The sequence below is a fragment of the Phyllobates terribilis genome, unplaced genomic scaffold (assembly GCF_046119375.1).
Source record: "Phyllobates terribilis strain yellow unplaced genomic scaffold, ASM4611937v1 Scaffold_3__8_contigs__length_932513732, whole genome shotgun sequence".
Lineage (NCBI taxonomy): Eukaryota > Metazoa > Chordata > Amphibia > Anura > Dendrobatidae > Phyllobates > Phyllobates terribilis.
In genome coordinates this window covers 779946335-780016850 of record NW_027362763.1, presented here as the reverse complement: position 1 = coordinate 780016850, position 70516 = coordinate 779946335, and the positions used below count along the sequence as shown (strand labels likewise).

General features: G+C 44.0%; 2 protein-coding genes across 3 annotated transcripts; one reads left to right on the top strand and one right to left on the bottom strand.

Annotated features, from left to right (window-relative positions):
* Nucleotides 1-10503: 10503 nt before the first annotated feature.
* CLHC1 (clathrin heavy chain linker domain containing 1) lies at nucleotides 10504-46830 on the bottom strand. 2 transcript variants are annotated; one of them, XM_073672286.1, is made up of 12 exons: nucleotides 46697-46830; nucleotides 43398-43611; nucleotides 43125-43312; nucleotides 41854-41993; nucleotides 39177-39378; nucleotides 36889-37004; nucleotides 35023-35107; nucleotides 33043-33149; nucleotides 26882-27056; nucleotides 25288-25490; nucleotides 21813-21992; nucleotides 10504-12761 (listed from the first exon to the last, which is right to left on the bottom strand). In XM_073672286.1, exons 2-12 carry the CDS (start codon nucleotides 43575-43577, stop codon nucleotides 12565-12567), a joined length of 1773 nt encoding a protein of 590 aa, XP_073528387.1. In that variant the 5' UTR covers nucleotides 43578-43611; nucleotides 46697-46830; the 3' UTR covers nucleotides 10504-12564. The 2 variants fall into 2 exon arrangements, with proteins under 2 accessions (XP_073528387.1, XP_073528388.1); XM_073672287.1 differs by having other exon boundaries at nucleotides 43398-43614; nucleotides 46697-46820.
* A 335-nt stretch (nucleotides 46831-47165) lies between these two features.
* RPS27A (ribosomal protein S27a) lies at nucleotides 47166-53056 on the top strand. The gene is made up of 6 exons (XM_073672284.1): nucleotides 47166-47257; nucleotides 47376-47440; nucleotides 50371-50425; nucleotides 51993-52078; nucleotides 52236-52367; nucleotides 52868-53056. Exons 2-6 carry the CDS (start codon nucleotides 47393-47395, stop codon nucleotides 53015-53017), a joined length of 471 nt encoding a protein of 156 aa, XP_073528385.1. The 5' UTR covers nucleotides 47166-47257; nucleotides 47376-47392; the 3' UTR covers nucleotides 53018-53056.
* The last annotated feature ends 17460 nt before the right edge of the window (nucleotides 53057-70516 follow it).

Here is a 70516-nt window from a genome sequence, read left to right as displayed (position 1 = left end):
CTCCTGCTGTCTCTGGGGGGGGCGCTGTGCGGCATCTATACTCAGCAGAAGGCCGCACGTAGCCATCTATACACGTATACTCAGCAGGAGGCCGCACAGCGCCATCTATACACAGCGGGAGGCCGCACGGCGCCATCTATACACAGCGGGAGGCCGCACGGCGCCATCTATACACAGCGGGAGGCCGCACGGCGCCATCTATACACAGCGGGAGGCTGCACGTAGCCATCTATACACAGTGGGAGGCTGCACGTAGCCATCTATACACAGCGGGAGGCCGCACGGCGCCATCTATACACAGTGGGAGGCCACACAGCGGGAGGCCGCACAGCGCCATCTATACACAGCGGGAGGCCGCACAGCGCCATCTATACACAGCGGGAGGCCGCACAGCGCCATCTATACACAGCGGGAGGCCGCACGGCGCCATCTATACACAGCGGGAGGCCGCACGGCGCCATCTATACACAGCGGGAGGCCGCACGGCGCCATCTATACACAGCGGGAAGCCGCACGGCGCCATCTATACACAGCGGGAGGCCGCACGGCGCCATCTATACACAGCGGGAGGCCGCACGGCGCCATCTATACACAGCGGGAGGCCGCACGGCGCCATCTATACACAGCGGGAGGCTGCACGGCGCCATCTATACACAGCGGGAGGCCACACGTAGCCATCTATACACAGCAGGAGGCCGCACGGCGCCATCTATACACAGCGGGAGGCCGCACGGCGCCATCTATACACAGCGGGAGTCTCCGTGCTTTGCAAGAGCAGTCAATAAATTCTGCTTGACTAATTCTGAGCACCATAAAGTCTGGTTCGCTTCTAACCTGCTGTCTTCATTTTCAGCTTGCTGAATTCTAACTCATTTACTGTCATTCGAGACGATGCCTTTGCTGGTCTCTTTCACCTTGAATACCTGTAAGTGCTCCACTTAATGTCATATTTTTTATTCTGTTCTTCTTCATCTACTGGCATGTGCAATTGTATGAGCAAGTATTCATATGAATTTATGACCTACTTAAACCTTCGAGGACCTTAAATTTTATTCAATCAAATTTTTTTCCAGTTTAAAACTATGGGACATATATGTGCCTTGGTCCTCAAAGGGTTTTTAAAGGGGCATTTTTTTTATATACCTTGAAATTAAGCCCTACCCCATGGAATGAAGCCCTACCTACATGACATCTGAGAGCTACATGGATCCCGCTTGTGAGGTGCCTGTCCGTCACTACTATTCAGTTTTAGGGTCCACTCACTAAGCCATATATTCTCTCATGCAAGAGAATAGGGCCAATTATGCTAATGACACTCGGCTCAAACTCTGTCAGAGCTTCAACTGAGTGTGATCCGATTCTCTCGCAGCACAGATATGGAGAAGATGGAGAACTTACTTTCTCCATCTTCTCCATAGTCTCTGTGAGTGTTCATCGGACTGCACTTGGATGACATCCGAGTGCAGTGTAATGTTTTACGTGCACCCATAGACTTGTATGGGTGCACATGGTCCGAATATCGAATGAGATTATTTTCTCATGCCAATAATCGCAAATCTGCACTGTCCCATAGTATAACATAGGGCCGAGTCCTATCCGATAAAACATCACATAGCATTCGGCCGTGTTATACGACAGTGTGAGCGAGCCCTTAGAGTCAAGGAATATTTACATGCAGATGATGATATTACTCTCCTAGTGTATATTTTTTTAGACGAGTTCATAGTAAATGCTTTGCCTTTTTGACATGTGATCAACTAAAGAACAAGAAAGATTTAGGACCTCCCCTATAGAGAAACGGAAAATAGTTTGGAGGACTTGCATGTCCTTTTTTATTTATTATGAGAAAATCATAAAAGATCCTGTTTTTTAACCATGCTGTGACTTTCTGCTGAGGGAGAGGGAGAGGGAGAGAGCTGCCCTATTCAGAGTCTGTAATAAGACCTGCTGACAAAAGTGTTGAAGATACAGTCTAATGTGAATTTACAATGAAAAAAAGTTAATTTCACAAATGGCTTGTATTTTTTTTAATACTAACTTTTTTGTGTTTACAGCTCCTTTAAAGGGAATCTGTCATCAGGTTTTTGCCACCTAATCTGAGAGCAGCATAATGTAGGGTTAGAGGCTCTGATTCCAGTAATGTGTCACTTACTGGGCTGCTTAGTGTTGTTTTGATAAAATCATTGATTTGTCAGATGGTAATTATCACTAGATGACTAGTAAGTTCTGTAGGACCCCACCCCCATCACTGATCAGTAGATTTCTGTGTACACTGAGCATGGGCAGAAAGCTGTCAATCAGTGGTGTGGGTGGGGCTATACAGAGCGCAGCATTCAGAGAGCTGCTAGATCTGCAGCAGATAAAACGGTGATTTTCTCAAAATGACAACAAGCAGCTGAAAAAGTGACACATCGCTGGAATCAGGGTATCTGCCCCTATATTGTGCTGCTCTCAGATGGGGCAGCACAATTAATATTGTGCCAAATTAATTTCCCGTGAACTATCACATGATCTATCACAGGGGATCATGTGACATGTCACGTGATAAATCAGGTGGGGGGGGGGGCGCGCCTTCTAAACTGCCCGGGGCCCTTGCTACTCTTAATCCACCCCTGTTTGGATGTCAATAAAAACTTTGGTCATTCTTGACATTCCATGGCACTGAAGTCAGTGTAGCCTCCATCTGCACGTCTGCCACATTTCTTGGTTTAAAATGTTGTCACATTGATGGACAATCGCTCTAGGTTTGTTGGTTACTGTGTGTCCATTGTACAACAAATCTAGCATCAGCAAAATTGACTAATACTCAGCCTAATCCTTTCATATGTTTGCCTCTTTTGCACTCCTTACGTCTGCACTTAGTAGTAAAACGCTAAGGATTTCTTCTACATAATTTCTCTGACTTTCTTAGACCCAGCATTTTTTTGCTGTGTGCCCTGATCCTATGCTTAGTTGTCTTCTTCTGCAACTATTTAACTGGCCCTGACCCCAGTATTTGGAAACCACACTTCTGTCGCTCTAGCCTTTCTTCATGTACAGTCTTGCTAAAAGTGACTATTTTGGGAAAGCTAACTCAGGATCGCTTCCTGAAAAGTCCAAACCTCTGTTAAGGGGGTTAAAAACCTCTAATCTCTCAGATTCCTCTTCTTGGTCTAGCCTAATTATAACCTGTAAGTAGATTGGTCGATCCACCACCTGTTTGTTGGCCTTCGAGACAAGTAACCAATGTTTTTCTTTAAGTAGCTCCCCTCTCTAAGCCACAACTCATCGTGAGCCATCCCTGTTGAGTTCAGGTCAGGTGAGTGTGGAGGAACGTTCATCTAGTTGTGCTCCATTACTTTTCTGGTTCTAGCATAGCCTTTTGGGTCATTGTCCTGTTCAAAATGAACAGATGGACAAACTACCCCAGTCAGATAGGATGTTGTGCTCCTGATGTGGTAACCATGCACTTAGCAAAGGTAAGTACATCACAACTCCATAGCTTATGGTAAATCATAGATGCACTTGACATCTGCTCAGATTCAGTGCATCCAATGAAGATGATGTGTGGAACCTCAAATTTCTATTGTCTGCCTGTGTTTTGGTGAAGTCCTTTTTTTCTGATTTGACTTTAGTGGTGATTTCACTGCAGAAAATCACCAATAAAGTCCCCAGTCACTTCTTTTATTCTTGCTTATATTGTGCCAACATATTGTGCAGCGCTTTTCATACGTTGTGATCACTCACTGTCCCCATTGGGCTCAATTTAATTTTCCAGTCAGTATGTCTTTCAGGCATACTTATCATCAGTCCGATTTTGTGAGGATAATCTCACATCTGGCATTCTTGGTGAGCCCTCGGATCGATCTTGAGCCATGGTGACTTGATGGATGAACGATGTGTAGGAATATCGATCTTCTGCAAGCCTAGGTGGGTCCATCAGGTTCTTCTCCGCTGTTATCTTGATAGTGGAGTCTTAATATACGGTAAGTAAGGATATTCTGTTAGTTCTGAGGCTAGTTACAAACTGGTATCAGTCTAACTTTCTTGTAACTATCATGATAACGGCTTCTTTCATCATATCACTGCAGTACAGCACACTTACAGTAAGCAGGAATGGTCAATCCAAATTCTATTACCAAGAGGAAAAATCTATGTTTGTTTTGTGAGGCCTAATGCTTCCATGTCTGATCGGAGCAGGATGCCAGAAATCTGAACCATGGCATAATACGAGGACACTGGAGATATATCATTTGATGGTAATTCTGGTATTTGTATAGCACTATTGCTTTCTGCACTGCATTTCTCAGTGCTCTCATGAGTCCCAGTAGAGATTAGTAGAGTATGGAATAAAGCAGGAGCAACCAGGATAATCCCACATGATGACAATGCAAATGTTACAACAATTTTATGATCCAAAAGAGACGAAGCAAATGAAAGGCCTAAATGTAGTGTTCTTTTGGGAGTGCACACGGGCTGCATGCTGTGAGGCCTCCGGTATTTGTTTCTAAGAACCTTAGAAGACGCCATCTAGTGTTCACATCCAGAAGTTATCACACTTCACACCTATTGGTTTAAATCTTTATTTAGTTACAACCTCCAGGTAAATGTGGTTAAAATGTGAAAACTCAGATGCTATTTTTTTTATGGCAGAGCTATACCCATTGTCAATATGTTTCAGGAGAACTTCATATACTGATTGTCCAAAACTTCATCCATTATATTAGGATATTAGGAAATTGTATAGGACTACAGATAGTTAAAAAGAAATAATCAGCCAGTCATATATGTATACTTCCCAACTGTCAAAAATGAGCAGGAGTATAAGTTGGTACGCTTGCACGATATAGGAGCATGTTCACATTGGCCATTAAACAGTCAAACCTAGAATAGAGACGAAATGTACATATACCCTGCTGCAAGTAAATAAGTAAAAGCAATAGTGAATATAAATAATATGCTTAGTAAATCCCATTTTTGAAAAAAAAAAAAAAGCATAAAACCCATCCCACCAACATCAAAGGGTACCCAAATCGTGATGGTCCTAACCTCTAGTATTAAACCTTTACCATAATATTCTATTACTGTATGGTGGTGTAATTCAGTCACTGTATGGAAAAGTTGAAATTGGTTAATAAATAAAATCAATGTTAATTTTAAGTTTGTGCAGCCCTAAGCGTTAAACACATAATTAATATATATATATATATACACGGGTATGTCTGAGTATGTACTGCTTATTGTATAAAAATTACAATAATATCCGTTTAGTATCGTAGAATATTAATGATTGCTGCAATTACTTTTCTGTTCATCGTGAGCTTAGCAGATGTCGCAGTGACTCCAAAGATGTTCAAAAGGCAGGAAACGGACCCAGAGAGAGATAGAGAAGACTTACCACACATGCATAATGCAATAGGATGTATCAGGTTCCTCTTACTGCTCCTCCATTTACTGCTGTACTACACAGCGGCCAGCACTGAACCAATAGTCACAATTCACAAGCAGTTTATAGATATATTGTATATAAAAAACTCAAGGACAGTCTTGAAAATCAATAATGTAAGGTACTAGTATTTTATATATTACTGACCAGGACCAGGTGGTGGAAACGTACATTGCAATAATTGATATTTTCTGCATACAGGCCAGGTTGTCACTGATTTCTTCTTTGGAGACACAGTGTGCAGCTGACCTGTAGTCTTTTCCTTACAAGCACTAGCATGGACACATCTGGGCTCTTACCATATCCTTTATTATGTTTAACACCTTCACCCAGAAGCCAGTTTTCACCTTCCTGACCGGGCCAATTTTTTTCAATTCTGACCAGTGTCACTTTATGAGATAATAACTCTGGAACGCTTCAACATATCCCAGTGATTCTGAGATTGTTTTTTGTGACATATTGTACTTCATGATAGTGGTAAAATTTGTTCGATATGACTTGCGTTTATTTGTGAAAAATATCAGAAATTTGGCGAAAATTTTGAAAATTTTGCAATTTTCGAACTTTTATGCCCTTAAATCAGAGAGTTATGTCACACAAAATAGTTAATAAATAACATTTCCCACATTTCTACTTTACATCAGCACAATTTCTGAAACATAATTTTTTTTTTGTTAGGAAGTTATAAGGGTTAAATGTTGACCAGCGATTTCTCATTTTTAGAACAAAATTTACAAAACCATTTTTTCACAAACCACATCACATTTGAAGTGACTTTGAAGGATCTATATGACAGAAAATACCCAAAAGTGACACCATTCTAAAAACTGCACCCCTCAAAGTGGTCAAAACCACATTCAAGAAGTTTATTAACCCTTCAGGTGCTTCACAAGAACTGAAGCAATGTGGAAGGAATAAATGAACATTTAACTTTTTTTCACAAAAAAATTACGTTAGACCCACATTTTTAAATTTTCACAAGAGTGGACACCAAAATTTGTTGTGCAATTTCTTCTGAGCACGCTGATACCCCATATGTGGGGGAAAACTACTGTTTGGGCGCACGGCAGGGCTCGGAAGGGAAGGAGTGCCATTTGATTTTTTGAATGCAAAATTTGCTGGAATAATTATCGAATGCCATGTCACGTTTGGAGAGCCCCTAATGTGCCTAAACAGTAAAAAAAAAACCACAAGTGACCCCATTTTGGAAACTTGACTGCTCAGGGAACTTATCTAGATGTGTGGTGAGCACCTTAAATCCCCAGGTATTTCATAGAAGTTAATAACATTGAGCCGTGAAAATAAAAGAAAATTACATTTGTCCCACAAAAATGTTCTTTTAGCCCCAAATTTTGCAGTTTCACAAAGAGTAAACAGGAGAAATTGTATGGTGCAATTTGTTGTGAAATTTCTCCTGAGTACGCCGACACCCCACATGTGGGGAAAACAACTGCTTGGGCACATGGCAGGGCTTGTAATGGAAGGAGCGCCATTTGACTTTTTGAAAGCAAAATTTGCTGGAATCATTAGCAGACGCCATGTCGCGTTTGGAGAGCCCCTGATGTGCCTAAACAGTGGAAATCCCCCACAAGTGACCCCATTTTGGAAACTAGACCCCTAAAGGAACTTATCTAGATGTGTGGTGAGCACCTTGAACACCCAGGTGCTTCACAGAGGTTTATAACATTGAGCCGTGAAAATAAAAAATCACATTTTTAGCACAAAAATCTTCTTTTAGTCCCAATTTTTTTTATTTTCACAAGAGTAACAGGAGAATATGCACCATACAATTTGTTGTGCAATTCCTCCTGGTATGTTTTTCATCAGTTTCCCCTCTGCAGGCTTTGTTTCATTTTCAGTTCTCTCTGAGCTACTGGGTGGAGGTTAGCTGCTATGGTGTCTCCCATACTCAGCACATACAGACATAGGGGCAACTAACGCCCCATTGACTAGGTCAAAGCCCTCATTAGCACAGGAAACAGAAAATATAAATGCTTTTTTTAAACCACATTTTTTCAGAAAAACATTATACAGGGCAGGGACTTTACTCATAAATAAGTGAATGCTTCTGGGTTGGAGGGCATGGGGGACCAGACAGATTCCCTTTAATTACTGTATGAGGGCCAGAATGAGGAACATACATTATTAGTTTATAGTGGCAAGAATAGGACATTGTTACTGCTCTAATATAAATTAATTTTTAGGAGACTGTTTTGCATGGGGGAAGGGGGAGATAAGGGAGGTCTTGTTATTGTGTAGGGTGGCACGGTCGCTTCTTTCTTCATCTGGCATAGTGTAGAACTTGGGGGAAAAGTGGGGAATGTGCTCTTGAAGAGATCAGCTATAAATAACTGTTATTTTGTGCAGAGACAACTCCCGGCAGGAAGAAGTAATGGCAGTCTGTGCCAGATGAAGAAAAGCGAAGATGAAGGACTTCACCTAGAAACGTCACTGATGAGTCACTGCATCACATGTACATGCACGCTTTACACTATATACAGAGCTCCTGTGTATAATGTCACTGGTGATCACTGTATTACTTGTACACTGACACTATATACAGGGCTCAAGTGTATAATGTCACTGGTGATCACTGTATTGCCTGTACACTATACACTCCTGTGTATAATGTCACTGGGGGTAACAACAGTGTTGTTAGTATTGTGGTTTTTATTCATAATCAGTATTGTAGTATTCGGTCACTATGTGGTGGTAATATGTGGTCTGATCACAGTGTGGTGGTATTTCTCCCTTGTATGTAGTATTGTTCGGTCACTATATGGTGGTAATATGTGATCTGGTCACGTTGTGGCTGTATTTGTTCCTTGTATGTGGTATTATTTGGTCACTATGTGGTGGAATATGTAGTCCAATCATGGTGTGGCAGTATTTCTCCCTTGTATGTGGTATTATTACAACTTCTTTCTAACCAAAGAAGCCCTTTAATGCAAACTACCATAATTGTCCTTTCCAGTGGGGCGCGCACAGTAGATGTGAAGGAGCTGCCTGTGTTTTAAAGTTGATGCTCCACTATAATGGGGATAACGGCTAACAGGTATTTGCATATAGCTGTAGGGTGAGCCCGTAGGGTCAATTTCCCCTGTGGGCACCAGACACCCCAGTCCAACTCTGCTAATAAATGAGATTCGCACTTTATCATCATTGATATTTTGTCATCCTTCAGTTACAGGAAAATATCATTCTCACATACATGAAAATCTATTTCTAAGATGTGCAACTGTCCAACGAAGGTGTGTGTGTAGCCAAGTAAATTTTCTTGAAAATGAGCACTGAACAGTTTACATTGTACATTAAACAATTTCCTATTGAACAAAACAGCCTGGAGCAAAGTGTGATTGGAAGTTCACCCTGTTTGCACATCACAGATACAAGTGAAGGGATCTGTCCAGTGACTGCAGAAGTACAAACATTTGTTCTACCCGGACATGTTGCTGCTGGAGAGGACACAGTACATGTAACTGTAATATATGTTTACTCTGCTTCCGAATATGAGCTTCAGTAATTGTGACACATAGACAAAGCAGAATGCACTATGGAAACTATCTGCTTTTGCGTTACATAATCATTTCTGCTTCTTAAAGTGTACCCATTATTTTAATATTTATTTAACATCAAGTCTATTTCTTACCAGTGCAGCAGATTGGTCAGGTCCAGATCCCAAAACCCACTTGGATTGCTCAAAAACGCTCTGCAGTGCCATAGAGTAGGCAGAAGTACTCAGCTCCTGAATGGGTGTGCACGGAGTGGTGCATGGGCTCAATACAAAGTCTGAGCTGTGCGGTCCTGTGTATGGGGGAGTCACAAAAGATGAGCCCAACAGCTATATAATGTGTATAGGGACCTTTGGTTATATTCCTGGAAAACCAGTGTGGTCACACTCAGCTCCCACTGGGGCAAGTTCAGATGAGTGTATTATATGGATAATATAATAATTATAAAAATCAAGACAGCGCACTAACCAATGTAATTTAATAGGGCTGTTCAGATGACAGTGTTTTCGTACGAAACATAAGGATCATCTGTGTAGAATTAAATTTTTACAAATACATTGTCATTATTAACCTAGAAAGCTGAATTTGATCTATGCAAGAATGCAAGGTCCTGGATGGAGTGTATGTGCCAACGAAGTACCTAGCCTCGGTGATGTAGGACCCGTAAAAGCAGGCTCCAGCACAGATAGTGCGAAGAGTTGTTTTTTTTGGGCCCGGATTTTAGGTTCGGATTATAGGAGCAGCTGGGAGAGCTGGGTGGGACTGGCTGTTCCCATATCTCCAATATAGGCCAAGCAGCTGATATAAAATGGCAGCTGAACTGCTCCATAGTTGCCTGGGACTAGAGGTGGAAACACCTCTGGTATGCTAGTCACACTGCCAGAAGTTGACCAAGTGTACATCTATGTTGCTGGTCTCAGCCAGTGACAAAAGGTGTTTGGATTGTCTAGAAAGGACTGTCAGTGTTACTGTCACCGTCTTATATGATTTCCATTTATGCCAGAGAAGGGCTGTTTATCTTCTTTTGCCCGAAATTGTTATGGACTTTTTGTTTAATAAACCTTCCTGTGTGAACAAGACACTTTGTGTCTGTGGGTACCTCAATGGCTGCGAAGAGTGAGTGAATTCCTACAAAATGTACATTTCAAAATATTGATGTATGAAAACAGATTTAAGGATGGACACACGGATGAGACTATGGATGAAAATTGTTTGAGTTTTCTGGAAGAAACTGACGATTTTTGATTAAACTCATCTGACCTAAACACAGACCAAGCTCGGACAGGTCTCCTTTTTTTTTTTGCAGATCATCAATCCGGTCATATCAGTAAAGCCATTGACCATAATGTTTCTATGGGTTACCCTTGAATAGGGTCTAAAGTATCATGTTTTGCTTTATGGACCTCAATGGTTTCATCAGGGGCACATCTGAATCTTGTTTTTTTGGATTAAGAAGAAAGTCCCGGGTGGAGCCACACACAAGTTAATTCACTATTTGCTAGCATTTTCTGACCTGCACTAATCTCATTTTGCAGACTAATTCTAAAATGACAGCAACAGAGGAAATGAGATTTAATTGTTCTTTTTTATTAAATTCATTTTTTCAATCATATCATCTATTCACACAGGAAATGGGGATATCAACAGAGGCGGCCGCAGCTTCTTATACCAGTTCTCCACAGTCATGGCATTGAATACTGATCTCCATAGTCCTGCTGTACTGCTATCCAAATTAATACTATGAAGGCGCAAGTCAGACGGCCATATACATTGGACGGAGATCGGAAAGCAATGTTCAGACTGGTCGAAGCTCTTCCGACTAGTGCGTGACAGCTGCATAGAATTACATGATGCTATCACGCTTGGGTCGGGAGAGCTGCCGGCCAGTCCGAGCATTGCGTTCTGATTTTATAGCGTTTAGCTGCAGACTATGCACAGTAACGGTGTCCCTAAGCATTAGCTTAATATTGCCAAAACGATATTAACCATAATGAACGTTCATCAGCTAAAATTTATCAACGAACAATTGTATTAGTCACTTTCTATCAGAGGAGAGTAGAGATGCCACCATGCAGATTAGATGGTCGGACGATCCCACTGTTGCCAAATGTCCAGTAATAACTGATGCTTATATTATATACCCTGCTGCTTCAGCTGCTGCACAATCTCAGTAATCAGTACCCTTCTTCAAAAACGGTTTCTGAGCAACTGGAATATGACTAATAAGACACTGTCAAAGACACGACATCGTTTTTTCAAGGATAGAGGAAACTTCGTCATGGTTGACTGAGATGATGAGCTGAAGCAGAAAGAACAAGGTGGGGAAGACAGAGAGGAACAGACAAAGAGGAAAGCATCAAGGAGGAGATGTAACCTGTCCATACCATGTTCAATAATTTCCAGCACAACAGATTTCCGTCGTAAGAGCTTGCAGTCGTATACGGCCGCCTTAAAAAAAAATTTTTTTTTAATAGTAATAATGATAACACTGGACAAGAAATCTGATTGGAGGATTTATTCCACTAAGGGCGCAGTCACATGGCCGTGTAAATCGGACCGCAATGCACGGACTGGCTGGCGACTCTTCTGACCCAAGCGTGACAGCTTCATATACTTATATGTCGAGAAAGCCATGGCCAGTCCGTGCATTGCAGTCCGATTTATATGCCCGTCTGACTGCACCCGTAGGTATAAAAAATTGTCTGTTTCATCCAGATAACTCGAATGATTTATTTCTTGTCATCCGTATGCAATCTGTTTTTATTTTTTACAGCAGCAATTAAAACTTTACAAGACCACTTACGGTTTCTTATATTAAAGAAATGCAATGTGTCCGTAAAAAAAAAAGGAGGCTATACCTTATGGCATCTGTATTTTTTTGCACACCCATAGATTTGAATGGCCGAGTCTCATCTGATTTACATAGAAAAACTAGTGCACACTGTGATTTATTTCCCACGAAGATTTGGTCCATGAAAAAAAAAGATTGCTCATCTGCACTGCCCCATTGAATAACATTGGTCTGAGTGCGGCCTGATTTTTCACGGACAGCACTAGGACTGACAATAGAGTCGTGTGAACCTACTCCAAGTCAAGCAGCTAGGTCTGATGAAACAATGGCTAAGCTTCCCTACACATGTTTAAAATACGTTTGTGGCAAATCCACTACAGTCTTTATATATGCTACATGTGGGTTTTGCTGAGCAAATTGCCCCACAATGCACAATGAATTGCAAGAATCAAGTTCACAAACATATTGTGGATTTGAAAATCTGCTTTGTATATCAACTTATATGCATAAATTATCCGCAAAGCAATGTTGAGATTTGCTGCATCTTCTGCACATTGCTGGTATAGTACTATGCTGTAGATTCAGCAAGAGAAGATGCACAGGAAATATGCAATGTGTGAATTCATACAGAAAGTGCCTTAACACAGTGTGTAAAGTATATTCAGGGCATAAAACCAATTGCAGTAAAAATGAATACATAATGTACAGATTTCTGCAGCTACATTCACTTCTGCCCCATATATCGCCGCCATAATTAAAATAACAACCAAAAATGTTTGGTTTCCGACTGCCAGCGCATTGGTGCTAGTGCTCCCTCTGCTGTCACACAGCAGTCATTACATATATACATGCTCCATAATTTTTGCATCCTCATCCTTGGATGAAATCTCCACAACTCCATCTTGTGATATGACGATAGACTTGATCTTCTCAGACAGCTGTCTGTAGTCATTGTTAGAACATTCCTCTGCAATTTCTACCCATCCTTCCGGGGTGCAGACGACATCATTGAGGATGACTTGCTCCAATGCAGCTAGGTATAAAAAAATATACGTTATATTATCGGTTTGTAAGAACATGGATGCTAAATGATGACAACAGGAATTATATGTGTAAGCTCCAAGTTAGATGAAATATCAGATGCATACATTCATAAAGTAGATGTCCTGTACTTTACTGGATATTTTCAATACAATATTTGTTGTGGACGTAATGAGAAGGGTTAATACATTTTCTTTCTTCTTGCTCAGAAACCTCAGGCTGCATCCTAAGGAAGCTAAATGCAAAAGTAATTGTAAAATCTTCATTTAGATCCATTGTTTCCATTAGTCAGCTCTTCCCCTTGGTAATTCCACATTTACCTACACAAGAGCTATGGGGACAGGAGCAAAGATCATTATACACTGCTCAAAAAAATAAAGGGAACACTTAAACAACAGACTATAACTCCAAGTAAATCAGACTGCTGTGAAATCAAACTGTGCACTTAGGAAGCAACACTGATTGACAATCAATTTCACATGCTGTTGTGCTAATGGAAAAGACAATAGATGGAGATTATTGGCAATTATCAAGACACCATCAATAAAGGAGTGTTTCTGCAGGTGGGGACCACAGACCACATCTCAGTACCAATGCTTTCTGGCTGATGTTTTGGTCACTTTTGAATGTTGGTTGTGCTTTCACACTTGTGGTAGCATGAGACGGACTCTACAACCCACAGAAGTTGCTCAGGTAGTGCAGCTCATCCAGGATGGCACATCAATGCGAGCTGTGGCAAGAAGGTTTGCTGTGTCTGTCAGCGTAGTGTCCAGAGGCCGGAGGTGCTACCAGGAGACATGCCAGTACACCAGGAGACGTGGAGGGGGCCATAGCAGGACAACAACCCAGCAGCAGGACCGCTACCTCCGCCTTTGTGCAATGAAGAACAGGAGGAGCACTGCCAGAGCCCTGCAAAATGACCTCCAGCAGGCCACAAATGTGCATGTGTCTGCACAAACGGTTAGAAACCGACCCCATGAGGGTGGTATGAGGGCCTGATGTCCACAGATGGGGGTTGTGCTCACAGCCCAACACCGTGCAGGACGCTTGGCATTTGCCACAGAACACCAGGATTGGCAAAGTCGCCGCTGGCGCCCTGTGCTCTTCACAGATGAACGAAGTTCACACTGAGCACATGTGACAGAGTCTGGAGACGCTGTGGAGAGCGATCTGCTGCCTGCAACATCCTTCAGCATGACCGGTTTGGCAGTGGGTCAGTAATGGTGTGGGGTGGCATTTCTTTGGAGGGCCGCACAGCCCTCCATGTGCTCGCCGGAGGTAGCCTGACTGCCATTAGGTACCGAGATGAGATCCTCAGACCCCCTGTGAGACCATATTCTGGTGCGGTTGGCCCTGGGTTCCTCCTAATGCAGGACAATGCCAGACCTCATGTGGCTGGAGTGTGTCAGCAGTTCCTGCAAGATGAAGGCATTGAAGCTATGGACTGGCCCGCCCGTTCCCCAGACCTGAATCCGATTGAGCACATCTGGGACATCATGTCTCGCTCCATCCACCAACGTCACTTTGCACCACAGACTGTCCAGGAGTTGTCGGATGCTTTAGTCCACGTCTGGGAGGAGATCCCACAGGAGACCATCCGCAACCTCATCAGGAGCATGCCCAGGCGTTGTAGGGAGGTCATACAGGCACGTGGAGGTCACACACAATACTGAGCCTCATTTTGACTTGTTTTAAGGACATTACATCAAAGTTGGATCAGCCTGTAGTGTGTTTTTCCACTTTAATTTTGGGGGTGACTTCAAATCCAGGCCTCCATTGGTTAATAAATTTGATTTCAATTGATGATTTTTGTGTGATTTTGTTGTCAGCACATTCAACTTTGTACAGAACAAAGTATTCAATGAGAATATTTCATTCATTTAGATCTAGGATGTGTTATTTGAGTGTTCCCTTTATTTTTTGAGCAGTGTATAATGAGATGATGTGTCCGTACACACAACCGTGCTCACTATATAAGGAACCAGGTGTACACACGAGCCATGGAAGAAGAGGCATCCATAAGGGGACATGCCGAAAAGCCTTATGACAAGCAACATGAAATAGTGTACAAAAAAATAACTAAGAGAATGTGCACATGTTAAGTATTTGGAGCAGGAATTTCTGCATCTCTTAGTAGGAAAAACGCAGCATAAAATCCTCGCGTTTTTTGGTGCAGATTTTCCGCACTCATTAGTATGGGTGACATCTGCAGCAAAAATGCTGAATGAATTGACGTACTGCAGATTTAAATCTCCAAGGAAAAAATAAGCAACGTGTGCACGAGGCTTCAGGATTCTCATTCACTTTGCTGGCACAAGAAAATCCTTCAGGGTTTGTGACAGATCTGCGCAGAAAAAACACGTAAAAAATGCAATGTGTGCACACAGCCTAATAGTGCAGTGCTAGCAAAACGAGTGTGAGGAAAAGTGTGACAGAGAACCGAAGATGGGTATATAATCCGGATCATCACCAAGTCACAGCTCCATGGACAATTTGGATATTGGGACATTATACTACACTATCTTCCTTGTATGGAAGCACTTGAAAGGGTTTTCCGGTTTCAGAAAACTCCTGTACACCAACTGCAGTTTGTTATATGAAACAACAACACAGTTCTTTACTCACCCTCACCTGGTCCAGCTCTGTTTTCGCTGTCTTTTATTGTCTGCATCGCTGACGTCACATCGACAGCTCTGCAGCCAGTAAATTAGCTCAATGTCTCTTCCTTGCCCAAGTTGATGGCAAGAAATGCTCAGAATCGCTGAGCTCACTGAATGGCTGCAGCACTTTCACCTGACATCAGCACTGCAGACAATAACAAACACTGGTAGCAGTGGCGGAGGCTCAGCACTGGACCCGGGGAGGTGGGGAAAGGCAGAGTGTGTTTGTTTTTAAACAAATTGCAGCTTGGGGAAATTAAATGGACCTCTCACTGCTCCTTGCATTCACTATGAAATAACTATTCTGGAGCATCTTTCCGCATAATACAGTATTTGCACCTTTTTGTACAAATGGCTTTAACCCCTTTACCCCCGAGGGTGCTTTGCATGTTAATGACCGGGCCAATTTTTACAATTCTGACCACTGTCACTTTATGAAGTAATTACTCTGGAACGCTTCAACGGATCTCGCTGATTCTGAGACTGTTTTTTCGTGACATATTGTACTTCATGATAGTGGTAAAATTTCTTCGATATCACTTTATTTGTGAAAAAAATGGAAATTTGGCGAAAATTTTGAAAATTTTGCAATTTTCAAAATTTGAATTTTTATGCCCTGAAAATCAGAGAGATATGTCACACAAAAGAGTTAATAAATAACATTTCCCACATGTCTACTTTACATCAACACAATTTTGGAACCAAAATTTTATTTTTTTTTTATTAGGGAGCTATAAGGGTTAAAAGTTGACCAGCGATTTCTCATTTTTCCAACAAAATTTACAAAACCATTTTTTTTAGGGACATCACATCGCATTTGAAGTCACTTTGAGGGGCCTTTATGACAGAAAATACCCAAAAGTGACACCATTATAAAAACTGCACCCCTCAAGGTGCTCAAAACCACATTTAAGAAGTTTATTAACCCTTCACGTGCTTCACACCAATTAATTAAACGTGAAAGGAAAAATGAACATTTAACTTTTTTTCACTAAAAATTTTATTTTAGACCCCAATTTTTTAACTTTCACAAGGGTACCAGGAGAAATTGGACCCCAAAAGTTGTTATGAGATATCGGTGTACTCAGTAGAAATTGCACATGTGGGGAAAAACCATTGTTTGGGCGCACGGCAGGGCTCGGAAGGGAAGGAGCGCCAATTGACGTTTTCAATGTAAAACTCGCTGGAATTGACAGCGGACCCCATGTCGCCTTTGGAGAGCCACTGATGTGCCTAAACAGTGGAAACTCCCCACAAGTGACCCCACTTTGGAAATTAGGCCCCATAAGGAGCTTATTTAGATGTGTGGTGAGCACTTTGAACCCCCAAGTGTTTTGCAAAAGTTTATGACGTAGAGCCAAAATCATTTTTTTTCCACAAAAACAATCTTTTAGCCACAATATTTTTATTTTCACGAGGGTACTAGGAGAAATTGGACTCCAAAAGTTGTTGTGCAATTTCTACTGAGTAGGCTGATACCTCATATGTGGAGGTAAGCCATTGTTTGGGCGCACAGCAGGGCTCGAAAGGGAAGGAGCGCCAATTGACGTTTTTAATGTAAAACTCGCTGGAATTGACAGCGGACCCCATGTCGCCTTTGGAGAGCCCCTGATGTGCCTAAACAGTGGAAACCCCCCACAAGTGACCCCATTTTGGAAACTAGACCCCTTAAGGAACGTATTTAGATTGGTGGTGAACACTTTGAACCCCCAGGTGCCTCACAGAAAATTATAATGTTGACTTGTGAAAATAAAAAACAAACAAACATTTTTTCCACAAAAATGTTAAAAAAAATATTTTCACAAGGGTAACAAGGGAAAGTGGACCTCAAAATCTGTTGTCCAGTTTCCCCTGAGTATGCTGATACCCCATGTGTTGGAGAAAACTACTGTTTGGGCGCACGTCAGGGCTCGGAAGGGAAGGAGTGACGCTTTGGAATGCAGACTTTGATGGAATTGTCTGTGGGCGTCACGTCACGCTCTCAGAGCCCCTGATGTGCCTAAACAGTGGAAATGCCCAATTTTGGAAGTGGTACCTGATTTTTGAATTTTATAATGTAGTGTCATACGTCAGTTGTGTAGGACAAAATGACGAACACTACACAACTGACGTATGACAACCTGACAAACACTACATCAGTTGTGTAGTGTTCATCAGGTTGTCATACGTCAGAAATTTATTTAGTAGTGCATGGAAGTATGGTACTTTTTGAAGCATTCTTTCATGCACAGGCCAGGTTTGTCGGGGCAGGTGTCGCATTGATAAATGGTGTCCTTGCGCATTCCCCTTTTATAACACACTCTGCACCTCTTTTATGACTTACCTTTTTTTGCGACTTGAGGGATCTGCCCCGGGAAATGCTGGCTTGGTACAATTCTCGGTCCTTCAGTTCCGGAAGTACTGAGGCCCCGCTTCGTCACCGCTGCCAAATATCAGGGCCTTGATAACTGTCTCCTGGAAGTGAAGGTACGATGCAGAAGTCTGGCTTGCACATTGTGACAGAAGGAAAGCGTTGTGCATTGCCATCTGTAAAAGGTGCACCGCCAACTTCTTATACCATACCTTGGCCTTTCTCAAAGCACTGTACGGCTGGAGGACTTGATCAGAGAGATCAACTCCCCCCATGTACTTGTTGTACCCCACTGCACAGTCTGGTTTGCCGACCTGTGTAGTGGAACCTCGTACAGTGGTGAGGGTGCTGCCATCACCATGTATGGTGGTCAAGAGAAGGACTTCCCTCTTGTCCTAGTACTAGACCACCAGCAGGTGGTCGCTACATTGGGCTCTGCTCTCACCCCTTCTGAGCATCTGCCCAATTAGCGTCTTTGGGAGGCCTCTCTGATTTTTGCGGACAGTAAAGCAGGCTGCGGTACGTCACGCAGAGAGGGACTTGAAGAGAGGGACACTGGTATAAAAGTTATCCACGTACAGGTGATAACCTTTATCCAGCAGTGGGTGCACCAAGTCCCACACAATTTTCCCACTCACTCCCAGAACAGGGGGGCATTCAGGGGGTTCAATCGGGGAGTCATTCCCTTCATAAACTCTAAACTTGTGAGTGTACCCTGAGGTACTCTCACAAAGTTTATACAGCTTGATTCTGTACCTGGCCCTCTTACTGGGCAGGTACTGCCGGAATCCAAGCCGCCCCTTAAAATGAACTAGGGACTCATCCACGCAGATGTCCCTTTGGGGCACGTACACTTCGGAAAACTTGTTGTTGAAGTGTTCGATGACCGGCCGACGATCAAAGTTCGGGTCATCGCCTGCAGGACACCTTGCATTATCGTTGTAATGCAAGAACTTGTGGATGGCCTCAAAACGTGTCCGGGTCATGACCATTCGAAACACTGGAGTGTTATACAAAACGTCAACACTCCAGTATTGCCGAACTTCTGGCTTCTTCACGATCCCCATATGAAGGACCAGGCCCTAAAACTTCATCATTTCTACTGCATCTACAGGAGACCAGTTAGAAAATGATGAAGAGGGGTTTTGTTCCAAAAACTTATGAGCGTACAGATTAGTTTGGCCCACCATGAGGTTTATAAAATCCTCAGAGAAAAAGACTTTGAAAAAGTCTATTTCTGTGAGGCCGGTGGTGTCAAACTTGATTCCTGATTCCGCCACGAAATCAGGAATCAGAGGCTCATAGTTTTCGGGGGGCGCATTCCATATGGGGTCAGTAGTGGGGGGGCGCTGGTTCGTCTTCTCTCCTGGGACGACTGCGCGGCGGTCCAGCAGTACCTGAGGAGGAAGAATAGGAGGAGGAAGAGGAGGAGGAAGAAGAAGAGGACGAGGCGTCGAAAAATAAAGAAATTATGGATCCTCACCCTCGCTGTCAGTGTCGGAGGCAAGAAGAGCGTATGCCTCCTCCGCTGAATAGCGAGTTTTGAATGAGCGGGACATTTTTTTTTGTTATTTATGTAGTGTGTGTGTGTCAGTACTTTATTTAGAGTGTGTATGTGTCAGTGTGCTTGGTGTGAACTTTTTTTCTGAAAAAAAAGGGAAAAAGGCACTACTGTATGTGGTGCAAACAGCGAGCACGAGTGTGGATCGGTGAACTATGTCACCGATCACCGCTCGGCAGCTGCTGGATGTGCGCACGGATGTGTGGGAAGAGGGGAATTGGGGTGGATGAGGGGAGATCAGAGATAACTTACCAAAGTCTTCTCTGTTGTTCTTCCAGGAGCAGGCTCTGGAGCAGGATCAGCAGCAGGACCGGTGCAGAAGACCCAGGAGCAGGAGACAGTGCCCGGAGCAGGAGACCGTGCACGGATCAGGAGTCGGCGCCCGGAGCAGGAGACCGTGCCCGGAGCAGGAGACCGTGCCCAGAGCGGGAGACCGTGCCCAGAGCGGGAGACCGTGCCCAGAGCGGGAGACCGTGCCCAGAGCGGGAGACCGTGCCCAGAGCGGGAGACCGTGCCCAGAGCGGGAGACCGTGCCCAGAGCGGGAGACCGTGCCCAGAGAAGGAAACCAGGACCGAAGATGGAGCTGGAGACCAGAACCAAGAGAATTAACCAAAAAAATCCTGAAAAGCAGCGAGAACGGATGTTGATCAGTGACGTAGTCACTGGTCAGCGCTCGGCCGCTGCAGGATGCACGAAAAAAAAAAAAAAAAAAAATGGTGGGAAGGGGGATAAAAAGAGGGGGGAGGGGAGAACAGAGATGGACTTACCAAAGTCTTCTCTGTTCTTCAGCAGGATCAGCAGCAGGCTCTGGAGCAGGAACCACAGCAGGTCAGGAGCAGGAGACCCAGGACGCTGGAGCAGAAGATCCAGGAGACCAGAGCAGCAGCAGCAGCTACTAGAGCAGGTGAGAAGACGGTCTTGTGGTGTCACAGAAGAATCTGTGGAACTACAAGGCCCAGCAACAGACAGATCAGATGCGACCGCTCTGTAGAAATCCTCACCAAGTGTGAGGGTCTACAGGGCGGTCACAGGGGGGTGACAGGTGGAGGTCACCACCCAGTCAGGTAATCTGATTGGAGCAATCGATGATGACATTGATTGCTTCAATCAGAGTACCTGAATACAGGTGACCGGGCGGTCACAGGGAGGTGTCACCTCTCTGTGACCCCCTGTCGTGCATGCTGTGCCCCAGCCATCTGATTGGTGCAATCAATGTCACCAATCAGACATGGCGTACTAATCACCAAGACGTACTATTAGGTCATACGTCAGAAAGGGGTTAATAGTGGCATATTTATTTTCACGTTAATTCATTATTTCATTGGTGCCTTTAAGTTAACTTGACTTGGTTTCACCAGTTTTCTTTTTTTCTTTGTAAGGCATTACTGGGGTGCTATTAAGTTCCCAGATGTTTTAGACATTCATCATTTGCGACATTTTTAGCTGCAATATGTTTGCATAATCGCACTCAAGTACCCTAGCGGAGTACAACATCTGTCTAATTTTTTTTTTTTTTTTTTTTGTGCACTCCTTTTCATGAATTTGTTGCAAAATCCACCAGTGGAAAAAGAAAGACAAGAAAAGAAAATGACTTTCACAAAAAAGCAAATAATGAATCGGGGCAATTGTGCCTAATTTACCTCCTCCATCTCAAGCCACTGATACACTCAGATAAATAAAAAAAGGCAGATTTAGAGAAAATTCAGATATCTGCGAAACACAGTGCATGGCTGTCAAGTCCAGGGCAGTCTGTGCATCGCGGTCCGTACACAGCTTGTGTTTCATGGCTAACAAACAAAGTTGCAGTATGTATTGCTATAGCATGTGAACATGAAATATGTGAAATTTTAATTACATTACTGCTTTAGATAATAGGAAAAAATGGAGATTCTTAGCACATAAATTGGCCAATTCATGTGTGCCAAGCAGCCAACGACAAGGCGATCTTCCGTTGCTGGGAACCTATCCTAATGTGAATCCTCTCCTAGGCTGAAGTCTACATTTATATGGGTAGATAGGATCCTGCTGTAGTTAAAACTGCCATGGGCTTCAGCCTAGGATAGTGTTCACATTAGGATAGGTTCCCAGCAACGGAAAATCGCCTTGCTGTTGGCTGCTGGGCACACATGAATTGGCCAAATTATGTACTATGCATCTCTATTTTTTCCTATTATCTAGAGCAGTAATGCAATTCATATTTTATATATTTCATGTTCACATGCTATAGCACTACAGAGTGCAACTTTAGTTGTTACTTATGTATAGAGATGGCTACTCTTAGTAAGCACCTGTACACACCAGTTTTCAGTTTGGAAGTAACAGTCTTTTGTTTCATTGATGTCTGAATTCAGCCTTATTCCCAAAAACATATTTTCTACGATAGACGAGATGATGTGTTTATAATCTGCATTTTAAAAACCCATTTTCTGCCTGTAGTGAGATCTCTTGTTGTGGGACATTACGCCCCTTACCTTCTCCACATTGGTGTATGCTCTCCAGCAGCTGAAATCCGTATTCCTTATGATCGGTGCAGAGCAGGGACAGCACAGCCTGCCCAACAGACAGAGCTGCCGGTTTACCATTCCACTCTTTGGTCAGTCCATTGATAAGTTCTGCAGTGGGACATTTCTTAAGCAAAAACAAGTAGTCATCTGCATGGGAAAAAGATAGTACAGATGTAGGCTGTAATACTGAAGGAAAGTAAGATGGAAACTAAGTATGTGTATCTTGTATGGACCTGGCCTAAAATAATCCAACTTGATAGACTGTATCACTCATGTTGGGCAAACGAGGGGGATACACGATGCGCCAAAAAATAATATTGGCTTTTGACTTCTTGGAGCTTAAAACAGAGAATGTGTGGTTTGGCTCTGAGTAATTAAAAGGGTTTTTCTGGATTAAGCTCTTTATTATAATGGCATCGCCAGTATAAAAATAACAAAATTTGGTTGAAGGACATCTATTATTTTAAACATTTTTTCATGCAGCATAGCGGCTGCTGATTGGTGGGATCTGTATCCTGAAACCCCAACCGATCGCTTAAAAACCCCACTCTGAAGTGCAGAGCTCCTGCAGGATCGCAGGCACAGAGCGATATAGGGGCTCAAGAATAGGCCTGTGGGTTTGTACATCACGCTCATAGTACATGATCATGTGAACTACCCAACAGACTATCATGGGCTCATGTTCTATCAGGGAAAAAGACAAACAGAATATGTATGCTAAGAATAGACGTCTGATTGAGGCCTTGGCCATGGTTTACATGCTCAGTCATATGGTAACACTGAGCGACTGCTCTGTATATTGAGGTCCTCCCCATTGGATGTTGTCTATATGGACTTTTCAAACACGTTTGATATGGTGCCACACAAGAGGTTGGTATATAAAATGAGAATAATGGGACAAGAGGAAAATATGTGTAACTGGGTTAATAACTGTCTCAGTGATAGGAAATAAAGAGTAGTTATTAATGGAAAACAGTCAAATTGGGTCACAGTTATCAGTGTGGTACCACATGGGTCAGTATTGGGCCCTCTAACTTTTAACATATTTATTAATGACGTTGTAGGGGGCATTCATAGTAGAAATTACAATATGTGCAGATGATACTAAACTCTGAAGGATAATCAACATGGAGCAGGATAATTTAATATTATGGAAGGATTTATGTAACCTGGAGACTGGGGCTGAGAAATGGCAATTGAAATTTAAAGGGAACCTGTCAGGTCCCCCATGCCCTCCAGCCTAGTAGCATTAATATACACTGCTCAAAAAAATAAAGGGAACATTTAAACAACAGAATATAACTAACTCCAAGTAAATCAAACTTCTGTGAAATCAAACTGTCCACTTAGGAAGCAACACTGATTGACAATCAATTTCACATGCTGTTGTGCAAATGGAATAGACAATAGATGGAAATTATTAGCAATTATCAAGACACCCTCAATAAAGGAGTGGTTCTGCAGGTGGGGACCACAGACCACATCTCAGTACCAATGCTTTCTGGCTGATGTTTTGGTCACTTTTGAATGTTGGTTGTGCTTTCACACTCGTGGTAGCATGAGACGGACTCTACAACCCACAGAAGTTGCTCAGGTAGTGCAGCTCATCCAGGATGGCACATCAATGTGAGCTGTGGCAAGAAGGTTTGCTGTGTCTGTCAGCGTAGTGTCCAGAGGCTGGAGGCGCTACCAGGAGACAGGCCAATACACGAGGAGATGTGGAGTGGGCCGTAGGGCAACAACCCAGCAGCAGGACCGCTACCTCCGCCTTTGTGCAAGGAGGAACAGGAGGAACACTGCCAGGGCCCTGCAAAATGACCTCCAGCAGGCCACAAATGTGCATGTGTCTGCACAAACGGTTAGAAACCGACCCCATGAGGGTGGTATGAGGGCCTGACGTCCACAGATGGGGGTTGTGCTCACAACCCAACACCGTGCAGGACGCTCGGCATTTGCCACAGAACACCAGGATTGGCAAAGTCGCCACTGGCACCCTGTGCTCTTCACAGATGAAAGCAGGTTCACACTGAGCACATGTGACAGACGTGACAGAGTCTGGAGATGCCGTGGAGAGCGATCTGCTGCCTGCAACATCCTTCAGCATGACTGGTTTGGCAGTGGGTCAGTAATGGTGTGGGGTGGCATTTCTTTGGAGGGCCGCACAGCCCTCCATGTGCTCGCCAGATGTAGCCTGACTGCCATTAGGTACCGAGATGAGATCCTCAGACCCCTTGTGAGACCATATTCTGGTGCGGTTGGCCCTGGGTTCCTCCTAATGCAGGACAATGCCAGACCTCATGTGGCTGGAGTGTGTCAGCAGTTCCTGCAAGATGAAGGCATTGAAGCTATGGACTGGCCTCCCCGTTCCCCAGACCTGAATCCGATTGAGCACATCTGGGACATCATGTCTCGCTCCATCCACCAACGTCACGTTGCACCACTGACTGTCCAGGAGTTGGCGGATGCTTTAGTCCAGGTCTGGGAGGAGATCCCACAGGAGACCATCCGCAACCTCATCAGGAGCATGCCCAGGCATTGTAGGGAGGTCATACAGGCACGTGGAGGCCACACACAATACTGAGCCTCATTTTGACTTGTTTTAAGGACATTGCATCAAAGTTGGATCAGCCTGTAGTGTGTTTTTCCACTTTAATTTTGGGGGTGACTCCAAATCCAGGCCTCCATTGGTTAATAAATTTGATTTCCATTGATGATTTTTGTGTGATTTTGTTGTCAGCACATTCAACTTTGTACAGAACAAAGTATTCAATGAGAATATTTCATTTATTCAGATCTAGGATGTGTTATTTGAGTGTTCCCTTTATTTTTTTGAGCAGTGTATATATGGCTAAATCCAATACCTAACCAGCCCAGTATAATGCTATTCACTGAAATCTATTAAAGAAAGTAGTTTTAACCTCTACTTTTCGAATGCTAATTAGGGCTTTGACTAGTTGATGGGGTGTTAGTTTCCCCAGACTAGTTGGTTCTCTTTCCATGTTATCACGTCCCTGTAGGTGTGATAACACGTTTTGCACGAGCAGCGGCGTCGCCAGCTCCTCCATCTACTTCTGCACTTCCGGCTATGAGCAGTGCGAATTTTTCCCCTAATATGGAGCTATTAATGTCTGCCCCATGGGGTTTTTGCCTTCCTCTGGATCAACATGTTAGGCTATAGGCTGAACTCGAAGTCTACCTTCAACCTTAAAACTATGAAACTATTCCAGTTTTTGGGCCAACCATGTCTATCCCATGAGATGTTATACACAGTCAAGAGGAACGATGGACGGATGAATACCTTGAGGGAAATATACAAAACTATTCTTCATAAAATAATATATTACATAAAGAACAGAAGCAGATCAATCACTTTTCTATTTTTTGTCTCTTCTGTAATTCTGCAATTCTGATAAAAGTTAAAATGCAAAAAATAATTTCATACCTAATAAAAAGCGTTTACTCTGATGGGTGTAGTCTAGCGCCCCTTGGATCTGACCTTGTACACACATGCAGAGAGCAGCCTTCCGGAGGCTAGGACATTTTCGGTAGATTAGCTGAGCCAATGCCAGGCATGTGACCTTGTGGTAAGGCTCTCTCTCTCCGTAATCCCAAATTACATCCCCTAGAGCTTCAGAGACTGTTATCCTGAAACAGAGAGGTGAAAAACACAATGACTTATGTAAATCATATTAATTAGGAATAAGCCGTGACTGTCCAATGTAAAGCTGAATTTAACCCATTTACCCCCAATAATAATAAATGCTATAACAGGCAGGCTGGGGAATTTCTAGCCCCTCTAAAACTGATTTCTGGTTGCAAAATTGGGCATGTGGAATTAATTCTTCTGTAATGAAGAGCTGTGATGTTGGTGCTATATAAAGTGCTCGCAATGTTTTTAGCTCCGCTAGTTTGAGAGGCTGAGGATGAATGGCTGGCCCTGGGTGGCTCTTGGGATGGAAGGGGCAGTACTATACTGTTTTTTCTTATGGACCAATATTATAGACTTTACCCCCGATTCATGAAAGTTTTTATGCCAGAATTCTGGCATAAAAGCTTTCAAGAGTGGCACAAATAATTTGTAACTTTTCGTGTTTCCAAGTCATTTTTGACAAAGTGGGCGGAACTGGGGCGTGACAGCCCCGCTCATCAAATTGATGACGAGTGGCGGCGTTCGTTACGCCACAAATTTAACTCCAGTCACTAACTGGAGTAAGATCTGTGGCGATGCGCACATGAAGGTGCACGCCACTTCGCCTGATTAAGAGGCATGCGCTTTTTAAGGAATCGGGTGCCTCGCACTCCACCCCATCCCCTGATCAAAACCGGCATGAAAAGCACCAGTCTTGATGAACTGGGGACAATGACTTGTATGGTGTATATGAAGACTTGATACAGATTACCAGCATTACGCTCTGGAAAGCTGTAGGATGCCCACTAAAACCAAGGGGTGCCACGTATAACCAATGATTTTAACCAATGCAATGTCATACATTACGAAACTATAAGAATAACATCCAATACGGCAAACCTGGCCTTGGACAAAACATCCAGACTTCCATGTATCAGATAAAACATAGTTTGTAGTTAAATGATATGCAATGGGGCAGAGCCACTAACCCTGAGCAATAGTTGGACATTGCAAACTTCAGACCCCTTATACCTTAGACTAACGTTGGCTGCACCTGTTGATATCGACTGGACTGGACAACAGTCTAAGTGGATGGGGGCCCCAATGCGCCGCCCTGAAAGATGATGTAGGGCAACAGAAGGATCACATTGCCGAAATTTTTGCTGTGTAAAAGAGCAGTTGCCGCCAGAGAGCAAACAGGAGCGCTTGGGAGAGCAAACACTCCTATGTATGGGACAATCAGGAGGAATAGCTGCTGGCCAACGATCAACCAAACCATTGTTTGGCCACTGAGCGGACGAGCACACAATCAGGTTTGAGGACGTGACTAGCCTAATTTTTCATATTCCTGCCTGAGCCCAGTCTTAAACATACAACACATCTGCCTTCGGACAGAACTATGTCTTACCTTTGTTGCGTTACCCAGTGAACAATCAGCTCCATCTTATCATAGGAGACAGCACACTTAGTAGCTTCCAGTGTGAGCGCTGCATTTACAGGATGCTTGGCTGAGCAGCTGGACTCCATAAGAGCCTCAAAGAACATCATTAAAGGAGACAAATCGTCCTTACCAACCACAACAGCTGGAGATGAAAGGAAATCTAATCATATCCATTGCATGATAAAGCCCAATAATCCAGATATATTCAAATTATAACAAAACAACATGGCTGGATCAAAGGACTTTCACCATTTCACTTTTTTTTGGAGCTTCAAATACGATGCAGCCAGTTATTGGTTACGTGTAAGATGTTTGATATCTATAATATAATCGGCTAAGCGTCCCTCTGTCTGAAGTCTTTATAGACTGCGCATGCGCGACGCGCAGTCTGGCTCCAGACTGAGGAACGCATGGAGTTGTTACAGGTAAGAGGAGTGTTGTATGGCACCGGAGATCACGGTATGCGTAGACACTGAACGTATACCGCGATCTCTGGAGCCATACTTACATGACCGGGAGGAGCGTTGCTGCGGCGCCTCTTTTCTGGCCGGAGACCAGGGGGCGGAGTGAAGGCGTCGGAATCAGCGCATGCGCATAGCTCTATCCGGCGCCATTTTACTGAAGACACATTTACAGTGTGTCTTCAGCAAAATGGCGCCGGACAGCGCGGTGCTCCGCCGCCGCACCCCTCCCCCGGCCTACGGCAGAACAGGACACAGCAGCGCTGGAGCACAGGGAAGAAAGGTGAGTATAAGTGTTTATTTTTATTTTTTTATGTGTGCAGAGGATACCATGCATACCAGGATTAGGGGGATGAGGGGTACCATGCATACCAGGATTGGTGGGTGAGGGGACCATGCATACCAGGATTGGAGGTGAGGGGACCATGCATACCAGGACTGAGGGGTACCATACATACCAGGATTGGGGGATGAGGGGTACCATGCATACCAGGATTGGGGGATGAGGGGTACCATGCATACCAGGATTGGGGGATGAGGGGTACCATGCATACCAGGATTGGTGGGTGACGGGACCATGCATACCAGGATTGGAGGTGAGGGGACCATGCATACCAGGATTGAGGGATGAGGGGACCACGTACACCAAGATTGGAGGATGAGGGGTACCATACATACCAGGATTGGGGAATGAGGGGTACCATACATACCAGGATTGGGGGATGTGGGGTACCATACATACCAGGATTGGGGGATGAGGGGTATCATACATACCAGGATTGGGGGATGAGGGGGGCCATGCATACCAGGATTGGGGGTGAGGGGACCACACATACCAGGATTGGGGGTGAGGGTACCATGCATACCAGGATTGGGGTATGAGGGGTACTACGCATACCAGGATTGGGGGATGAGGGGTACCACGCATACCAGGATTGGGAGAGGAGGGGGCCACACATACCAGGATTGGGGGATGAGGGGGGCACACCTACCAGGATTGGGGGATGAGGGGTACCATACATACCAGTATTGAGGGATGAGGGGGCCATGCATACTAGGAATGAGGGATGAGGGGACCATGCATACCAGGATTGGAGGGTGAGGGGACCATGCATACCAGGATTGAGGGATGATGGGTACCATACATACCAGGATAGGGGGATGAGGGGTGCCATGCATACCAGGATTGGAGGAAGAGGGGTGCCATGCATACCAGCATTGAGAGGTGAGGGGTACCATGCATACCAGGATTAGGGGATCTGGGGGGCCATGCATACCAGGATAGGGATGAGGGGTACCATGTATACCAGGATGGGGATGAGGGATGCCATGCATACCAGGATGGGGATGAGGGGTGCCATGCATACCAGGATGGGGATGAGGGGTGCCATGCATACCAGGATGGGGATGAGGGGTGCCATGCATACCAGGATGGGGATGAGGGGTGCCATGCATACCAGGATGGGGATGAGGGGTGCCATGCATACCAGGATGGGGATGAGGGGTACCATGCATACCAGGATGAGGGAGCCATGCATGCCAGGATTGGGGATGAGGGGTGCCATGCATGCCAGGATTGTGGATGAGGGGTGCCATGCATACCAGGATTGGGGATGAGGGGTGCCATGCATACCAGGATTGGGGATGAGGGGTGCCATGCATACCAGGATTGGGGATGAGGGGTGCCATGCATACCAGGATTGGGGATGAGGGGTGCCATGCATACCAGGATTGGGGATGAGGGGTGCCGTGCATACCAGGATTGGGGGTGAGGGGTGCCGTGCATACCAGGATTAGTGGTGAGAGGTGCCATGCATACCAGGATTGGGGGTGAGGGGTGTCATGCATACCAGGATTGGAGGTGAGGGGTACCATGCATACCAGGATAGGGATGAGGCGTGCCATGCATACCAGGATAGGGAAGAGGGGTGCCATGCAGACCAGTATTGGGGGTCAGGGGTGCCATGCATACCAGGATTCGGATGAGGGGCCATGCATACCAGGATAGGGATGAGGGGTACTACAGTTATATGAAAAAGTTTGGGCACCTCTATTAATCTTAAGCTTAATGTTTTATAAAAATTGGTGTTTTTGCAACAGCTATTTCAGTTTGATATATGTAATAACTGTTGGACACAGTAATGTTTCTGCCTTGAAATGAGGTTTATTGTACTAACAGAAAATGTGCAATCTGCATTCAAACAAAATTTGACAGGTGCATAAGTATGGGCACCCTTATCATTTTCTTGTTTTAAATACTCCTACCTACTTTTTACTGACTTACTAAAGCCCTTTTTTTGGTTTTGTAACCTCATTGAGCTTTGAACTTCATAGCCAGGTGTATGCAATCATGAGAAAAGCTACTTAAAGAGGCGACTTGCAAGTTGTTCTCCTGTTTGAATCTCCTCTGAAAAGTGGCATCATGGGCTCCTCAAAACAACTGTCAAATGATCTGAAAACAAAGATTATTCAACATAGTTGTTCAGGGGAAGGATACAAAAAGCTGTCTTAGAGATTTAACCTGTCAGTTTCCACTGTGAGGAACATAGTAAGGAAATGGAAGAACACAGGGACAGTTCTTGTTAAGGCCAGAAGTGGCAGGCCAAGAAAAACATCAGAAAGGCAGAGAAGAAGAATGGTGAGATCAGTCAAGGACAATCCTCAGACCACCTCCAGAGAGCTGCAGCATCAACTTGCTGCAGATGGTGTCACTGTGCATCGGTCAACTATACAACGCACTTTGCACAAGGAGAAGCTGTATGGGAGAGTGATGCGAAAGAAGCCGTTTCTGCAAGCACGCCACAAACAGAGTCGGCTCAGGTATGCAAAAGCACATTTGGAGAAGCCAATTTCTTTTTGGAAGAAGGTCCTGTGGACTGATTAAACCAAGATTGAGTTGTTTGGTCATACAAAAAGGCGTTATGCATGGCGGCAAAAAAACACAGCATTCCAAGAAAAACACTTGCTACCCACAGTAAAATTTGGTGGAGGTTCCATCATGCTTTGGGGCTGTGTGGCCAATGCTGGCACCGGGAATCTTGTTAAAGTTGAGGGACGCATGGATTCCACTCAGTATCAGCAAATTCTTGACAATAATGTTCAAGAATCAGTGACAAAGTTAAAGTTACGCAGGGGATGGATCTTTCAGCAAGACAATGATCCAAAACACCGCTCCAAATCTACTCAGGCATTCATGCAGAGGAACAATTACAATGTTCTGGAATGGCCATCCCAGTCTCCAGACCTGAATATCATTGAACATCTGTGGGATCATTTGAAGAGGGCTGTCCATGCTCGGCGACCATCAAACTTAACTGAACTGGAATTGTTTTGTAAAGAGGAATGGTCAAAAATACCTTCATCCAGGATCCAGGAAATCATTAAAAGCTACAGGAAGCGACTAGAGGCTGTTATTTTTGCAAAAGGAGGATCTACTAAATATTAATGTCACTTTTCTGGTGAGGTGCCCATACTTATGCACCTGTCAAATTTTGTTTGAATGCAGATTGCACATTTTCTGTTAGTACAATAAACCTCATTTCAAGGCAGAAACATTACGGTGTCCAACAGTTATTACATATATCAAACTGAAATAGCTGTTGCAAAAACACCAATTTTTATAAAACAATAAGCTTAAGATTAATAGGGGTGCCCAAACTTTTTCATATAACTGTATGTATACCAGGATAGGGATGAGGGGTACCATGCATACCAGGATGAGGGAGTCATGCATACCAGGATGAGGGGCGCCATGCATGCCAGGATTGGGGATGAGGGGTGCCATGCATACCAGGATTGAGGATGAGGGGTGCCATGCATACCAGGACTGGGGGTGAGGGGTGCCATGCGTACAAAGATTGAGGGTGAGGGGTGCCATGCGTACCAGGATTGAGGGTGAGGGGTTCCATGCATACCAGGATAGGGATGAGGGCAGCACATAACAGGATGGGGGAACAGGATTGGGGAGCACAAATACCAGGATGGGAGACCATATACCAATAAAAATGCTCGCCATCCGGGCGTAGAACGGGCTCAATAGCTAGTTCTATATATCAGACTGGTCTGTGCTACACAAAAATGTGATAGCTGTGTTATTGATTACAGCTCATGGGTAAGGCTATGTTGTCACCAGACCTTTCCACAAGGGACATTCATTTTGCAGCAGAATTAACAAACATTTTACACTTATATTGAAAAGGGTGCATTCTGGGGTACTATCAACATCATAAACTGAAAAGCTGTAGATGGCAAAACCAGGAGCATACCCTAATAGTATAGTACCCTATGTGTACATAGCTTAATAGTTTAGTACTCCGGGATAATGCGACAGAGAGGGGCCAGAAGATTGTGGCGTCTGGTTTCATGAACTCCTGCACTGATTAGAACTGCTTCATCATCTTATTAAACAGTGCAGGTTTTTTCCTTGCTGGCAGTGCAAGGGTTAATCAGTTCAGCTGATCTCCTGGGTAGGTGCCCACAGTCCCTAGTAACTATGTGACAATAGTACTCTGTGTGCATATACCCTAATTATATAGTGCTCTGTGTGCCCATTCCCTAATATTATAGTGCGTGGTGTGCACATACCCTAGTAGTATAGTACCTTGTGTGCCCATACCCTAATAGTATAGTGCTTTGTGTGTACATAGCCTAATACGCTCTGTGCATACACCCTAATAATGTAGTGCTCTGTGTGCACATTACAATAATAATTTACTGCCCATACCCTAATAGTACAGTGCTCTGTGTGGATATACCCTAATAATATAGTGCTCTGTGTGCTCATACCCCAATAGTATAGTGCGTGGTGTGCACATACGATAATAGTATAGTACCTTGTGTGCAGATTCTCTAATAGAAGTGTTCCTGCACACAATATGGTCATAAATAATTGGTAAGTGTGAACAGTGCAATGACTGAGGCCTAGTAGGTGTGTTTTATTGCACACAGAGAACCAAATTAGCCTACACTGTGAATGTGTCTTGCTCATGTGCCAAAGCATGGCGGTCAAGAACAAGATATGAGGAGATGTCTGTCTGTGTTTTAAGTCACTGCCTATAAAAAGATGTAGGCTCCGATTCATCAAGACCAGCATGTTCAAGTCTGACGCTTCTGATTCATTAAGAATCTTAATGAATCTAGAGAATCTGATAAGAGGTGTGCGTCTCGCCACAAATTTTGACTCCAGTCAGGGAATGGAGTAAGGTTTCTGGCGTTAGATACGCCCCAGCTCATCATGAATTGGACGAACGGGTGTCGTCGAGCTCCATCGCAACCCAATCCTGCCAAGCTCTGCCCAGTTTGATAGAGGTTGCTGAAACTGGCGTGAAAACACCAAAAGTCGCAAAAACTCCACATTGTGCAAAAATTTTGCGACTTTTCTTTACAACAGAATTCTGGTGTAATCGCTTTGATGAATCAGGGCCTAAGACTTCCTTCTGTAATGTTAGTTGTGTACAGTGGATAAAATGGGGAGATTTGTGAAGACGGATTTATCCATTGATGGTACACCAGTCTTCTAGGGTAATATCTGTTGGGGAATATGGAGCAAGCCGCTGAACACCGGCCTCTGGGGATCGTACACTTGCTTGCATTACAGGAGTTGCTGCATTTGCTATATTTTTTGCAGTTTCGTAATACATCAGCCGTATATCACTCTTATCTTTTTACCTCTAAATCTCTCCATCGTCTCCATATTCCTGAGGATTCCTCGGGGACTGTGTGCGGCATAGACTGCAGCAGCTTTGTACTGGCCATGAACAAACAGCTCATTAAATCTGGGAGGACACAGCACAAACTCAATGTCAGAGCGGTCTAGGAGAATAACATAGTGCTCAGATAAATACACGGATCATCCGCCACACGGGCATCTCACTTAATAAGGTTAATTAGCCGTACACCAGGTTTTCTTTGTCTGTAATAGTTTTCATCCCATGAGAAATAAACGTCTGAATTGTGAGTGATGCTTCCTAAAATAATCTGTTCTCAGCCCGATCCGCAGTAGGGATCACCATGAACTTGTGAGAAGGAGACTCCGCAGGATTGGGAACTGGACAGTGACATGACATTTTATCGGGCCACTAGACTGACATCAGACTGGTCAGCAAAATACACTGCTCAAAAAAATAAAGGGAACACTCAAATAACACATCCTAGATCTGGATGAATGAAATATTCTCATTGAATACTTTGTTCTGTACAAAGTTGAATGTGCTGACAACAAAATCACACAAAAATCATCAATGGAAATCAAATTTATTAACCAATGGAGGCCTGGATTTGGAGTCACCCCCAAAATTAAAGTGGAAAAACACACTACAGGCTGATCCAACTTTGATGTAATGTCCTTAAAACAAGTCAAAATGAGGCTCAGTATTGTGTGTGGCCTCCACGTGCCTGTATGACCTCCCTACAACGCCTGGACATGCTCCTGATGAGGTTGCGGATGGTCTCCTGTGGGATCTCCTCCAGCATGGCACATCAATGCGAGCTGTGGCAAGAAGGTTTGCTGTGTCTGTCAGCACAGTGTCCAGAGGCTGGAGGCGCTACCGGGAGACAGGCCAGTACACCAGGAGACGTGGTGTAGGATATGACCGGCTTTAGGGCAGGTGCAGATGACCGTATAGTCTCTCATTCAAGAGAATCGTTTCGACTATGCAAATCACACTCTGATCAAACGCTGATCTGAGTGTCAGTATAATATCCGATTCTCTAGGATGCGAAAATAAATTTCTCCATCTTCTCTATCCTATCCGTCCGAGGAAATCGGACTGCACTCTGATGCCATCTGTGTGCAGTCCGATGGTTTCTACGGACTCAGTGACTTGCATGACAGAGTGCGATCCGTATATCAGATCAAACTCGGGTATGCAGTGATATTTTTCCTCGGACAGTCTCGCTCTAACGAAAAAATCGGACATGTGCATAGCCCCATAGCATAACATCGGTTCGGAGTACGATAAGAAGTTTTATTGGATAGCAGTCGGACAGATAATACAGTCGTCTGCACAAACCTTTACTCTGAGATCAGCAAACACCAGAGTTATCAGAGTGCACTTCCCTTTAGTAATATATTTGCACTTGACTCCTAAAGTCAAACACCCTATAACTAAAGGGTGAAATCTACCCAGAAAATTCAGAGTATCCAAAAGAGACACTGGCATGTTGCAGGTCAGCTTACGCAGGGTCAAACAATGACAGTGAGCATGAGATTTCTATAAATCTCATCCACTTTGCTGGAACTGTTACACACGGCGTTTTTTTGCTCATCGAAAATACGCAGAACTCATTGTGGGACCTAAAATAAAAAAAAACTCTCTGCAGTTTTTTCTGTACTGATTCTAATTTGTGATCTGATATGGATTGTAATAATGCTGATTTTGGTGAAGGATCAGAGCCCATTGCAGTCCTAACACATATAACCTACATTGTACCCATGAAATAGAATCCATATGGGAAAATAATCCCAATCTCAGACAATCTCCGTACTTACACACAGGGATACTTATTTTGTCTCTATCCTTTTTTAATTTCTTATGACTGTATTAGGGTTGATAAAACGTTAATGGGTGATCTGGCCTAAAAACATGGGAGGTGTGTGGCTTGTGCACCATGTGGAGCCCCTTCACCATATAGCAAGAACATTTGTACCTTTCCACATATTCCAGCAAAGCTTCTGCTTCCCGGTTCTTCCTCGGATCCAGATCCTCAAATATATTTGTGGAAGTAGCGTCATCTACAGGATGAAACAGGGTCAGCGATTGTTGAAACATGTCATGTCAGGAGATATGACTAATGTCTGACTGTAAATGTAACTTTATGGCTTTTATTAAAGACACAAGGTGACGGCACTGATTCTGAGGGGATCAACTGATCGTGAGAATACAGGATAGAAGCCATTGGAGGATATCATTTTATAGGAGAACGATGGTAAAGTAAAGACATGTGGCAAGTATTGAACAGTAGGACCAGCAATACTCAGCATGGAGAGTCCTGCGCACCCGTCACTGGTTGTACAGCGACCTCATTCATTTCAACACGGCCATGATACAGTCCCTGGGGGTCCAGGAGCGCTGATGTGAAGGGAAAACTTTGAAAACGTGTTGTAGCCCCTTCATTCCTAATAACGGTGTGTTCCTGAGATGATAAAGCGATGGCATATCCTCAGACGTATGCCTCCACTCTATGAGGTGGGAATAACTCTTGGATTTTCAATGTTGTGATAAAATGCACTAACCAAGCAAACCTCTTCTTTTATGCAGAGAGCTTGTCTAAACATTTTTTAGATAATTTTGAGGGCACATGCCCTCATAGGGGCGGATTCATCAAGGCTTTTAAGACACAAAAGTTGTAAAATTTTTGTTCAACATGGAGTTGCATAAAAATGTTGCGACTTTTGACATTTTCAAGCCCATTTATATCAGCTCTGACAAAATGGGTAGAGTTGGGGGAAGAGCCGAAATGGGGCGTGGACACGTCTGCCAAAACTGCCAATTTTTGGACAAGGCCAATACATCAAAAATCCCAGCATTCTGCACAGCAGTAATCCCCCTCCCTTCCTCCAAGAGCCATAACTTATTTTTTGAGTGAGGTGAAATAGTGAAAAAAATTCAATTCCACCATTGTTTTTTTGGGTTTCATTTTTTAACAGGGGTTAATTCCGGAGTAAAAAACTGCCAGGAAACATGATTTTTTTAAGTCCAGCCTTTTACGATAATAATAAAACTGGATGGCTTTTATTTTTAGTTTTAATGATTAAAAAAAAAAATCAGAACTTTGAAAAAAACAAATCTTTGCTTAGTGTCGCTTTTTTCTGAGATCTGTAACATTTACCGGTATATTTTTATCTTGGTGGAGATTTTTTTCCATTTATTTTACTTACTTATATAGCGCCATTAATTCTACAGCGCTTTACAGACATTATTTAAGTGTGTTTTTGTTTTGTGGGGCAAGCAAACTTTTTTATCTATTAATAATTAGGGGAAAGGAGACCTTTTTATTATTTTTTTTATTGCTTTTTTGAGGGGTAGGTGCAGTGACCCCAAAAAATGGCAATTCTGGTGTTTTGATTTTTTCTTTTTATGGCGTTAAACATAAAGGTTAATTAATGCCTATGGCTGGGCTTCATGGGAACCCAAAGATGGCGGCGGAGTCGGCCTTTCGTAGGCCTCCGGCTGCCATGACATCGCAGGAGGGTTTGGAAGGATGTGAAATAACCGCATGATGTGATCAGAGAGTGCCATTGGCATTTATGTTGCCAACTAGCTTTGATTGCTGCTATTAGAGGAAGGTGCTGGCTGTGTAACACAGCACACATCTGCTGTGTATGGAGTGGGGTCAGCTTCTTGTGCAGACCCCGGCCACTGCAAACCACCAGTAGGCAGAGAAATTAGAGAGTGGGCCTAAGATTTCTGCTGTAGATACAAAACAGAGTTTCCTGACTTGAAGAACCTCCAATACGGAGGACTGTCCAGTTTTTGTCCTAGACTTCTGCAAGAGATAATTTATGGTAAATACCTTTTATTTCACTTTCTTTTGATAACATTTGCACTAATGTCTCATAAAGAGAAAGACTTTTATCTGATCTTGCCCAGGAGGAAACTGTGTCCGCAATGGCTCTTTTCTTCCTGTAACTGTAAGAAGTAAGGAAACATAAAGAAGCTTAGTTTTAGGGTACAGGTTTACGTATAAGGGGGCCGCATCTTCTTTTCTTTACAGTATATTTCATTTATTCACTCATTTCACAGGCATGACTGATAATGACCACTAACACAGAAGACTAGAGGCTGCGAGTCTGATCACGAGATCTGCAGCTCGTACACAGCACACAGAACGGCAGACAATGGAGGGACAGCGGAGTCTGCTGCGTCTGTCTTTGGCACGGTATATATGGCTCCTATATGTGTCTACTGGCTTGGTTCTATTTCCATTTAATGAATATGGACACCTTCAGGGGCATTTTTTTTAAAGGGGTGGTCCAAAACTAAAGTTGATTTAATCCTAAATGTCTGTCTATTTAATGTAATAATCTAATTGTTTTTCTAACACACTTTAATTAAAAAGTTCCTACAGTTCCCTTTCTACGTTTTTTTTCACTTCCGCTCCGATGACGTTTTGTTTGAGAATCGAAATTGCATGCTGGGATACTCAAACAGGACGTCATCAGGTGGCCGGGACTGTGATCATCATCCTGAAATGATGTGTTGTCACGGACATCAGTTTTGGGGACCTGCTATACTGAGTATGTGTCAGTTGTAAATTCCATCATATGCTCAGTATGCATTCCCTGCACTATATTCCTTTTCAATGTATAGTGACAGTGCGCTTGTTTCAGGGGCAGAGCTGGTCTCTGCTCTCCCTACTTGCTGAGTTTTCGACTTTTCAATGCATACTGATAGTGCGCTCTGTTGCTGGCTCGTCACTTCTCATTAGAGCCAGTGAGGGAGCGCACTGTCACAGTGCACTGAAATGGAATATTGCACATGGAGATTGTACTTAGCATACGTCAGAATTGACAACCAGCAAATGCCAGAGCCTGCTCCATACCCATGCACCCTGACTATGATGTACACTTACATCACGTTGTGCAAGGGGGTTCAATGGAAGCATTTTGGGCTAAAAATAATTTTTTTCAATTGGGTTTCATTGAAAAATGTGAACTATTTGGCTTCTTTAGTCTCTATAATAAATAACAATTTTATATAGCGTTAACATTTCTCGCAGAACTTTACAATTAAGCGGGGACATGTATAGACAATACAAAGTAACTATTCAATTACAGAAGGACCCTGCTCGCAAACTTACAATCTATAAGGAAATAGGGGTGGGGGGCACAATAGGTAAAATGTGCTTGTCATGTATGGTCCAGCCATCATTATAATAAATAGGGTATTCAAATAAGCTGCATGATCCGGTCACCAGCCAGTATCTGTCTAAGTACAGTCACCAAGTGCTATTGGGTGCATGGAGGATGTGGACACAGATGAATAGGAAGGAGCAGATTCTGAGTACAATTTAGAAAGAGGGAACAGGAGAGAGTTAGGTTAGTGAATTGCGGTGATAGGCCTGTATAAAGAGATGTGTTTTTAAAGCACGCTTAAAAATATGGGGGCTAGGTATTAGTCGGATCTTTCGAGGGTAGTGCATTCTAGAAAACTGGCGCAGCACAAGAGAAGTCTTAGAGACGGAATTGAGAAGTTTGGATTATAGAGGATGTTAGTCTTCAATCAGTTGCAGAATGGAGAACATGGGTAGGAAGGAGATGTAGGGTGCTGCAGAACTCTGGAGAGCCTTGTGGGTAAGAGATAAGTTTGTAATGTATTCTGTAGCGTATGGGCAACCAGTGCAATGACTGACACAAGGTGGAGGCATCGGTGAAGAAGCTGGACAGAAATACGACCCTGGCTGCCACATTCAGGACGGATTAGAGAGGAGAAAGTTTGGTTAGAGGGAGACCGATCTCTATGGGTTATAGTACACAGCAGACTACAGAATGAGCTACCAGTCAATCCATCAGTCACACACTCCTTCTGATTACTGTGTATTTAACACTTATCTCTCCTCTTCTAAGCTTATTTTTAAAGACATTAAAAGTGAAAATTAGACAACCAATTAGGACAACAGTTTTAGTTGCTGTATTTTTTGTGTTGCGTTAGTGTCCTGATGCTTAGTCCCTAGTCTATCAGAAGAGAAAATATTTTCTGCAGCACAGAGAAAACCCACAGATTTTGATTAAAAATATAAAGCCATTTTGATGACTATGGTACTAAGCAAATCCCACAGCATCCATAATTTATTAGAAATACCTGTCCAGCAATCTCTGGTTGATTAAGTCAACTTCCTCTCTTTCCTGTAAGGCGATTCTGAGCTTGATGTCCAGTTCCTGCTTCCTCTGGATGGGGACGTACTTGGTTTTCATGTCAGCTTTTAATGCACACTTCTTGTCCTCTAAGAGCTGCTGGTATTTTATGAGGGCGGCCATGTCCAGGGAATCTTCTATTGTCATCCCTAACAGATTTGTCACATTATAACTCAGCTTTACTATATTTCTCTGAAAATTCCAGATAGGAAATGTTGTGGGTCACAAAATTATTCCAGAATTACCACCAAAGCGAGGCTTTAGTAACCAATTATTGAGCATAGTCAGATGTGTACTTACCTTTTATTCCATTAGAACATCCCCTAAAAAAATCCAATATAAGCCCATGTCATCTTCTCATCTCGAAAGATATGAAAACTTTAATTTTATCTTTTTCTGAATATTTACAACTTACACTGTGAATGGTCTCTACAGAGTCATACGAGAGTAACAGATGTAACTGTACATAATTTGGGGTCTAAGGGGTAACGTTTTTCCTTGTGGAGAGGGAAATGCCTGACATTCCAGTGTAAGGAGACTTCTAGGCCATGCAATGGTCCTCTGGGAAATTAAATATGCAAATTGCCTCTTCAGGGAGGAAAATGACTTGGACTCTAGTGCCACCTATTGAAAGTAGCAATCCAAAAAGTCAATATCAACTCTTTAACAAGCCTTGTCATATGACTTAGAATGAAAGCCAAACCAGTATATCAATTTGCAGACATGTGTTTGGGGGTGTTGCCCCTCATCAGTGCAAAGCATGATATTTGATTTGGCTGTATGAGAGGCTTCTGACTGGGGGCATATTCCGTGACGATGTCCCTGACACAGACATGAGACACTATATACTCAAAAAAACACATATACAAGGACACAAGTCTGATTGATTAGTTTTCAGAGCTCCTATTATTTACTTGCAGTAAACATTCCAACAAGATAGTATAAGGAAAATACTTCACGGATAATTGCATGAATACATGACAAATAGTTGCTGAATAGAATAGCATTCAGAGCTGGTATCACCATTAAGTCATGTGAGACGATCTAAAGGAAATTTGTGGCATAAGCTGCATCAGCTGTAGAAACAACCAGCCTTTCATGGAGGCATCATGGATAGGGAACGGGCGTGCAATCACACACCTGTTGCGACATTTTGGGGTGGGCCCCTTTTTCAAGTGGTTTGCGCTTTTTTGAGTATGTGGTCTATGTGGTTTCTGGGAGCCATTTTGCCCACATTTTGCTGCGCACTTCTCCACTGCTCGTTTACAGACATGACACACAACAGCTAATTACTGGCCACAGAGATGACACAATGCAGAGGACACATGTCAGTTTCAAGGTCGTCATTATTGGAGCCGCCTGTAGAGACTGGCAGAAGGCCCAGGAAGCTTTGGAACTGGAGTGGCGGGGGATTGGTAAGGAGAGAATGTTTTTTTAACTATTTTAGGCCATTGTGAATTTGTTTCAAAATAATTTAGCTGAGCAATAAGACACTAGTCCATTGGACCTGGTAGTCCTTGGCTGCCAGACTAGAGCTCTGTGACCTGCCTACTGCATGCAACATCTCCAGCTCTTCTTTGGATTAGTAGGTCTAGTGGGACATCACTGTTATGGCGTGATGTGTGATGTCGGCAGGGTCTTGCAAATTTGTTTTGCAACGTAAGATCCCCCTGCTCATGCCAGCACATGTCCATGCCCATTTGAATTCACCAATGCCATCTAGATGATCCAGAGGAGGCATGGGAGAAGGTCATCTGGTCAGAAGAAACCAAAATAGAACTTTTTGGTATCAACTCCATTCGCAGTGTTTGGAGGAAGAAGAAGGATAAGTAAAATCCCAAGAACACCGTCCCAACAGTGAAGCATGGTGGGGAAACATCATACCTTGGGGGTGCTTTTTTGCAAAGGGGACAGGACGACTGCACTGTATTGAAGGGAGGATGTATTGCGAGATTTTGGCCAACAACCTCCTTCCCTCAGTAAGAGCATTGAAGATGGATCGTGGCTGGGTCTTCCAGCATAACAATGACCCAAAACACACAGCTAGGGCAACTAAGGAGTGTCTCCGTAAGAATAATTTCAAGCTCCTGGAGTGGCCTAGACAGTCTCCTGACCTGAACCCAAGAGAAAATCTTTGGAGGGAGCTGAAATTCAATGTTGCCAGCAACCGCCCCAAAACCTGAAAGATTTGGAAAAGAAAATCCCTGCTGCAGTGTGTGCAAACTTGGTCAAAAACTACAGGAAACGTCTGACCTCTGTAATTGCAAACAAAGGTTTCTGTTCCAAATATTAAGATCTGTTTTTCTATTGTATCAAATATTTATTTCATGCAAATTAAGTATGTAAAAATCATACAATGTGATTTTCTGTTTTTTATTTTTAGATTCTGTCTCTCACAGTCGAAGTGTACCTATGATAAAAATTACAGACCTCTCCGTTCTTTGTAGGTGGGAAAACTTGCAAAATCGGCAGTGTGTCAAATACTTATTTTCTGTGAGAGGAAGGGGGTGGAACAGGACTCATAGACTTTTGAGTCTCAACAGTATTTTACCATTTTCCTACATGAAAATCCTGATTCCCAGATTAGAAAATGAGGAAGTGAGCCAATATTGGGAATATGATACCTGAAATTGGAGCACTGGGGTTTATTTCATTTTGTGGAGGTCCTGCTTCTTCTTTTGGAGGTGTCTTTACTCTCTTTTCATCCAGCAATTTCTGTAACTCTTTTTCAATTCTGCTAGAATCTTTATTAACTATATCAATTCTAGGACAAAAAGAAAGATACAAAGGATAAGTTTTACAAAAGATTGTACTGGTGAATTGAAACATAACATTGATAAATGGTGTGATTTGCAGACTGTCTCCGGTGCATACATGGACAGTCAGGAACCTCTATTTGCACAGAGAGTGTATGATATAAAGATAGGAGGGAGGTGAGAAGCACGGCTGACATTGTCGGAAGGTATCAGACATGTGTCCACATCAGCAGTGCCTATCACCTCTCAATGAAGAAGTGAGGTGTTGGATAACCCTTAGGCTGTGTGCCCACGTAGCATTTTTCAAGCGTATATGCTGCGGAATTTCCGCAACGTAAACGCTTGAAAAACGCAAGTATATCCGCACCCCATGGTCCCCAATGGGATTCCGCAAGTTCTATGCACATGCTGCAGATTTTTCCGCAGCGTTTATGCTACGTACAAAAATCCGCAGCATGTCATTTAATTTTGCGGAAGCGCAGCGGAACTCCCGCCATTGACTTGCATTGAGACGCATAGAAACCGCGACTGTACATTTGTACAAGCGGCTTCTATGCGTCTCTATGTGCGGATGGTACCCAGTTCTGGAGGAGAGGAGACTCTCATCCAGACCTGGGTACCATTGTACCTGTAAAAAAAGAATAAAATAACAAATAAAGTTTATACTCACCTGTCCGGCGTCTTCTCTCTGAATGCCAGCAGCGCTGAAGGACCTTCGGTGACGTCACAGTCATGTGACCGCAGGCCCTTCACCGCTCTGTCTCGCGATATGCCGGCAGCCGGGAACCAGCCAGGAAGCAGCGCTGCAGCCACGCCGGGCATCGGGGGTGAGTATAGCTTTATTTGTTTTATTTTTACGGTTCACACTGTATAAATCCATGCTGTTTGCATGGATTTATACAGTGTGACCTAGTTGTCAAGCACTTTCCAAGTGATGCTATCGCCTGGAAAGTGCTTGTCAATCTGCATGCGGAAACGCATGTGAACCCGCATGTGGATCCGCATGTATTCTGCAGGAAAAACGCATGCACAATCTGCATGCGTTTTTTTCTGCCAGGGAGATGCAGAAATGCTGCAGAAATTTTCTGCTTCATTTCTGCATCGTGGGCACATAGCCTTAATCATTATAGCAGTATCACCTGTCTGCCAGCTCGGCTGCCCTTTTCCTGTAATACATGAGTGTTGTGGGCTCCGAGGCTAGTCTTTTCAATTTTGCTTGAACATGAATTGCATTGGTCTCTCCCTGTATGGCGGCATCAATAAATTCATCGTACTCTTGTTTGATCGCAGTCAAAAGACGTTTATAGTCGGTGCAATATTCAATGACCTAAAAACATATCAAAAGCAATAGTTACATAGAGAAAGCAAAGCAACCATAAAGCAATGTACCGATATGCTGTAATGTGGTTCACCTTATCAAAAGCTTGTCCATAGATGATATACCACTGCTCAGCATCAAGCTGACCCACGGCCGATAGCTTCTCCACCTCCGACTTTATATTCTCCTCAATGCTGGTAAGAAATCTCTTATCACTGGCACTAGTGATGGGTGGGAGCACGGGGGTCCCAGATAATCCATGGACAGATTTCATAGTTCCTGTAGATGCATGTGGTGCTATTTCACGCCTGCTTAAATGTGGTGCCAGGAAAAGAAACAGAGTGAAAGGAACGTTAAAAGGTTCCCCACTACTTTTATACTAATGTCCTATCCCCACAATGGTCATCACTATAAGAACGGTGGAGATCTGACACCCGGCACCTCCCCACCAATCAGCTGTTGTCATCTCCATCAGTGGTTGGATGCAAACAGTGTATGAAGCTGAACAGCGCCGCTTCGTCACACTGTGTAGTGGTTGCTGCCAGGTACTGCAGATCAGCCTTTATTTTCTTCAATCCGCAGCTGGCAACACCCATGAATCAGTGTAATGGAGCGGTGCTGTGCAGCAAAATACACTGTCTGCATCCAATCACTGATGGAGGTGATACCAGCTGATCGGTGGGGAGGTGATGGGTGTCGGACCTCCTCCAGTCTTATATAATCAACAATATAAAAAGGAGTGGACAACCCTTTTTAACCTATAAGTAAATACTAAAAGTAAATGGAAGATAACCTTCCCCACAGGGTTAGTTAGCTTGAAGGATTTTCTTGTAGAAATTCCACAGAATCCCCCCCCCCATTTTTCTGACAGTGCGGAGAGAGTCCTGCTGCAATCCCTTGTCTCTCTGACAGACACCCTATTGTGTGTGTGTGTGTGCGGGGGGGCTTCTGCTACAATCCTTTCTTTCTGACAGACACCCTATTGTAGGGAGAGGCTCCTGCTGCAATCCCTTGTCTCTCTGACAGACACCCTATTGTAGGGGGAGGCTTCTGCTGCAATCCTTTCTTTCCGACACCCTATTGTAGGGAGAGGCTCCTGCTGCAATCCCTTGCCTCTCTGACAGACACCCTATTGTAGGGGGAGGCTCCTGCTGCGATCCCTTGTCTCTCTGACAGACACCCTATTGTAGGGGGAGGCTACTGTTGCGATCCTTTCTTTCTGACACCCTATTGTAGGGAGAGGCTCCTGCCGCAATGCTTTCTTTCTGACACCCTATTGTAGGGAGAGGCTCCTGCTGCAATCCCTTGTCTCTCTGACAGACACCCTATTGTAAGGGGGGTTTCTGCTGCAATCCCTTGTCTCTCTGACAGACACCCTATTGTGTGTGTGTGGGGGGCTTCTGCTGCAATCCTTTCTTTCTGACAGACACCCTATTTTAGGGAGAGGCTCCTGCTGCAATCCCTTGTCTCTCTGACAGACACCCTATTGTAGGGGGAGGCTACTGTTGCGATCCTTTCTTTCTGACACCCTATTGTAAGGAGAGGCTCCTGCTGCAATCCCTTGCCTCTCTGACAGACACCCTATGGTAGGGGGAGGCTTCTGCTGCAATGCTTTCTTTCTGACACCCTATTGTAGGGAGAGGCTCCTGCTGCAATCCCTTGTCTCTCTGACAGACACCCTATTGTAGGGGAGGTTTCTGCTGCAATCCCTTGTCTCTCTGACAGACACCCTATTGTAGGGGGAGGTTTCTGCTGCAATCCCTTGTCTCTCTGACAGACACCCTATTGTAGGGGGAGGCTCCTGCTGCGATCCCTTGTCTCTCTGACAGAATTCGCAATTGTAGGTGGCGGCTCCTGCTGCAATCCCTTGTCTCTCTGACAGACACCCTATTGTAGGGGGAGGCTCCTGCTGCAATCCCTTGTCTCTCTGACAGACACCCTAGTGTAGGGGGAGGCTCCTGGTACAATCCTTTCTCTCTGACAGACACCCTATTGTAGGGGGAGGCTTCTGCTGCAATCCTCTCTCTCTGACAGACACCCTATTGTAGGGGGGAGGCTCCTGCTGCAATCACTTGTCTCTCTAACAGACACCCTTTTGTAGGGGAGGCTTCTGCTGCCATCCTTTCTTTCTGACAGACAGCCTTTTGTAGGGGGAGGCTTCTGCTGCAACCCCTTTTCTCCCTGACAGACACCATATTGTAGGGGGAGGTTCAGAGGCCATAACTGTAACCCTTTTATAACCCTCCTCATCCAATGCCATATTCATACCTTTCTAACAGGTAAACTCTAGTATGTGGAGACAATATTACATTCAAAATATATTTCTAGTTATGAGGAAAGGACAATCATGTGGATTCTTTGTGATGTAAATGATCATCAACCATCATTGACAGAAAGCTGCTAAACAGTACTTGGGGTGTGGTTGGACCAGGAGGCACAAGGCCAATTGTCCTGCAGTTGTAATCTCCTGCAGATAAAGCAATGATTTTATTGAATCAACAACATACAGCCTAATAAGGGATACATCACTGGAATCAGGGTCTTAGCCCAACATTTTGCTGCTCTCGGGTTACACAACAAAACCTGCTGTGTGGAGGCTTGTTTTTCTTTTTTAAGGGTGAAAAAGTGGCACCTATTTTGTGGTACATATAATCTCATAGCTTGTAAGCAGGGCCCTCACTCCTCTTGGTATATATTGAATTATGTGTTACTCTCTGTAATTTCTGATATTGATTGTACAAGTCCCCTCTAAATTGTAAAGTGTTGCTGAATATGTTGGCGTTATAGAAATAAAATTATTATATTATTATCACCTATACACTTTCCATAAAGCTGCGATATATGAGAGCCTATTTATTGCCGGGTGAATTAAAGATTTAATTGCTACATTGTAGGCTACATATGAATTCTGATTGGTTTTCATTCCATTTTTTAAGGGGGTAACAAATGAAAACCAGCAATTCAGCCACAGTTTTTTTGGGTTTTTTTGCCGACGTGCACTGTGCAGAATTAATAAAGTATTAACTGTTCAGCGGGTCAGTACGATTATGACATTTATATACCTTTCCTTGTTTTACTAATTTTGCACAATGAAAACACTTTGGGGTACATGGAACTTTTTAATATATATATTTTTTTTTTTTAGAGGTGGAGCAAGAAATAACACCAAATGTGCCATTATTTTTGACTTCCCCCTTTCCTAAGATTTGGTGGTGCGGGGTGCATGATAGGGTGAGTCATTACGGAAACATCAATACCAATGGTGACCAGATATTTTTTCTATATGTTTTTACATTATAAGGCATTTGGAGTGCACCTGATTTACGCCAGAATTTGGCTTTACGGCTTCTCCTCGGCATTTTGCAATGGTTGATAACGGAGAACAATACTCACTTTTGTACATAAGACCTTTTGGAGCCCCTTCAGCCCTGCTGTTACCTCGCCATGCTGTGCACGCTCCCTCCCCAGGGCCGGGGTCTGTGTACGGACTCTCGTTACTAAGGGCCGTTGTCAGGGGCGTGACTAATGGAAATGGGATAACATTTGTGGGGGGAAAAATCACTCATACCACTTGTCATTTCCATCACTGACTGATTTAAATATTTTAATATATGTCCAAAAGTGTTATTAGGCCAGGAATATATTTAAAAAAAAATACAGTGTAAAATTCACAAGGACTTCAAGTCCCACAATGCATTGCGCCTGGAGGGCCCCCAGAGACGAATAACCAGGATTCTTCATCATTTCACTACAATTATACCGTGCAGTGGTCGCTGAGAGCCGCAGTCCGCGCTCACCGTCCGCTTCTTCTCGTTTTGGGCTAGGAAGATTCTAGCAGGCATTGTGGAGGGCAGCCCTCCCTCGCCCCGCCCACCGCAGCCCTGCTCGGCTGCTAGGAAAACCCCCTGTCCGCCGGAAGGAGGCCCTCTCTCCAGGATCCGCCATTAGCAGGAGGTGAGTGTGTCGGCTCGGCTCCGGGTATGGGGGGGGGATTACTGCCGTGTACCGGGGGCTCGGGGCCGGGGAATCCGCGCTATTCGGAGCTGTTATAACCGTGTGTTATATTCTGCAGGTGGATCCGGCGCCAATATGCAGATCTTCGTGAAGACTCTCACGGGGAAGACCATCACCCTCGAGGTGTGTGCGGGACTGCAGCGTGTGTGGCGGAGGCCCGGGAGCTGGGCAGTGTGGATGGATGCTGGGGGTTGTAGTGCGGCCACGTGTGTGTCGGCTCCCGGTGTGCAGGATATACTGGCCGCACATGTGCTGTGCGGAGCCATCATGGAGTAGCCGTGATAACGCCGGGGAACCGCACCTCAGTGTGACCTGCTGTACTGTGAGGCGGCACAGCCGCGAGTCTGCTTATTATGGGATGTCCATAGCGGCCATCACTGATCACCCTCTGATTTCTGGAGATCTCGCCTTCCAAGCAAGAAGGAAATAAATGATGGGCCCCTCATTAATAATCCCATAAATAGTATTTCCCCTCTATGCTGGATTATACTCACTCTAATTTATTGAGGTGTTTGTAGAATAAAGTGATAGTGCCCGCATGTGACCTGCGCTCCCTTCGTTCCCTGTAGGGTCGTCGGCACCCGCGTGTGACCTGCGCTCCCTTCGTTCCCTGTAGGGTCGTCGGCACCCGCGTGTGACCTGCGCTCCGTTCCCTATAGGGTTGTCAGTGCAGTGGTTCTCCTTACGGATCACTTGGGTTATGTAGGGTTAATCAAGTGAGCAGCAGGATGGCTGTGTTTAGCACTAACTTTGAATCTCAGGGGTCCTGGGTTCATATCCCACCAAGGACATCTGCAAAGAGTTTATTTTCTTCCCGTGTTTGTGTGGGTTTCCTCCCACACTCCAAAGACATACTGATAGGGAATCTAGATTGTGAGCCCCAATGGGGGCAGCGATAATATCTGTAAAGCGCTGTGGAATTAATAGTTCTTTATAAGCTAATCATAATAAATAAAATTATCAGAGAGCAGTGACTAATGGCATGTCTACATACAGACAGAGCACATTAGCCCGGGCTGCCAAGGTGAGGCTACCGGAGCCATTGTACTTCCTATCTGACTCTAGGTGGCACTCTGACTGACTAGTCTCCTGGTCATCTTTAACCCCTTTACAACCTGTGACGTAATAGTACTCACAGACTGTAATCCCCCGGTTCAGTGAGGGCTCCGGCGGTGAGCCCGCACTGAACCGAGCACATGTCAGCTGATTATTACAGCTGACATGTGCCTGCAACAGCCATGGGTGGAATCGCGATCCACCTGCGGCTGTTAACATGTTAAATGCTACGGTCAATCTCTGACAGCGGCATTTAACTTGTCCTAAGCCCCGCCCATTGGTGATTACGTGATCACAGGTCACCGATGGGTGAGCATGACAACCCTGGGTCTTCAGCAGACGCCTGTGGTTGTCAAGAGCTGGTCGCTATGAGCGCCACCTAGTGGTTGGCGCTCATAGCACAGCATTTCTGCTGCATACAGGGGATCTGCTTATCACCTCTATGTAGCAGAGGCGATCGGATAGTTGCTGCTTCTATAGTCTCCTATGGAGACTATAGAAGCAAGCAAAAAGTGAAAAAAAAAAAAAAAGTTTTTAAAAATATAAAACAAAAGTTTAAATCACCCCCCTTTCGCCCCATTCAAAATTAAAATAAAAAAACCCACATGCACATATTTGGTATCGCCGCGTTCAGAATCGCCCAATCTATCAATATAAAAAAATAATTAATCCGATCGGTAAACGGCGTAACGAGAAAAGAATTCTGAACGCCAGAATTACGTTTTTTGGTCGCCACAAAATTGCAAAAAAATGCAATAACGGGCGATCAAAACATCAGATCTACCCCAAAATGGTATCAATAAAAAACGTCAGCTCGGTGCGCAAAAAATAAGCAATAAATAAATTTTGGAATTTTTTTTCACCACTTAAATAAAAAAGAAGCTATATATGTTTGGTGTCTACGAACTCGTAATGACCTGGAGAATAATAATGGCAGGTCAGTTTTAGCATTCAGTGAACGTGGTAAAAAAATAAACTGTGGTATTGCACTTTTTTTTGCAATTTCACCGCACTTGGAATCTTTTTCCCGTACACGATATGGTAAAACTAGTAATGGCGTTGAAAAGTAGAACTCGCCCCGCAAAAAAATAAGCCCTCACATGGCCATATTGACCAAAAAATAAAAACGCTATGGCTCTGGGAACAAGGGGAGCAAAAAACGAAAAAGCAAAAACGCAAAATCCCAGGGTTGCGAAAGGGTTAAAGGGGTTGTCCACTACTTTATATGATCCCCCAGGGCCCATAAGTGTTTCTCTAAATACCTTGTGTTGCAGTTACTGCCTGTGAGCGGCGCTATCACTGACCGCTCACAGGCATCACCTGACTGCAGCCGGCTCTGACATCCGCTGATGTCACCTCACGTTCCAGCTGCTGCCGGGGGTGACTTCTGCGCTCCTCGCGGTGGATGCTGGGCTGTAGGTGGGGTTACCCCACGCATCACACCCAGCATCCACCGCACGCTTTTTCTTCTCATTCATTGGGAAAGCGCGTGGTGGATGCTGGGTGTGATGCATGGGGTAACCCCGCCCACAGCCACTGTCACTGATGTCACGCCTCACTTGACGTGATATCAGTGACTGGTCACTTGATGCCTCTGAGCGGCCAGCGATAGCGCCGCTCAGAGGCAGAAAAGGCGCCGCAAGGTATTTACAACATTCATTCATGGTTCCTATAAAGTAGTGGACAACTTCTTTAAAGGGTTTATGTAGGCAGAGCCCCCACTCTTCCATTCCTTACATGACTGTGCAGTCTGGCTCGATAGGGCTACATGGTGACATAGAAATCAGTGTTGCTTTGCAGCATTGCATCTTATAACTGCCTATGGTGTCGCATTGCGACCTTATTCAACTGCCTTGTGATTTTCTGACACTGGTTGCACACACTTTACTTTCCATAGATTTCAGTGCAAGTCACTTGAGACTGTGACATCCATGTGAATTCTTTGCGATTCGGCTTTTTGTTTTTGGATCTCTTTTTAACGTCTCTTTCTTGTCCAGGTCGAACCCTCTGATACTATTGAAAATGTCAAGGCTAAGATTCAGGATAAGGAAGGTGAGTTATGTTGAATTATCCCTGTAGTAGACCAGGAAGGCTCTAAAGCGGTTGTCTGGGTATTAAAAAAAAGTCACAAAATGATTAGATTGTGAGAAAAATGACACAACCCTGGACTCATTGTTTTCCTACTGGTCTGTGCTTCCTGCTGCAGCAATGTGGTCCTGTCACAGGGAGGTGTGATTGCTGCATGTCTGTAGGCGGTAGAGATCGGTGGTCTGTGGTGGAGAAATGGTGAGATTAGTCTTGTGATTATCGGCCCCTGGGAAAGGGCTTCTGCATTCCCAATAGAGAACTCTAGAATGAAGACGCTCAGCTGGGCCCTTGTGTTGGGGCGGTCAGGAGAGAACTCGACTCTTAGGTGTATGGATGACTTCATACATATTCTGCTAATAGTTGACAAGTTTTTGGAACGATGATCCACGACATCTGGAAGGAAACATTTCTCCTTATGGTGCATCCACATGAGTCAGGAGCTGTTCACATTTTTATTAAAAACTGCCCTTATGAACATTGCATCATAAATGAGAGAAAAGCAATCCTCTTGAATGTCCCTGGTGGGTTTTTTTTCATTGAGATTCTCTGGGGGTAAAAACAGCATGAACCCAAATGTTATTCTATATTTGCAAATCAAAAATTCTGTTCAGTGCTTGTGGCCTTACATGTGACTTATATATTTGGAACGTTTTTCAAGGTATTACAGGGTTTAGTCACTGTGGTATCAGGAGGTGAACATTGTGGGTAATGTGGCGTCTACTGAAACCTAATTGGACACATACGCGGTGGGGCAAGTGCCTGATAAGTACATCCTGGCCGCGGCGCCTGCTTCTGGACTCCCCTCCCGATCCACCTTATGTCAAGTTGTGGTTTTTACCAATCTAAAGTTGCTGCCTGTTTCTTGGGTTTTGATGTTGCCTCCAAAAACCGTACCTATTGCCCATTGGGGTCTGCCATTTTTACATAAGTAGATTAGGCATCATCAGATTGATGATTTTTCTAAACACTGAATAGTAAAAGTGTGGACATGGGCTCTGTTTTCTAGCGAAATTTGTGTCCAAACTTCCTGGTTGTGGATGTTGGCATGCTGAGTGGGGTCCCGCAACCCTCCGCTCCCCTTCTTCCTGTGAGATCTCGCTCTGCACTGATCCAGGCTCTTACTGACCGGTTGCATCATTAGAGCAGATGGGCTTCTGTAATGGCTGAGTAAAGGATGCGGCATTGGATGACTGCATGAGCGAGATTTCTCACTTCTGCAACATGGAGGGTTGTGGGATGCAGCTTTGTATGCTGGGATACAACATCCCAGAAGTTGGCTCCTTTATGGGGGCGTTAGGAACCTTCTGACCAATAGTTTAGAAAAATCAGCAGCATTGGTCTGACCAGTGATTTCTTACATAAAGTGCAGCCCCAGAATTATGATGAGTTCTTTTTAAGATGTTAGACGTCCTTTATGAAAGTGTTACCTTTCAAGTATCATTGTCTAACCTAGGGGTTAGCTTTTAATCATATGTGCATCATCTCTGCAATGTTCTCTGTCCATGGAGACTGATGTCTTCTGCTTCTCTAGGTATCCCTCCTGATCAGCAGAGGTTAATCTTTGCCGGCAAGCAGCTTGAAGATGGCCGCACTCTCTCAGATTACAATATCCAGAAGGTATGCCTACACTTTTTTCGTTATAGCCTTTGATATTTATTTTTTGTTACCGCCAAGTGACAGGATACATAATTCCCTGCAGACTGGTTGGGGTTCACATCCAGAGACCTCCATGGATCACTCAACAGTTGTCATCTACATTTTTTTCCTCCTGTAGGAGTCCACTCTCCACTTGGTGCTGAGGCTCCGTGGTGGTGCTAAGAAGAGGAAGAAGAAGTCTTACACCACACCCAAGAAGAACAAGCATAAGAGAAAGAAGGTCAAGCTTGCTGTGCTGAAGTACTACAAGGTAAGGCTGAAGGTTTGTTCTTTCTTGTCGGCGTTATGATGAAACTGAGACAGAATTGTTACATATGGATACAAATATTCCACCCGCCTGACCTATAATGATGGTATCCCCACTGTAGGTACATGGTCATCCTTTAAGGGAGTGTCTATAACATCCAGTCTCTGGGCTCCTCTTTCCTTGTGATTTGGTTACAACAGAAAATATGTAGTATCACACAGCACCCATATGGCTGGGTCTACAAGAAAGCTTTCCATATTTGCAGCCCTCCTCTAACAATAAAAGTAGTTGTTCCTGGTGTTTATTACGACTCCTTGCTGCCATTCAAAGTCACAAAGAAACATTTGGTTGATGGACTACAGGATTGCACATCGCACTAGGACTTTTGTCTGGGGCCTGATAAAGTCCTTCTGATAGGATTCTTACATGCAGTAACCACAGTCTTGCATCTTTTACTTGGGTCTCTCTTATATGGCTGCCTCACATAAACCTGTCTTTTGTAGGTTGATGAAAATGGAAAAATCCACCGCCTGAGGCGTGAATGCCCATCTGATGAGTGCGGCGCTGGAGTCTTCATGGCCAGTCACTTTGACAGGCATTACTGTGGAAAGTGCTGTCTGACCTACTGCTTCAACAAGCCTGAGGACAAATAAATAAATGTACATGTGTTAATAAAGTCCACCCATACTTCACCTGTGCCGCATTATTATTATGGGCCCAACTACTCCTAAATATGACTTGTTTTAAATTGCAATCCAGCTGGGAAAACAAAAAAAATTAAGGCTTTATTTTCCATTTTTTAACATAATGAGAATATTAACAATAGTAACCATTAGGCTCAATAACTATCAATGTCCACTGAAGCCAGTTCAGTGTCTGCCTCTCTATTATGTAGTTGCTTAGAAAATAATTACGTATCATATCCATACATTAAATATTACAGCCTCATACACCGCACATAATCATATCTGTCCTCATGGCCATCACCCCCTGAAAAGTCATAAAGTAACGCTATGCAGCCATGATAAATATACGGAGCGCTCTGCTGGGCTTTATCTGTTATTACTAACCCCATCCCCTACCCTATCAGATTTATAAGCACATCTATTCGTATAGATCACTTTATATAGTGGAATATAATTGCAGCTGATGGAGCATACAGGGGAACTTTGTGGATTCCCATGCCATTATTATTTTTCTAGCACAGAAATCTAAAGTCTCGCCGTTGCACCCATCAATGGGCTCATGTAGAATACCCAGCAGGCATAATTCAAAGTGTTCACGGAGAAACAGAAAATCACTTGGGACTATTCCAAATCTCAGCCTTTCTGGAATATAAAAAAAATAAATGGCATTTAGAAATTTTGGCTGGAGCAAACTGGCCCTAGCACTCAGGAATAAAATGTATCTTTCACCTCTCAATTCCTCCACTGTCAAGTCTGGTATATCCACCACTGGCTTCACACAAGGTTTGGCAGTAGATGACTGGAGAAGAGCATATGCTTGTGTGAGGGGTCCAGGTAAATCAGAGGTGCCAAAAAGCCTAAGGACAATGGCGCTTTTCCAAGCTGCACACACTGTGTGACGGAGTTGTATGTAAAGGATCTTGGTATCAGGAACCCCATAATCTAACTTGTCAATCCTCAAAGGTAAGCAATTCAGAAGTATCTGAGAACACAGGAAAGGCAAATTTGATACTATACCTCATCCAGAGAACCACATCAGGCAGAGAGTATAAATGTGGAAGGCGAGATTAAAGCAAAGCGGCACCCTGGGCAAAACATGGTGTAGCCAAGTGCCTGAATATATTCTGTGCCTTTGTCCATACTTTAGCTACTGTCGTAAGAGGGACTGAAGCTGTAGGGACTACCTTATATCTACAGAGTATATCCACAATATAATTTTGTATTGTACATCAATCATTTGGACAAATATTTTAAGGCTATGTTCACACATTGCATTTTTTTCTGTGGTTTTTTTTTAATGCAAATTTTCAGCTGTGTTTGACAGTACCAGCAAAGTCTGAGATTCCAGGAATCTCATGCACACATCTTGCTTTTTATTTGATCAGTATTTTGTGCTTTGCATGTTTTTTTGCAGAATAGAGCAGGTCACTTCTTTCAGTGGTTTTTCACCCATTGGAAGTAATGGGTGGTGAAAAAAACACCAAAAATTCAGGTCAGTTTTTTTGTGCCAAAACCAGAATGAGATTTTTTTTTTTCACTGAAATTTATTTACATGCATAAAGAGACAAAAGGACAGTAAAAAAACGCAGCAAAAAAGCAAGAAAAATCCTGAACAAGCCTCCTGCCAAGAGATCAGGCTTTGCTGCTGAAAAAAATTGCAATGTGTGAACATAAATCTCTTTAGGCTATGTACCCAATGAGGCTTACATATTGTTTGGACTTATCTGTCACTCCTATTAGAGAATCAGTGTTAAATGCAATAAATTGATCTACCTTTTGAGAATTGATAACCCCCAAATACTTACAATTATCAGCAACTGATACACAAACATCTGAAGTCCGACCGTGACAGTATAAAGTGACAGAGTGAAAAGAACCAATTTCTACTAATTAACTTTTTAAACCAGAAAATAACTCAAAGTCGTCCACCAACTTCAGGAGGGAAGTCATGAAAGGACCGACGACCGCCAGATATACTTAGATTTCATCTGCATATAAGGAGACCTTCGGTTAAGGAGCCTCGGATTAAAGTCTTGATGGCCAGAGTCTGCCGAATAACCAGGGCCAATGGCCGCTGAAAAAAGCAAAGGAAACTAGGAGCACCCTTATCTGATCCCTTCTTGCAAGGGAAAAGGTTGTGACACATCCAAGTTTGAATTCTTACTCTAGGAGAATTGTATAGTAGTTTAAAACAAGTATAAAAATTGAGACCAACATTGAGGTGCGGTACCAGCGAATGCTAATACTGCCATTCGACAGAGTCCAAGGCTTTACATACATCAAAGAATATAACACGGTGAATGGTTAGTCACCAGGTAGAAATAGAAGTAACTACAATATAGTATATTAAAAATATTTTTTTATTTTAGACATGATAAAAAACAATTAAAAAAGGAACAAGGTACCAAAAAAATAGGGAAGACGAATGAAGCCTATTTTATATAACAAGCGTGATTGGTGAATAAAAAAACAACAATACATATGGGTCATAAATATCCTTCAATCGTTAACCATAATGATCCTTATGCTGAAAAAGCCATTCCACATCTCACAATCACATGAAATTAATACTAGCAGCCTGCAATATAGTAGTAGCAACAAATAAAGTGCTTAGGTGCATATGGATCACATAAATAATCCAATCTGACATTTCATCCTGCTCAAATCCATATCAAATATATGTGACGCTTCCCAATCAGGTAAGCCTAGTCAGGTATATGGTCAGCAGCATATAGTATAGGTATCAATAAAGTGCTTTAGCGTATACTGATCACAGCATGAATCATAAATATGGCATACAGCCTTATCAAAATGTAAACTAATGCTTTCTAGGTCACTGGCACATTATATGGTAATAGAAGGAAGAGAACCCAATTAGTGTCAAATAGTCACCTGTTTAATGTAACACGCACCACTGTGAAGGCTCCTGCTTCCTGCCCCGACGCGCACGTTTCACCTAGCTTCTTCGGGAGGCGTGTCTAGGTGGTGGGCGTATGGGTTTAAGTAGCACGGAGGACCAATCAGGAATAGGAGGGGGGAAGGTCTAAGTGACACTAACCAGATGGATCGGTGGCGCATGCGCAGGTCAAACCCGATACATAATATGAAGTCCTCAGACCTGCGGTTATGTGCCGGATGACGCATTCGCTCCTCCCACCAAGTGGAGACGAGGCGTGAGCCGCACTCACAGACCACTGTATGTAGGGCTTAATGTTACGGCGAACCACGCATGCGCACATCCATCATCTCAGAAAATAGGCACTGTCATATCAAGAAAATTCAAAAGCATACCAAATGTGTTAAAGGCATAATGTGCGATATATATATATATATATATATATATATATATATATGTGTGGGGGGATATGAAATTTTTTTAATTAATATGGAGTGGAGTCATCGATGTTAGTTTTGGCCTTCTCAATATCTAGACAATGCTCCCTTGTTCTTACCTTAAGTTCTCTGCTTGTAAATCCCACATAGATCTTATTGCAGGGACACTCCGCTAGGTAGATAACGCCTTTAGTCGTACAGGTAATATGATGACGGATTTCAAAAGATTTGGAGCCATCATGATTTTTAAAATTCTTGGTTCTGATCAAGTTTCCACAGGCTTTGCAAAGCCCACAAGGAAAAAACCCGTATTTGTCCTTAGATTCTGTATAGATTTTAGGTTCATAGTGACTATGGACTAGTATGTCGCCCAAATTGCGAGATCGTTTAGCCACAATTGATGGAGTACTGGGTAAAATCTGTTTGAGAATGGGATCAGTGGAAAGAACATTCCAATGCGTCTGGATGATGTTTTTAAATTTTGCTCATTGGCTATGGTAGTTGGTAATCAGATGTACCTGATTGTCAACCATTGTTGATTTTTACTAAGTTGGTTGTTATATAAAAGAGAATTTCTAGAGGTCATTTTGGCTCTTTGATAGTCCTTCTTGATAATACAGTGGCTATATCCCCTTTCTTTAAAACGTTCAGACAGGTCACGCGATTGTTGCTCAAATTGATCTTCATTAGAGCAAATTCTTTTGATGCATAGAAATTGTCCCACTGGAATCCCGTTTATGGTAGAACGTAGATGTGAGGATGATGCGTGGAGCAAGGAGTTTGCAGCCGTTGATTTACGGAACAATGTTGATAATTGTCCATCAGGATTCGTTGTAATGAAAACGTCCAAAAATTCCGCAGTCCTGCCAAATTTTTAAGTAAGTTTGATGTTATAATCATTACAATTCAAACCATCCATAAACATTTTTAGTTCTTGGCTGGAACCTTCCCAAATAAAGATTAAATCGTCAATGTAGCGAAGCCAATTGTGTACTTTATCAATACCAGATCTTGATCCGTCTTGTAGTATCTCACGTTCCCAGTAGCCCATGAATAAGTTGGCATAAGAAGGGGCTCAGGATGCCCCCATGGCGGTCCCCTGTAACTGTAGAAAAGTTTTTTTTTTGTTAAAAGTGAACACATTATGTGTTAAAATAAATTCCAACAAAATGAGAATTAAGTTTGACAAAGATTTATCAATATTGCTGGACCGAAGAAACCAGGAGACTGCCATAAGACCATCACTGTGTCTTATAGAGGTGTATAACGCCTCTATGTCTGCTGTTACGATCAACATATTTTTGTTGAGATGTATGTTGTCAAGACGACGTAGAACCATAGTAGTATCTTTGACATGAGATGGCAATTCAGAAACCATAGGTTTAAGGTAATAATTCACTACTTTACATATAGTTTCGCATAAACTTTCATTCCCAGAGACTATTTGTCTCCCGGGAGGATCCAATATGTTTTTGTGAATTTTGGGATTAAGATATAATGTGGCTAATTTAGGCTGCAAATTCTTATAAAATTATTTTGATGGGCATAATATATCAGTATATTATATCATATTATATTAGCACCGTGCATATTGATTTTTATTGTTTCACATTTATTATCATTTCACTATCATGCACTGTCACTTTAATACATCTTTTTCATGTGCACTCGTATATCTATATACCATTATCTTGACTGGACAAAATTTTTTTTTTGCTCTGACATATTTATTATGGTCTAGGGTTTTCCCTTTCACCTTCCTATAGACACTTTTTATTTTAATCTTTTTAGACATTGGCACTTTCATATTAATTCAAAAAATTTCATATACCCACATATACAGTACAGACCAAAAGTTTGGACACACCTCATTTAAAGATTTTTCTGTATTTTCATGACTATGAAAATTGTACATTCACACTGAAGGCATCAAAACTATGAATTAACACATGTTGAATTATATACTTAACAAAAAAGTGTGAAACAACTGAAAATATGTCTTATATTCCAGGTTCTTCAAAGTAGCCACCTTTTGCTTTGATGACTGCTTTGCACACTCTTGGCATTCTCTTGATGAGCTTCAAGAGGTAGTCACCGGAAATGGTCTTCCAACAATCTTGAAGGAGTACCCAGAGATGCTTAGCACTTGTTGGCCGTTTTGCCTTCACTCTCCGGTCCAGATCACCCCAAACCATCTCGATTGGGTTCAGGTCTGGTGACTGTGGAGGCCAGGTCATCTGGCGTAGCACCCCATCACTCTCCTTCTTGGTCAAATAGCCCTTACACAGCCTGGAGGTGTGTTTGGGGTCATTGTCCTGTTGAAAAATAAATGATGGTCCAACTAAACGCAAACCGGATGGAATAGCATGCCGCTGCAAGATGCTGTGGTAGCCATGCTGGTTCAGTATGCCTTCAATTTTGAATAAATCCTCAACAATGTCACTAGCAAAGCACTCCCACACCATCACACCTCCTCCTCCATGCTTTACGGTGGGAACCAGGCATGTAGAGTCCATCCGTTCACCTTTTCTGCGTCGCACAAAGACATGGTGGTTGGAACTAAAGATCTCAAATTTGGACTCATCAGACCAAAGCACAGATTTCCACTGGTCTAATGTCCATTCCTTGTGTTCTTTAGCCCAAACAAGTCTCTTTTGCTTGTTGCCTGTCCTTAGCAGTGGTTTCCTAGCAGCTATTTTACCATGAAGGCCTGCTGCACAAAGTCTCCTCTTAACAGTTGTTGAAGAGGTGTGTCTGCTGCTAGAACTCTGTGTGGCATTGACCTGGTCTCTAATCTGAGCTGCTGTTAACCTGCGATTTCTGAGGCTGGTGACTCGGATAAACTTATCCTCAGAAGCAGAGGTGATTCTTGGTCTTCCTTTCCTGGGGCAGTCCTCTTGTGAGCCAGTTTCTTTGTAGCGCTTGATGGTTTTTGCAACTGCACTTGGGGACACTTTCAAAGTTTGCCCAATTTTTCGGACTGACTGACCTTCATTTCTTAAAGTAATGATGGCCACTCGTTTTTCTTTACTTAGCTGCTTTTTTCTTGCCATAATACAAATTCTGACAGTCTATTCTGTAGGACTATCAGCTGTGTATCCACCAGACTTCTGCACAACACAACTGATGGTCCCAACCCCATTTATTACGCAAGAAATCCCACTTATTAAACCTGACAGGGCACACCTGTGAAGTGAAAACCATTTCCGGTGACTACCTCTTGAAGCTCATCAAGAGAATGCCAAGAGTGTGCAAAGCAGTCATCAAAGCAAAAGGTGGCTACTTTGAAGAACCTAGAATATAAGACATATTCTCAGTTGTTTCACACTTTTTTATTAAGTATATAATTCCACGTGTGTTAATTCATAGTTTTGATGCCTTCAGTGTGAATGTACAATTTTCATAGTCAGGAAAATACAGAAAAATCTTTAAATGAGAAGGTGTGTCCAAACGTTTGGTCTGTACTGTATATATATATATATATATATATATATATATATATATATATATATATATATATATATATATATATATATATATATATATATCGTACATTATGCCTTTAACACATTTGGTATGCTTTTGAATTTTCTTGATATGACAGTGCCTATTTTCTGAGATGATGGATGTGCGCATGCGTGGGTCGCTGTAACATTAAGCCCTACATACCGTGATCTGTGAGTGCAGCTCACGCCTCGTCTCCGCTTGGTGGGCGGAGCGAACGTGTCATCCGTCACGTGACCGCAGGTCTGAGGATTTCATATTATGTATCGGGTTTGACCTGCGCATGCGCCACCGATCCATCTGGTTAGCGTCACTTAGACCTTCCCCCCTCCTATTCCTAATTGGTCCTCCGTGCTACTTAAACCTGTTACGCTCGCGCCCGGACTGACTGGCGTGAGCGTGATTAGTGATCCCACTGGACCATGAACCGAGGAATGCCTGGAGGGGCGTAACTAAGTATCAACCCGGTCCGACCAAGGTCGCACGGCAGCTCAGTCGACTCCGTGAACCAGGGAGGAACCGAGCAGAGGGAACAGGTGCTACTCCATGTCAGACCCCGGTCACAGCTGTTGACCCACACCGAGGAATGCAGGAACTGGCAGGTTAGCTGGTATGCAGACAGGTGGGTACTGGCAGGCATGGCTGGTATGACCTCAGGTGGGTACTTAGCAGGCACGGCTGGTATGAAGGCAGGTGGGTACTGGCAGGCACGGCTGGTATGAAGGCAGGCGGGTACTGACAGGCACGGCTGGATTGCAGACAGGCAGATAATGGCAGGTATGAACGCAGGCTGTATAGGGACCAGTACAGACTGGGATACAGGAACAGAGCCGCAGGAGTGGTGAACAAGCAGAGCGGAGCAAAACCGCAGGTGCGGTGAACAAGCAGAGCGGAGCAAAACCGCAGGAGCGGTAAACAAGCAGAGCGGAGCAAAACCGCAGGAGCGGTGAACAAGCAGAGCAGAGCAAAACCGCAGGTGCGTTGAACAAGCAGAGCGGAGCAAAACCGCAGGTGCGGCGAACAAGCAGAGCGGAGCAAAACCGCAGGTGCGGTGAACAAGCAGAGCGGAGCAAAACCGCAGGTGCAGTGAACAAGCAGAGCGGAGCAAAACCGCAGGTGCGGTAAACAAGCGGAGCAGAGCGGAACCGCCGGAGCGGTAAACAAGCAGAGCAGAACAGAACCGCAGGTGCAGTAAACAAGCGGAACAGAGCGGAACCGCCGGAGCGGTGAACAAGCAGAGCAGAACAGAACCGCAGGTGCGGTAAACAAGCGGAGCAGAGCGGAACCGCCGGAGCGGTGAACAAGCAGAGCAGAACAGAACCACAGGTGCGGTAAACAAGCAGGAAGAGCGGAACCGCCGGAGCGGTGAACAAGCAGAGCAGAACAGAGCAGAAGGTGAAGGCAGACAGGACAGGGCTCTGTTCACATAGAACAGACTGGAAAATAAAGGAAGATGGTTAGAACACAGGCGGTAGATACGGAGGCAGGGAAAAGGGGACAAGCTGAACCAGATACACACAAGGTACTTACAATGAAGTAGCGAGTGGACACAAAACTCACAAACAGAAGTACAGAGACAACGAGTTGGAGTTAGGTGCAGGTTCAGACACTGCAGGAAAAGGGAAAGTATGGACATAGAGAGAAACAAGTAACGGGCTAGGACACTGTTCAGACAGGAACTGAACCAGGAACAAGATACAGAAGCGAGCCTGGGACTCAGCCCCCAGTGTGGCGGAAACAGACTAGAAGTCAGAGATAGGTAACAGGCCTGGGTATACAGCCCCCAGGGACGGAAACAGACAAAATACAGGACAGGACCTGGCAACTCAGTTGCACAGCACACACTGAGTGAAAGTGTTGCTCAGGCACCTCCTACTGGGTGGAGGGGGTTTAAGTATCCAGTGACTCACAGCAATTGGCTGGGGACGCATTAGGACTGTGCACACAGTAGCTATAAGAAACAAGCAGAAAGCTGCGCCGACGCCCTAAGCAATCAGACAAGAGACATGGACACAGCAGGTACTGGAGCAAAGAGTGCAGCATGGACTGACAGGTAAGATTGCGGTCTTGCATGGTGGGAGGTGGTGCACCATGCAAGCACACCGCCAGGGATGTTACAAAACCCATACACCCCCCACTTTGACACGCCTCCCGAAGAAGGTAGGCGAAACGTGCGCGTCGGGGCAGGAAGCAGGAGCCTTCACAGTGGTGCGTGTTACATTAAACAGGTGACTATTTGACACTAATTGGGTTCTCTTCCTTCTATTACCATATAATGTGCCAGTGACCTAGAAAGTATTTGTTTCCATTTTGATAAGGCTGTATGCCATATTTATGATTCATGCTGTGATCAGTATACGCTAAAGCACTTTATTGATACCTATACTATATGCTGCTAACCATATACCTGACTAGGCTTACCTGATTGGGAAGCGTCACATATATTTGATATGGATTTGAGCAGGATGAAATGTCAGATTGGATTATTTATGTGATCCATATGCACCTAAGCACTTTATTTGTTGCTACTACTATATTGCAGGCTGCTAGTATTAATTTCATGTGATTGTGAGATGTGGAATGGCTTTTTCAGCATAAGGATCATTATGGTTAACGATTGAAGGATATTTATGACCCATATGTATTGTTGTTATTTTTATTCACCAATCACGCTTGTTATATAAAAAAGGCTTCATTCGTCTTCCCTATTTTTTTGGTACCTTGTTCCTTTTTTAATTGTTTTTTATCATGTCTAAAATAAAAAAATATTTTTAATATACTATATTGTAGTTACTTCTATTTTTACCTGGTGACTAACCATTCACCGTGTAAAGTGTTGTATATAATTGAGATTGGAAGTACAAATCAGTTGTGATACATGTATGGGCCCTTTGTGTTAAACATACATCAAAGAATATAAAACGGGAGAGGGATCATCACGGGCAGCTGCTATATAAAAATAACCGATGATTGTTAATGTCTGTCACTTTACCTGGAGTGAAGCCAGTTTGGTAATGATGTAATAATAATAATAATCTTTATTTCTATAGCGCCAACATATTCTGCAGCACTTTACATTTTAGAGGGGCCTTGTACAGACAATAAAAGACATTACAGAATAACACAACTCAACAGATACCAAAAGGAGTGAGGACCCTGCTCGGAAGCTTACAATCTATGAACAACGTCATAACATCTGAAAGTATGTCTGTGTATAAGCTACAGGTGAACAATAAGGGTCATTTATGGATCAATTTTAAAAATGGCTAAGCATCTATCTTTAATGAGTTGGAATGTGGGGGACTGAGAGATCCTATTAAAGATACGACAGCATTAAATTGTATCGGAAGCCGCATCCTCCTCCATGTGTCTGCAGGAGTCGCATATGAATAGAGATAGACTCACAGTACTTAACGGCCTGGCTGAGTCATAGTCATTCTGCGGGGTTGAACCACGGAAGGTGACTATATTCTTGTGCACAATTCTGCCCAATTTGATCTCCTTTGTTCTAAGATAGACAGGGAGATACATACGTTTTCACTGCAGAATTTTTCGACAAGAATATATAGTTGTTGCAGTGTACATACCACCCCTGTACAATAACTTGGTTCTAAGAGAAGTTACGTCATTTGTAAATACTTTACCCGTTTTGCCAATCTTAATGTTGGGAGATTTCAATAATGTTATCAATCCATGTTTGGATAGGATGAGCCCGAGGACATTCGTTGGGGAAGACGGTATGAACAATTCTACAAAACTCTACACTTCTAGTGGAGGTAGAGCAGACTTTCTTCAGAAGCAAGTCGCTCAAGATGCCTATAACTTGCATGTATGGGAGCTAGCGAAGGTTAAAAGATTATTTCAAAAACAATTCTATTTTGATGAAGGTGTTATAGCAGAAGATGGAGTCCCTCAAGTTTAAAGGCCCCATCTATGCTATATAAGTCTGACAGTTATTTTAGGTGAAAACAACAGCTATGAATGTTCCTTCTTGTATCAATAGCGTGTCCTTGCTTTAAAAAGATAACGTGATTCTCCCTGGCCAGATGTTTCTTCTTGTAGCAATAATGTGTTCTTGCAGAAAGATGAAATGACCTTGCTAACTAGATAAGTCTAATTAAATATTTTAAAGCATACAGAAACTAGCTTTTTTCGCTTGTTCAGCTAAACTGTATAATCGAACCATATATGGCAAATCCGTTTCCTGCCTTTAGGGTGTATATTAGCCCTGTGTTTTGTAATAAAGTTTTTAGAGTATGTTTAGACACAAACATCCTGTCCTGTGTCTTCATTCTCTCCGAGCTCGTAATCCAAAGGATAGAAGACCCAAAATTCAGTGACGACAGCTGGCGCCTCGAACAGGGACCTTGAGTTAATCTAACCAAGGGTGCTCGACCGGTCCGAGACGTGGGACGAGTGAAGCTCTCTGTTGGTGATATATACAGCGCTGAGGTAAGAATAACTGTTATATTCTACCTAATTATATCACTGCATAGAAGAGACTCCCTCACCCCCGAGCGGTCGGCTCCCCAGGTAATTCAACAGATTGTTGTCTGGCTCAGGTCCCTTTGAACCAGTAGAATCCCCTCAGATCAGTCCTGCCTTCTATCCTTTGGAGAATTTAAGAATGAAAGTATGGATCCAATGATTGTGTTGTGGATGTGTCCCGGGATTGATGTTTTTGGTCTGTTTTTCTGGTTGGCGTATAAGTCCTAGAGAGGCTAGTAGTGGAATGGTTCAGAAACCTTTGTGACCCATTGTCTAAGTGACCATTGTCTAAGTGACTGAGGAGTCTCTTCTAGGTGAGGAGAACCGAAAAAATGGGGAACCAAAATGCCAAGGAAGGCATTATAGCCAAAGACTTAGTGGTACGCAGAGAAGGGAAACAGGCACTGATTGGAATTGACAAAATATTGTGTAAAGCGGGAATGAATGAGAATGGAGAGATGAATGGAGAGAAATGGAAATCCTTCTTTAACTCCTATCATGGATGGCTGAAAGATAAGGGTCTGTTGGAGACAGTGGATGTATGGATGAATGCATGCGCTTATTTTGAAGGAAAGATTGAAGAATTAGGAGACGGACGTTACAGACTGACAAAAACTGGAATGACAGATTTTCCTCCCTGTCCGCTCCCGACGTCACCCCCACCCCAGTACCAGAATTCCCAGGAACCTAAATGTTGGGTTTGCCCCAGATGTGGACAGCAGAATCCCTTGACAGTAGACATCTGTGTGGCATGTGGAGGACCGAGACCCCACCCAGCTAGTCTATTCCCAATGAGGACGGTAGTTGTGCCAGGAGCACCAGCAGCAGCAGCAGCAGCAGGGGGGGATGCAGTGGTTCCAGGTCAGGAAGCTCGTACAATGTTAATGTATAGACCATGGAGCCCTTCAGAGCAGTTGGCACTGATCTCCCAGCTGCCAGATCCGTCCCAGTCCCCTATGGGTTTCGCTAGAATGATCACCACCATACAGGATACGTACCATGCCACTAGAATAGATCTGCAGGGGGTAATTAAGGGAAAATTGGCAGATGAAGCCCGCTATGATAGGTTGATAGATGAGACAAAAAAACAGTATGCCAATAGGACCGGACCCGTAGATGCAGAATCAAATGATGCAGCAGCTGGAGTCCTATTCGCAGCAGCGTTGGTAAAAGCATGTCAAGACAGGCAAGCAGAAAAGCAAGTTACACTAGAAGATAGAGTGCAGGGAAAGGAGGAAGATCCTAAGGATTATTTCTATGCACTAAAGAAAACCTGGTCAGAAATGGGGTTCAACCCCGGGAATAAGACTAGTGAGAGGGTATTAGCAAGTGCTTTCATGAATGGACTAAAGAAAGAGATTGCAGAGAAGGTAAAAGCAAGTAGACCGGACTGGAGATCAGTGAAGGCAGAAGATTTAGCTAGAATAGCTCAGGGGGCACAACATGACATAGCGCAGGCAAAAAGAGCTGCCAGAATACATATAGTAGAGACGACCCCCAGAAACAACAGAGGCAGAGGACGGACTGAAGGAGGAGGACAGAAACTGTGTTACGGATGTAAAAAGCCAGGACATTTTAGAAAGAACTGTAGGACCAACCCGTATCCAAATGCTTAGAGTACGGGTCCTCCAGCCGACCAAACAACGCCCCCATAGGATGAGGGTAGCTTGCACATGAACCCCCTCATCTCCTTACCCCCAACTCCCAGTTGTATAGTGCAGGTGAACCTACCAGGGGGACATGAAATCGATTTCCAAGTAGATACGGGGGCCAACACTTCAGTAATTACGCAAGGTGATTGGCCATACACTGACACTGATTTTTCACATCATGTCATTGCCACCCCCTTCAATTCCCCGTCTGTCCTGCTTCCTGTCACTAAAAGAATTCCCCTGCAAATTCAAGGAGCTACTGTACATAGCCAGCTCATGGTATCGCCCCGAGGCCAATGTAACCTTTTGGGAAATGATGTGTTGTCCCAATTACAAGCACATATTGAGTATCATCCCGATGGCACTGTCACCATGACCCCAGGTTTAAAACCAAGTACCCTTTGCAAAATTATGTCACTAGATATTGCCAGCATAGAAGAGACAAATGAGTTTCCCCCGATATTGGAGCAGGCTGTACCACATGATTTTTGGGCCTCAGACAAAACAGATGTTGGTAGGTTAAGAGTTCAACCAGTAATGGTGAAATTAAAACCAGGAGCCATCTTGCCTCAACAGAGGCAGTATCCCCTTAGCTCGGCTCAGGAGAATGCCATAGCCCAGCAGGTCCAAAAATTACTACAGAGAGGAGTCCTAGTCAAAACCCAGTCCCCTTGCAACACTCCCCTGTTCCCAGTAAAGAAAAAGAGTGTGCCAGGACAACCAGCCGCATATAGAATGGTCCATGACCTCCGGTTGGTTAACAAAGCCACAGAACTTCTAACACCAGTTGTGCCCAACCCGCATACTCTTCTGTCACAGATACCTTCTAACTCTCTTTGCTTTTCAGTGGTTGATTTGGCAAATGCATTTTTCAGTGTACCATTACATCCTGACTGCCAGTACCTGTTTGCTTTCACATTCCAGGGCAATCAATATACATGGACAGTGTTGCCACAGGGTGCCCAGAATTCACCCACAATGTACACTGCAAGTCTGCAGGAAATACTGGAGGGATGGTCTGAACTACATATCATTGTTTTGCAATATGTCGATGACCTGCTCATTTGTGCCCCCTCCAGGAAACAATGTCATAGTGCAACTATATCGCTTATGTTGTTTCTCTATCACGCTGGCTGCAAGGCATCGAAAGATAAGCTTCAGTTTTGTAAATCTTCAGTCACCTTTTTGGGACATTGCATTACACCAGGAGCTCGTCATTTAACAAATGCACGCAAACAAGCAGTACAGGCATTCACCGTCCCCATTAATGTTGCAGCCCTCAGAACTTTTCTTGGACTTGTTTCCTATTGCAGACAGTGGATTCATGCCGTCTCTATTTTGATGCAGCCCCTCTATGACTGTCTTACCCCAAAACCTTTTGTACTAACATCAGAGGCAATAGACTGTTTTTATTCTCTCAAGAACCGTATTTTGGCCGTTCCAGCTTTGGGTACCCCTAATTATGAGCTCCCATTTACTCTGTACCTTCATGAACAAGCTGGACATGCAGCAGGAGTTTTAACTCAAACACACGGTGATAATCAGAGACCTGTTGCCTACTTTAGTGGCAGATTGGATGCGGTAGCCAGAGGTGCACCATCCTGCGTACGTGCTCTGCATGCTGTTGGACTATTACTCCATAAATCCGCAGACATTGTTCTTGACCACCCGCTCACCGTTCTAACACCTCATGATGTCTACACTATATTGAATCAAGTGCAACCCGCTCACCTCTCAGCAGCACGTCATCTTAGGTTACAATGTGCACTGTTAATGCCTCCCAATGTTTCTTTACAGAGGTGTACTACCCTGAATCCAGCAACTTTGTTACCTCTCTCGGATCTAAAGGAGGAGTCAGGTACTGTGCTTTTTAAGGAAGATCCAAGAGAGGAAGTTCCTCATGACTGTGTACAAATGATGGCACAAGAAACGGCAGGTTTACCTACTGTATTTGAACATGAATTACAAAATGCAGATTTTGAATTTTTTGTAGATGGATCCCGTCATCAGGACGATTCAGGTACCTTCCATACTGGATATGCAGTTGTCTCCCTCAATGCAGTAATCAAGGCAGAACCAATGCTCCCACACCAGTCGGCTCAAGAAGCTGAACTTAGGGCCCTAACCGAGGCCTGTAAACTAGCAGAAGGTAGTATTGTTAACATTTACACAGATTCTAGGTACGCATTCGGTATATCGCATGATTTTGGTCCAATATGGAAGTCAAGAAGGTTTCCTGACGGCAGCAGGACACCCCATTAAGAATGCTGATGCGGTCCAGCAGTTAATTGATGCACTACAACTACCCAAACAAGTAGCTGTCATAAAGGTAAGAGCACATACCAGACGCACCGACCAGGTAAGCAGAGAAAACGCGATGGCAGATGCAGCGGCAAAAACAGCAGCCTGTAAGCCGCAACAAGGGTCAACAGTACGTCAGTTAAGTGCCCCTAAAAACCCCTTTGTGTCGGAGGACATCTTATCCCAAATGCAGGCTCAGACTCTAAAGGAGGAGGTTGATAAGTGGTTAAAGGAAGGTGCATGCCTGAATGAAGCAAATGGGGTATGGGAGAAAGGGACACGACGATGCCTTCCAAGGGCACTGTACCCAGCAGCTGCCCAGATACTACATGGGCCGACACACCAATCTAAAACGGGTGTGATGAGTGTGATGCAGAAACATTGGCACCAGGATTCTCCACCTGTATTGAAAACCTGGTGCAAGGGTGCATGATATGTGCTACACATAATCAGGGTAGAGTAGTTAAAACACCACCCAAACACACCCCCCGGCCCCTCTATCCATTCCAGAGACTGCAAATTGATTATATTCAGCTGCCAAAGTCAGGATCATGGGAATATGTGTTGGTCTGTATTGATTTGTTCTCAGGATGGCCAGAGGCTTTCCCGATTGCCAAAGCCACGGCTGCGGCAACCGCAAAGAAACTGCTTGCGGAGGTGGTCTGCAGGTATGGGGTACCAGAGGTAATTGAGAGTGACAGAGGTACACACTTCACAGGTGAAATAATGAATGAAGTCATGTCAGCTCTAGGAATTCAACAAGCATTCCATACCCCATATCACCCACAAAGTAGTGGTAAAGTGGAAAGACTGAATGGGACATTGAAATTAAAAATTCAGAAAGCCATGGCTGAGACAGGAAAACCATAGCCGGACTGTTTACCACTTGCTCTGTTTTCAGTAAGATACATGCCTAATAGAAAGACTGGACTCTGTCCATATGAGATATTGTTTGGCAACGTACCCAGCCTATGGTGTTTCTATCCGCAAGCATTAGAAATGAACAACCATGTGCTAAGTTCCTATGTGAGGGCTTTACACAAAAAGATTAAGCAAGTACGTGATAATGTCTTCAGTTCTCTTCCAGATCCAGATCAAGACTCTAGCAGCCATACGCTGCAACCTGGAGACTGGGTGGTTATAAAAAGACACGTGACGAAAAGCCTAGATCCACGGTTTGACGGACCCTTTCAAGTTCTGCTGACCACAAGTACAGCCGTTAAGCTAGAGGGAAAAGAGACCTGGATCCACGCGTCCCATTGCAAAAAGATACTAGGAGAACCAGCGGACAAAGAATGATGACATTGTTTATACTTACCTGCATCCTTACAACCACAGGTGCATGGACTAGGTTGAGCGCCACAGATGGAGACGACAATAGATTCATTAGACACCATCTTGCTCTAATCGATGGACTAAAGGAGCAAAACCAGACCATTGCTAATTGTTGGATATGTACACATGCCCCTGTGACGTCCACTAGCATACCCTTTCTCGCTGTCCCAGTCTCATGGGAAGAGATAAACTGTAACGGGTCTGGGAGGCGGAACCTCTGGGCTACAATACAAGGGGGCGGTCCTTGTAAGGGAGCGGGTGGCGACCAGGCAGGTAGTCACAGGAGGTGACCAGGACAGTCTCTGGGTGTACGGGCAGGAGGACACGGCAAGTGATCGGGGCAGTCTCTGGATAAAGGGTAGGTACGACCTGTGATGGCTGAACCTCCAGGTAGGCTAGCAAGGCAGATGGAGAATGTGTGCTCCCAGGTGAGCAAGCGAGAGTCTCTGGAATAGCAGGTGGTCACAGCACGTGACGGCGGAGCCTCCAGGTAGGCAAGCAGGCAGGTAACGGAGAAGCGCTCCCAGGTGAGCGGGCAAGAGTCTCAGGAATAGCTGGTGGTCACAGCACGTGACAGCGGAGCCTCCGGGCAGGCAAGCAGGCAGGTAGCGGAGAAGCGCTCCCAGGTGAGCGGGCAAGAGTCTGGAGTAGCTGGTGGTCACAGCACGTGACAGCGGAGCCTCCGGGCAGGTAAGCAGGCAGGTAGCGGAGAAGCGCTCCCAGGTGAGCGGGCAAGAGTCTGGAGTAGCTGGTGGTCACAGCACGTGACAGCGGAGCCTCCGGGCTGGCAAGCAGGCAGGTAACGGAGAAGCGCTCCCAGGTGAGCGGGCAAGCTGGTCCATAGACAGACTGA

What these genes read in the sequence shown, in the direction of transcription:
- RPS27A (XM_073672284.1), top strand. Translation starts at nt 47,393, where the DNA reads ATGCAGATCTTCGTGAAGACTCTCACGGGGAAGACCATCACCCTCGAG. An exon ending in TAAGATTCAGGATAAGGAAG is followed by an intron (nt 50,426 to 51,992) that starts GTGAGTTATGTT and finishes CTGCTTCTCTAG; the next exon opens with GTATCCCTCCTGATCAGCAG. An exon ending in CAGATTACAATATCCAGAAG is followed by an intron (nt 52,079 to 52,235) that starts GTATGCCTACAC and finishes TTCCTCCTGTAG; the next exon opens with GAGTCCACTCTCCACTTGGT.
- CLHC1 (XM_073672286.1), bottom strand. Translation starts at nt 43,577, where the DNA reads ATGAAATCTGTCCATGGATTATCTGGGACCCCCGTGCTCCCACCCATC. An exon ending in GCAGCCGAGCTGGCAGACAG is followed by an intron (nt 41,994 to 43,124) that starts GTGATACTGCTA and finishes TTTTTGTCCTAG; the next exon opens with AATTGATATAGTTAATAAAG. An exon ending in CATACACCAATGTGGAGAAG is followed by an intron (nt 12,762 to 21,812) that starts GTAAGGGGCGTA and finishes TTTTATACCTAG; the next exon opens with CTGCATTGGAGCAAGTCATC.